Source organism: Bombus vancouverensis, unplaced genomic scaffold, assembly GCF_051014615.1.
Source record: "Bombus vancouverensis nearcticus unplaced genomic scaffold, iyBomVanc1_principal scaffold0027, whole genome shotgun sequence".
NCBI classification, from domain to species: domain Eukaryota; kingdom Metazoa; phylum Arthropoda; class Insecta; order Hymenoptera; family Apidae; genus Bombus; species Bombus vancouverensis.
This window is the reverse complement of record NW_027468918.1, coordinates 894,890-966,978: the sequence shown is the minus strand read 5'-3', so window position 1 is coordinate 966,978 and position 72,089 is coordinate 894,890. Positions and strand designations below refer to the sequence as shown.

Here is a 72,089-nt window from a genome sequence, read left to right as displayed (position 1 = left end):
CAGTCCAGCACAGAAAATTACACATATCTCAACAGCCTTATATTTTGATCTATACCCCGTCTTAGCCGCCCATCGAGGATTGATGAGAAAATGCGGCCTAGAATTGGGCCGATCGTAATTGGTCGCCAGTTCTCGACCATATTTCCATCTTTATTAGCCTTTGGTATTAAGGCTGTCCTATTTTCCTTCCATGCGGTCGGAAAATAGGAACTATAACATAATATATTTGTCGGAGATGAAAGAACACCGGAGCCTTTGGAATTTTGGATAATCCCGCAACATTGTAACCTAGAGTCTACTATAGCTGTAATTGAACAATTGTAGTTATTCAATCCGATTGTAATTGTTCGAGAGTTGTGATAATGAGCTTGGGCTCGAGGCGACAGTCAGTCGCCGAACGTAGCCGCGGTCACAGGATGAACGCTTTCTCTAACAAAGGCATGGAATAATTCTATAGCTCTCCTTAAGAAGGAAATAGTTGTAACACTCGACAGTAAACATTCCAATGGTCCCTGTCCCGTAGCTCGCCACACGCAGACCCTGTTCTTCGAGTAAGATGATCGAGTAAGATCGATCGTATATATATATGTAACTATGCACTAAATTTGAAACGTATGCGATGTATTGAAAGTTTTAAAAGTTTCTTTCAAGTTTCAGATATTTAATCTAAATTAGAGATATATTAGTAAAACATGAAATGAAATATATATATTTACATTATAATTTTTAAACATATTCGTATTTTTAAACATCATTAAGTAAATTTCTAAATAATTAAGAATATACTGCTTCTTATTAAATAGGTACGAAATGTTTTTATTAGCGAGAAGCTATTAAAAGTGATGGTTGACAAATTGTATCGATATACCACAAGTTGACGAAGTATACCAGTAATAATTTAACAAAGCAAATTCTTCACTGCGATCTTCGAGAGAAATTCCTTGGCATTGGAATTGTTGTAACGAACGCAGCTGCATTTATAACATGCGACATAAGTAAACTCTTTTATATACTAAGCTATTTGATTAATGCTAAGTATGTAAGAAATCTAAAAAGCTTTTAAAATCGTATATTTATCATTGTACTATTGATTTTCCTACCATTTCGAAATGTACAACTTTGAGAGTAATTACTATATCTTCGTTCTTAAATAATGGAGCAGCTAGCGAAAAAAATGAAGGAAAGGCGGAGGAACGATGCAGAATATTCATAACGTGCACGTGATTCATCTGCATGTTTCAGTTTTGTTGTATATTTCACAATCGAACATTTTCTTTTCTCTTCTATCGTACTCTTGTATCTTGTGACGTGACTGTTTCTCGTGGGAGATAAGAGCAAGACGAAATGCGGTTTCTAGCATTTCGCAAACAAAAAACTGTTCGCTTTTCTTCTGTTTTCTTGTTTTTAAATAGAGATGAAAGATAAAAAGACATATCTACAGAATTTATTCTATTTCCATTACACTATTTTCATCTAAATCAATTGGCTTGCTGAATAAATTCTTCTTGTTTACAGGCATAGCTAATAGAGATTTGGATAGTCTAATATGGCTTATTTTCATTCTTTTTCTTAGCTCTAATACTTTCTTTAAATCTTTCTCGCCAAACCTTATAAATTTAAAATTATTCGCACACTGTAATTCATTATTCCAATTCAATAACATTTCACACTGAGTTGCATTTAAAATATCAGAAATTTCTGAAAAATAAAGGAGGGTTTGTACATCAGGATATATTGAAAATAAATTTGGCTGTAATTCTTTACCTATTCCACGTGTATGATATTCTCCTAGTTCTTTCTACTCTAATTATATGTTCCCTCCTAGCATGCTGTCTACTCCTGTTGCTACCTATAGACCTTTTAATAGTAATTTCTTCCATTTCTTCATCATTTCTTGCTACATACCTTTGGATCAAATATAGAACTATAACTAATCACATCTTTAATGTACAATCTCTGTATCATCATGTGTATACATTTTTGTTTTACCTCCGTTTCTAACAAACTTGCAGTTATCTCTGGAGTATAGGGACACACGCCTGGAATCATATTGTTTCTGATCCACGATATTTTCTCTCCTATTGAATTCTGTTTTATCAAGCAGGACATTTCTGCCTTCTGTCTATTTGATATTCTGAAACAAAACACATTGTCCATTTCCTTCTTTATTACACAAAAGTATTATATAATCATATAAAATAAATGAAATGTACATAACAAAATCACATAATTTAATAGTAATTGTATTTACTTTTTGGCTTTTTTCGTAATAGCGATAGACTTTCTGCTATTTGGATGTATCATTTTCTTTGGCTTCAGGAATTCTTTTCTCATTGCAGTGGCCTATAAAAGACAACAAAATAAATTAGTTAAAATATTACCATGGCTATGAATTATTTCGATTATCCTAATCATCAAAACTCCAACTCAGGCTATCCGTTTACTCAATGTATAATCATGCACAGGCGAATCGTCGACAGTATCACACGCTTAGAAGCACTAATAGAGTAGACAAAACATCCTACATGCCACAGCTATCGAAAAAATAACCAGATAGCAACGGATAGGCGCCTCTGATATACACCCGACGATAACCGCTTCAGAGGGACTAAAACCTCAGTACAAGAAGTCTCCCAAATCAGCGTTCTATACCTCTTTGTTATAGCACTCTGAACCATCACTCTGTTGGATTCATACAATAAATTTTACCACTATATCTAAAGTTTAATTCTTTAATTTATTTGTGAAACGTTCGAACTGCGACTCGAGGAGACCACCGGTGATTTGTCAATTTCGTGATTTGTTGTGTCTCGTATATGATAACAGCAACGACGGCGACGCCTATCGATAGTAGAAGTAATATCGAAGTATACCTTCCTACCATGACATTTCCGGGCTAACAAACTTCAAAATTGGTTTCTTTTGTTTCAAGATATTTTTAGCTATTTTTTTTAAATCTTATAATGATAACCTATTTTAAAATGTGCAATGTTTGATAAATGTACATTAGTAAAATTTCATACGAAGAAAGTTTTTGGGAATCCGTATTATATCCAGCGAGCAGAAAACGAAGACTTGACGGAAGTTGACAACAATGGAGATAAAAGTCTTTATCGTAATATTGTTTTTATTGATTTTAACGTCAGATGGAACGGGTTTCGACAGAAAACGATCCACCAAATTTCAAAGAAGTAACGAGCAAACTTCGAGTAAAAACGAGCAGAAGTCAACACCCGATTATTATTATTACTGCGACTCAACAGAGTTTGGAGTAGTATTATACAAAAGATTCCGTATTTGCATTCTTGTTCGCCGTGCGACATGATAGAAATTGATTTCTCTTCCGCTTGTATCAGATGCGGGATGTTGGTTGATCCTTTTTCACCGGTCTCGATTATCCTATTTCTCTTTATTTGCATATTTTTTAAACACAAATATAGATTTTTTACGATTATTTATATTGTTCATGACATCATTTGACGAATTCTTCGAGAACTTCGCAAGGGAACCAAGACATAAATGATATTTAAAATGTTTATAGCAGTTCTGAAGTAAAGAGAAGCGATATTAGTTTGAAATGATGGATCATTTCAATGACTTTATTATTTATTGCCTTAATAGCTATCTACATATTATTTTAGTTGCGTTTTTCTTTTGGATCGGAAATGACTATCCTGTGTTTCGTCAATAATTTGTCTTGCTTCTCTTGGTGCATTTCTAAAAGTAGTATTGACATAAATGAATTTTTTACTGCAAGAGTCAACATCACTTTTTTTCGACTTCTCTTTTAGGTTACAAGAGTACAAAGCTATATATAGGCCAAAACATGTATGTATTTTTCGATAAAAGATAAATTTTTATTCAAAACCTACGAGACTGCACGCAGATATTTCAAATTGCAGCGAATATTATCACGAATACTTCGCGTTAAACATGTTATATCTTTTAACATTTTCAGAGACGCGTAAACATCTGCAAGCTATTTATCACTTTATTCGATTGCATATTGTAGCGGCATATGAGTCATAGGACGATGCGAATCGAGAGTAACTCATGTTGTTGTTTTGCCTCGGGGCATTGATACCGTCTCGAGGTACGAAACTTGATAATAAACAAACTCCGGACAGAACAATATCGCCGCTACGCGCAACCGTCAACCGAAGTCGAATTTAAATTCGTTAGAGGGAGATCGTTAGAAGAGTACTGCCGATAGTTTTAAATACATTTGACTACACCAAATATCAACTCGTCTCATCACTATATACAGCAACGCGTTTAATCAACCTCCACATAATCGAGAAATGATTTCAAATTTGACCCACGTTTCTATCGACTTCGCTTTCTTCTTTATTTTGGAAGAAATGCACATTCACTATTTATCAGCTAAGCGAACTCGAAACGAATGAAAATTCCCAACCACCACGTAGACCAAAGCCTATCAGCCTTTTCCGAACCTGTAGGTTACAACGAGATTCTTAATTAATTAATTCGTTTCTTACAGGCTACAGAGTCTGAGAATAAAGAATTTTTTGACCGTTTTGTTACGACCTATGTTAAAACCACATCATAGGAATAAGATAATAGTACAGATCGTAATCATTATATATCGGCACATACTATCAATTTGATTGTGCAATTAAATAACATAATATCAAAAGTAATCAAATGTTGGGATACTTTTGCGCGATAGTGTATATGTGTAAAATAATATGATTCTATAAATTCATTCACAATAAATCAAAAACAATGTTGTGTTGCTTATTCTAGTAAACAATCCAACCATTTAACTGTAAGATATTTGGAAAGTTCATGTAACAAGCATACAATATGCCACCCGGAAGGTACCAACTACGTTCCTCTATGAAATTAGTACAAATGTTTCAAGACTTATATATTATTAACATTTCACGCAACGTTTTTATAAGATACGTTAATCCGTAGAAATGACCCGTCGCAGTAAATTTATACATAGATCAGAGTTAGAAAATAGAAAAGAACGATATTTTCTCCGAGTATATGAAGTTAAAATGGTGTTGGACGCAAATTAATTGGTTGGAAAGAGGCGCCTTGAAGCGTACTAAAAGAGGTAGCTTACCTCGTTGAAATACCATGGAACGAAACCCTGTTGGGCAATGGGCATTCTGCTGTAGCCTGGAATTCCTTTTGCTCCCGTATTCTTCTTCTGTTTTCCGTGGTTTTTGTTACAACATTCGCGACGTTTTCATTCAAACGAACACACACGCATAAACGGAGAAAAACAAACGTTGAAGGTTGCGTCGCGTCACGCGAATCACTGACGCTACACTTATACGTTGGAAACAGGAACGAAACCGACGCAGGTGCAACACGGGGCCCGTGAAATGTAAACTATCGAACTACGTATAATAGCACACGAAAGTATTTCTATTGTTTGTATATATATATATATATGTGTGTGTATATTCGCGCGCGCGCGTGTGTGTGTGTGTGTATTCATATATATATTATAAATTGGTTATATATATATATATGTATAAGATTTATAAAATGAATGCTCGGTAAAATGTCTGTGATAAATAATTCCAATTAAAATGGAAAAATTTTTAATTGCATTGCTTCGACTATACATATACATATACTTAATGTGACTTACTTTGTATGAGAAAAATTCTGTTTGTCAATTCGATATCGAGAGCTGATAATGCTAACATACGATGAAACGATAACAGAAGAATCCGAATATTCAGAATTTTTCACGATATATGTTAAATAATATTATGAAATAAATTAAATAATTACCCCGCATTGCTTCCAGCGTACGTGCTCACGATTCTCGGCGAAACCGAATATGGCAGCAGGAAATCAACCAATCACAACTTCGGAAGAAAGTAAAGCGCGGGAAGAAATCGCGGCATCCAGCTTCCTGCGAATCTATTCTCGATCTCGATGTAAGCAGTAATCTTTCGATAATCGTTTTGCAAAATGGCGTGCCTTAAACGAAGTGTATAGTAAAATTCGTATTTGAGAGACGCATAAATAAACGATATCAGGCTATTTCCCGCGAGAAATTCACGTTCGGTTGCAACATAACATGTCACGTATGTATTTTCGTCGAAAACTGATTTCGAGGGACGTGTATATGTACGTATCAAGTTACTTGGCGAAAGTTCAACGACAGCCTGTGACTTTAAAACAGTAAGTATGTAAGCCTATGTTTGTTGTCCGAGAATTGGAAGAATCTGTCATGTTTTGTTTACGTCGGCTGTAATGGAGTGGTGTTTTTGTCTTGTGGTAACTGAACGTCTCAAACAACAAACTCGAGATTTCAATCGATCTTCGAAAAGAAGTCATACCCATTGGCCTTGGGTGAGTTGTGATTTCATTAACTTTTTAATTCATAATTGATAATATAAGGTTATTGTAAGACCGATGAAAATATGGATAGCAACCAATTGCAATTGAATATCTGGCCTGTCTTGCACTATTGAAATTTTGCAAGTCACTAAAGTTACCAGCATTAATATGTTCCCTTGCACAAGTTTGACGATAAAACAAATGAAATTTTACTAATTGCAAGTTATTTGATTATTCTATTTAACGAAAAATTATAAAATCATAATATAGAATTCTATATAACTTGTAAATCGTAACTTGTCAATCTACTAGTACATATATTATAAATTGGTAAACTTTTGTGTGTGGGGGAGGGGGTGCTAGATGTAACACTGATGCGACATTTTGAAAAAATATTTAATTATGATCATGAAAGGCGTTATTGAAATATTGAATTTTTATTAATGTTCCTTGCAACTTCGAGTTTGCGTACTATATTTAAAATGTACATAAGATATAAAGTATATTGACAAGTAACAGTCACAAAATTGTTTCAAATGAGGATAATCATCCTAATATCAACTTATCAATTGTGATCTGATAAACAAGAATTCAAAATACAGTTAAACTGTGTTCTACATACAATAATCTTTTTCAGATGAGATTTAAATATATGAACATATTGTGATATATTGTCCATAATAACATGAATAATATAAAGTTTCGTATTACATATACTCTATTTTTTAATATATTCTGCATATCTCATTTTATGACAACAGACAAGCAAACTATATTCCCATTATAAGCTTCGCTCTAATTTCGCATCGTTTCACCTGAATATATCGTGAAATTTCATCCCGTCAAAATTTTGCGTCAATCTTTTTTATCTTAAAGGATTAAAGACAGTTGCAAAACGCCACGGTGTTTCGGGGTTTGTTTAAATTTCCGCCAAATGAAAAAGAAGTTTCGCGAAAAATGGTAGTTACTAACGGCACGTCTGGTTACAATTTTCGTTTACAATACTTTTGGCGAGTAAATATGACGTACTGGGTCGATACTAAGTAGTCGGTTGTCCCTGAAATTTGAACTGTTGAGAACGAGGTAATAACAGGGCGACTGGTTTGTTGCTGTGTAACGTATACACGTTTCTGAATAGTTTTCTACTTTAAATGAAATTAACTGCTACCCGACGGAGTTTCGACGTAGCGATAAACACGCCACTGAAAAAAGCGACGAATGGGAATGGAAAATACGTAAAGATTTTTTTGACAAAATAAAGAATCATTTTGTCAGACTTCAAGAAGAGTTTGGGTAAATTCAATTTATGCTCTTTGCTACTTGACTTATGTTTATAACACTAAAAGTTATCTTTACAAGCAGCGAAGTGATTTAGTTTCATCCGTAGTTCGGTTGCTTCCAATTTTTTCATTTTCACATTGTGTAAATTTCGACCAATTGCGGGGTGACGTAATCGCGAGGAGAGACGTCAACGGGGGTCGTAAATCCCCGTTACGATTATAGCAATCGACACCACGAATTGATCGATCCCCTGATTTCCGTTGAGATAATAGGGGTGATTGAGTTTGTATAGCACTGTGATTCACAGAATTATAAATTATATATTTCCAACACTTAGATTACACTGACGTAGAGAAATAAATAGTTAACAACTTGTCGCACGAAGATGCGATAGATATGTACGTTAGAGCAGGGCTCTTATAATGGAAATTAATGTATTAATGGACTTAGCACTATAATATATTTAGGAGAGAAGATGTGTGTTCGACAACACCGAGAACCGACAAAAGATTTGCGTGAAGTATGCGACTCTAGCGCTATGTGTAGACTGCCGCGTTAGGCGTTAGTTTTTAGACTGTCTGTCGCTCTTTTTCTAATACGGAAGAAAAGTTCGGTGTGGGTGTGCCCCTGTGCCTAAAGAACGCGGATTCGTTGTTCCCACTTTCGTTAGGAAAAGTGAGGGTAACGAACCGCGGTGTCGATTGGTCATGACCTGCACTACTGCTCGAAGGGATGAGTAGGGAGTCTCCTACCATCGTGGTGGATAGATGACTGTGTGCGTGAGAAAAACCTAGCTTGTTTTATTACAGGGCTATTCGGATTTTCCTAATGGGTGCATAGCCGCTTTCTCCGTGTTTTAAGTGCGACTAATAAACCCAAGGACCTCTCTAAAAACCGACTGTGTTTCGAGAATATTTTTAAGCTTTAGAAATTCTTCAAGACAAACGGATTGAAGACACATGGCGAAACAATACAGGGAAGTGAAAGTTATGGTGGGTCCTTATGTTTATTGAGGGTCGAAGTGACGTTACGCAGGTCGGTTGTTGTCCGGTCGCGCGGGCTGGCGTGCAGATGTTTTAGGCGGCGTAACACATTGCGTATTACAATATTGATGTTAAAATATTATTATAGAAAAACATGTTAGCAACTTAATTTTCTATTTGTTCGTTTCTCTGTTTTCCTTATTCTGTTTTTGGATTTGTGGTGGATGATTTAAATAATGACGTGACGAGTTGATACTTGATATTGTCAAATATATTTAAAATTATTCCAAATACAGAATTAATCGCACGGGAGACAAAGATTTTGTAACAAATCCTAGCGGCTGCCATTTGTCGTTCACGCGCTGTTGCCGATACCGGATGCGCTAATGTCACGTAAAATAACAAAATAAAAAAAGAAATTTGAGGTGTAAATAAAAAAAAGAAACTTTATTTTTTTTCTAACAACAATTCACTTTACAATCCACTTCCAAACCCTAGGCGTGACTTTCCAAGACTGAAGCTCTTATGATTTGACTTTCGATCGAATCCGATTACTTTCTTTTGTCATCCCTCAACATCCCCACCATGCATTTGCATTTGCTAGGCGTCCGCGACCGTTGCCACGTGCTGTTTCTTCTAGAACCTTCGGCGGAAGGACCGTTGGGATGTTGATGGTTCATTAGACACTTCAACGATATTGCCGCCGATTGTCGCCGAGTGCCGCCACATCTTTATCTCCATCGTCAGTCCATCGGATTTGAAGTATGCCGGTCGTGACACTAACATTGTGGCGTCAGAGACGATGCGTTTTGACTCGCGAAAGGCGTTTTCGGTTTGCTTCGACCACTCGATTCGCCGCGAACAGCTCGTACGTATCTTTGTTCGCGGATCCGCGTAGTTTGTTGCACGGGTATACGCTTATATTGACACCGGTGTTCACAAGGAAAAAGATCCTTGGTGCCCTGTCCGTCACGAAAATGCGACGGGATACTAAAGCCATCGCCACATGCCGCGTTTACGGACGGCTGGTCTCGTTTCACTGGGTCCAGTTGCAAGGGGCCCGGCAGTTCCTTGCGCGGTCTCGAAAGGTCTCGTGGTAATAGCAGAGACCAGACTTCTGCGGTCTGTCCTTCGAACTTGATATCAATCTTGCCTTCCGTATGTAGAATAACGATGTGAGGTGGATAGTGGGTGAAGGTGCCCACAAGAAATACTCTTGATGTTCAACAAAAAAGTTAATTAAATTATTAACAATCAACAGTCAACAATTTATGATCAACAATTAACGACTAACGATTAACTGTCAACAACAATTAACGATTAACGATGAACGATCAAAAACAATTAACGATTAACAATGAACAACAATTAACGATTAACGATTAACTATCAAGAGTCAATAATCACGTATCTCTAATTGTGTTTGCTTCGCTATGACGCTTAACCTTTCGCACTCCGCAGCTCGGGGCAGAACGAATCTTTGATTCGAAACCAAATGGATTCTTTTCTTTGTTGCCCCTCGATATCTCCACTACGCACGCGTTTATTAGATGTCCGCAACGGTTGCCGCGTATGCATTCTTCCGAATATTCGGCGAAAGAACTGTAGGGATATCAATGGTACATTAGGCGTGTCGGCCTTACGCTTTGAAGGTATAGCGCTTTGTGTCGCGAAGCCGTTGGAAAGTTCCATGGTCGAGTGCCACCACAGATGCATGACGATTAGATACAAACGCTTCAAGTATTACAATTAATAGCTGATACAATTGCAACAAAACAGATGTCCTTTATGCAAGACTACTGAAATTACACAGCTACAATAAAATAAGGAATACGTCTGTACTATGGGAAACATAAATAAATATACACATAGTAGCTTATACAACATGTATGTGGAGGACGATTAAACGCGTTGTTGATTAATGACCAGACGAGTTGATACTTAGTGTAGTCAAATGTATTTAAAATTATTTGCAGTACAGAATTAGTCGTCGTTCGCTTAGTGTTGCTCGATATGTGTATACAAGGTAATGCTTACGTTCGTTCGATATTAATTCGCTATAAGAATGTTCGATACTAACTGTCTTAACGATCGTGTTCTTTTATTTATACTCGGGGGAGTATCGAAAACTTTAAATTCAACCTCGGTTGACGATTGCACGTAGCGGCAACATTGTTTTGCCCGGAGTTTGTTTATCGTTACGCTTTGCTTGTCACGTAAAAGTAATGGGAAAATAATAATAAAAAAATGTTGGGTTCTTGAACCAGAGTTCGAGATACCTCTATTCTATAATAGGATTACAAGTGTGCGATTAAACTGTTACCGAAAGACTGAAGCCTCGATCAAGAACCAGCCCTTCTAGATGTTCGTTTATCTTATGCCTACGTGCCGAATTCATAATCCTTTATTTTGGGAGTCGGTGTCGTGTGCAAGGCGGTTCAGGTTTCCTGAATCGGTTGGAGATATTTGTTGACGTTACATTCCCCCAGTGTTAGAGTGCGGCTGGTCCTCCAGACTCTTATTTTCGGTGTAGTGCCTCCTTTTGTATGCCCTTTTGGAATCTTACATGCCTTGCTTCGAGGATGACTGAATTGGTGTCCTCAGGTAATTCTCGTAATGGTTGTATTTCAGGTGTGGAATATGTATTTAAAGGTGCGCTAGGTGTCTCTATTGGTCTAGAGATATTGCTTATACCTGTGTCTTTTTTTTTTCTTTGGTTTTACAACATAATACGCGAATACATAATTTGGAAGGTAGGCATTTGCTTATAATATCGAATAATCCTATTTTGTTAAATATACATATGTTCCTAGTAATGCTAGATCAATATAACTAATAATTTATAAGACACTTAGTTCCTATTTCTTAAGACTTCTAATTCTATGTTCATAATTAAGAGAGTTTACTTTGTTGGAAATTTGATTGAGGTGCATTCTATACGATTATACATTATTAATGATTTTTGGAGCGTTTTCAATTTTTGTTAGGATTTCTTCTAGACTGTCAGTTAAGGGTAAAGCTATAGTTTTGAAATTTGTTTTGTAAGTTATATTGGTTTTTAAGTTATTGTTTTCATCAAAAAATTTATCTATATTTTTATTCATTAATTCTAAATTATCGTTATCCAGAGTTACAAATAGACTTCTAGAAATGGATCCAACAAAATTCAATGACCCTCTTCAGTAACAAGTGTGTGTCATAAATTTAATATGCATGATTACATTGTCTAAATTTCTTTTGCGAGCGCGTGTAATCATTTCATTGGAATACGGGCATTCACATAAAATGTTCTGTTAACATTAGTCTAAATCTTTTAATTTCGCTGAGTTTTGCATATATATCCTTAATGTCTAAACGTATAATTACGTTTACAGATTCGCTATATAAGTATGCATGAGCTAATTTTTCTTGATATATAGAACTACCATTAAGGGGTATAACGTTTAGCTTAGCTAACTATGAAGAAGGTGAAGATCGTCCTGGAAAGTAAGGTTTAATACGGTTACCATGTATTTTCCTAATCGAGTGATTTACTATTATTTCATAATAAGGGGTTTTTCACTTTTTCAATGGTGTATGGCCCTGGCCATTCAGTATCTATCTTGTGTTCTTTATGATCGTTATGAATTAATACTAAATGTCCTTCTTTAAAAATAGATTGAGGTTTGGCAATTTTAGAGAAGTTTCTAATAAATTTTCTATAGTATCCAGCTAGCCCAAGGAATGATTTTACATCTGTAGGATTTTTTGGTAGTTTGAAATTCTTTACTGCTTCTATCTTTTTAGGGTTAGGTTTTACTCCATCTGCTGTCACTACATGTCCTAGATATTCTAATTCGGGCTTTAAGAATTCACATTTATCTGGTTGTATTCTTAGGCCTACTTTCCCGAGTCTTTGGAATATAATGACTAAGTTTTTAGTATGTTCTTCTATCGATTGCCCGAATATAATGATATCATCGAGATAAACGAAACAATGATTGTTAATCAAACCTCTTAACGTGGTATCCATCATTCTTTGAAAGGTAGCAGGTGCGTTCTTGAGCCCGAATGGCATTCTATTATAGTGGAAGTGTTCTTGTGGTGTGCTAAATGTAGTGTATTTCTTTGAATTCTCGTCCATGGGTATTTGATGGAACCCTGAGGATAAGTCTAAAGAGGAGAAATATTTCTCATTTCCTAGCTGTGATAGTATATCGTCAATGTCAGGTAGTGGATACGCGTCTTGGTCTGTTAGTTCGTTTAACTTCCTAAAGTCAATCACTACTCGCCACTTTTGTTTCCCTGATGCGTCGATATTCTTTGGAACGACCCAGACAGGAGAGTTATAGGGAGAGTCGGAGGGTTCTATAATCTCTTTGTTTAACATTTCAGTCATCTGTTTATTTATTTCGGTTTTATGATGTTCGGGAGGACGGTAGGATTTTACGTTGATGATCTTGTTAGGTAGATGATACATTTACACTGTACACGTGAATGTGTGTGTAAGCGTCAGAGGGCGTCCAGGTCTCAGTAGAGACAAAAGACGATTGGAGGCTGTTAGAAGAATCTAGAGGAGGTGGTTGACAACAAGCGTGCGTGCAAGAAGGTTATCGAAGTCTTCAGAGTGTAATATATATATGTATAGCTGTTGTGTGCGAAATAAAGTAAACTATTTGTATTTTCGAATCCTCTCTATACCTTAACATGGTAGCAGAGCGTGGTTACTAGTTTTGCAAGCTATTTAGTGCGTGGTTTTTAGTCTTGCGAGTTTAGTAAGGGAAGAAACGTTCAAAGAATAGAAAATAAAAGAAAAAATACTTCAAGCACGTAGGAACGCTTGAGTAAAGAATAGGAAATCAATTAAAATGGAGAGATCGGAAATTATGCTATCGATATTTGATGGTGAGGGTTACGGTATGTGGAAGAAAAGAATAACAATGTTTCTGAGATATAAAGAATGTGATATTGTTATAACTAGAGTGAAGACTGAAACAGACAATCCAGACTGGGATAAAAAGGATCTGAAGGCGATAAATATAATTTACAGTGCCTTCTCAAATAGACAATTAGAATATATTAGGGAAGAAAAAACAGCGTATGAAATAATGAAAAAGTTCGACGAAGTGTACTTGAAAGAATCGACGGCACTAGATCGTGTGCAGAAGGAGATTGGAGAAGATAAGTCTTGATAAATACAGTGATTCAGCATCGTTTTTTAGCGATCTTGAAAAATTAATAAATGAATTAAAAGGTGCAGGCGCAAAAGTGAGTGAGAGGGAAAAGCTGAATTACATGATAAATACGTGTTACGTCGCGTAACACTCTACCTAGCCCAGGCCACACACCGCGGGCAAGATGGCAACCAGATGTTTTCGGATACTCACTGCGTACCCTCAATAGTCTCAAGTATCTTCCATAAATCTTAGGAATTTCCTAGTCGAGGTCCTTCAAACTGAACAAACGTCTGTTTCCAAAGCATTTCTAAAGACCTTTGTCTACTACGGCTTGACAAGGGAAAGTTGGTTTTTCTCACGTATGATGCAACTTTCCTCCCACGAACCACTTTCTCTCGAGGGCGGTTAAGACCCTTCGTTTAACCAATTAACAACGAAGACTATTTCCCTCACTCCCTTAGTCAAAATCGTCACCAACAAATCCGATGGTCCCGTGCGCTAGACACACCCATCCTTAGCTTTCCTCCGCCACAGCATCGTCTCCGAACATCACTGATTTTACATCCTTCGAACAGTCAACATTCTTCGACCGGGTTTACACCCGAAGATCAGTCAGTCTCAATCAAGCATCTCGTCAAGCGGTCAGCAATTCGAATACATTGAGTCGACAAATCCATCAGTATACGCGATAATCCGTCTAGAGACTCAGGTCGCACTCATTCGTAGTCATCTCATAACAAATATTCATTTTGTGTTACACCGAAGTTGTTGGTTTGTGAAAATATATAATAACCTGTTAGCAACAGCGTTATCCTTCATTTAACTACCCTTATCATCCTAAACGAAATAAGGGATCGAGCGATTCGCGGCGTCGATTAGCAAATCGTAACGGGAATTTACGACTCCCGTTGGCGCGCTTCTTCGAGATCGCGTCTCCCCGCGAACGTGCGAAAACAATACGTTACGCGAAGAGTATAGCTACATAGCGGATATAATAGATGCAGTGAAAGAAGAGAAACAAACGGTAGCGTGTGTGAAGAATAAAATAGAAATAGCGGAAAAGAAAGATAAGTCTAATCGAGGAGAAATGAAAACTAATGCCTTTGCTGCAAAAAAGGAAGGATGCTTCAAATGTGGAAGAGTGGGATATTTTGCATGAGAGTGTCAAAATGGCGTCCAAGCGGGAAGCAGTAACAGTTATCGGCGTGGGTCGACACGTGGTCGCAACAGAGGAAGAGGAAACAAAGGCAATACGAACAGGGAGCGTGGAAACTTCCATCGTCAATCAGCAGCCGGCACGAGCGAATATGGCAACTCAGGAGCAGGCACATGGATGGCAACAGCGCACGCAGCACACAGCAGCGAGATGAACGAGATAAGTGGTAACGAAATAACATGCCTATTAGATAGCGGCTGTACCGATCACATTATTAACGATGTAAATTATTTTGATAAATCTATCGACCTTAAAGAACCGGTAAATATATATTTGGGCGATAATAGATCGATAAAGGCAACAAAAGAATGAAATGTTATAAGCTATTTTGAAGCATTTGAAAAACGAAATAAAATAAATATGAATAAAGTTTTTTATGTGAAAAAAATGTCCGCAAACTTGATTAGTTTCGGCAAGTTAACGGATAATAATAATATGGTTATTTCAAAAGGAAATATTGCAAAAATAATAGATGAGAACAATAAACTTACAGCTTTAGCGGTCAAAGAGAATGGTACATATAAAATGAAAAGTATATTGAAAGGAAGAAGCACTTAGTAAACAGTGGCGAACGTAGTGATGAGTAAAAAGGAAAGATGGCATAGGATGCTAGGACACGTAAATTTTAGATACTTAAATATTTTGGGCAAGTAAAGAGCAGCTAGTGACAGGCATACCGAATAAATTTGAAAAGGAATTGTTGAAATGTAAGGTGTATATAGAAAGTAAAATTCATAATTTATCTTTCAAAAATAATCGAACTCGGACTAGGGAGATAATGGAAATTATTCATACGGACGTGTGCGGTATCTTTAAGACTACCGGATTAAATGAAGAGAAATATTTTATTTTATTTATCGATGATTATAGTAAAATAGCTAGGATCTATTGTATAAAATCAAAAGATAAGGTCTTTCATTCTCTCGTACAGTTTGTAAATGAAGTTGAGAACTTAACGGGCAAGATGTTAAAAATATTAAGATGCGATAATGGAAGAGAATACTTAAACAATCGAATTTATAAATTTGCTAGGGATAAAGGTATCATAATAAATAATTGTCCAACCTACGTACATGAATTAAACGGGACAGCGGAAAGGTATAATAGAACAGTGATGGACATGGCGCGTTGCTTGTTAACGGAAGCGAAAGTACATAAAAAGTACTGACCGGAAATAGTATGTACAGCGGCGTACTTGAAAAATCGAAGACTAGCAAACACTGCAGAGAGAAAGACACCTTTTGAAATATTCTTCGAGAGAAAACCAAGTGTTGAAAATTTGTATCTATATGGAAGTAAAGTTTTTGTAAGAAGGCCAGAACAAAAAAGAGTTTCTAAATGGGATAAGAAGGCAGATATGGGAATTCTGTTAGGATATAGTGAAGTAGGTTAGAGAGTCCTATTAGGTGTAAAAATAACAGTAGCGACATGTAGAGGTCGTAGAAACAGACAAAAAATGTATCGGTTTTGAGGAGAATTCATTCGATGCAGTTAGCGATGATAGTAAAGATAATTATTTATTGGACAGCATGAATAAGGAAGAGTTAGAAAGTAGAGAAGATGAAAATGATAATAGTTCTGAAAGCTTAAAGATTCCTATGAGATCTACACGTAATAAGAAAACTCCAGTAAGGTATCCAGAAAAGGAAAACAGTAGTGAGATTCACGCAAATTATTGTAGAGTAGATATCCTTTGTACATTTGAGGAGGCGATTTGTTGTGAAAATAGTGAAGATTGGAAACAGGCTATGGATAAAGAAATAGAGTGTCTCTATAAAAACAAAACTTGGAAATTGGTAGAGAGGGTAAAAGGCAAAGAAGTATTAGATGTAAAATGGGTTTACACGAGAAAATCAGATGACAGGTATAAGGCTAGATTAGTGGTAAGAGGATTTCAACAAAGAAACGTAGTCGTTGATGACATATATTCTCTTCTCTTCTATCATATTGTTGTCAAAATGGATTAATCATTGAGCAAATGGATGTAAAAACTGCCTTTTTAAATGGCGAAGTAAGTTCGGAGGTATATGTAAATCAAGCAAAGGGATATGCAGACGGAACGAATAGAGTTTGTAAATTATCGAAAGCGCATTATGGGTTAAAAGAAAGTCCGAGGGACTGGTATGAGTGTTTTGATAGGTATGTGACGACATTGGATTTTAAGAAGAATAACATAGAGTTGTGCCTATATACTCATGGAGAGGGGGAAAATGTTGTTTATTTGCTAATATATGTAGACGATTTGTTAATCTGTAGTAAAAACAAAAAAAAGATACAAAATGTAAAGAAGCTATTACCTGATAAATTTAAAATGAAAGATTTAAGTGAAGTAAAAGAATATTTTGGAATAAATACAGAGTATGATTATATAAAAAATGAAATGAAACTAAGCCAAACGAAATACATTGAATCATTAGCGAACAAATATAAATTACAAAACAGCAAATTGTACTGTACACCAACGGAAACAAATTTAAAAATTGAAAACGCTGAGATAAATAGAAATGACATTGGATACAAGAACTTAATTGGTGCATTGCTGTATATTAGTACAAATACCAGACCCAATATAAGTTATAGTGTGAATTATCTTAAGTAGATTTCAAGATTGTTGTAGCGAGACACATTTTAAATATGCTTTGCGAATATTGAAATATTTGTACCGAAATATTGAAATATTTAATATTAAAGATTTAAGGTTACATTAGAAAAGGAATGAAAAGTGTGAAACGATAGATTGTTATGTGGACGCTGATTGGGCAGGAGATCATTTAGATAGAAAATCTACTTCTGGATATGTAATTAAATTGTGTGGAAATGTAATCGGTTGGAAATCTAAAAAACAAAGGTGTGTGACAAAAGCCTGGACGTATGCAGAGTATGTAGCTCTATCGGAAGCGGTGAGTGAATTAATGTCTATTAGAGAAATTATGAAGGTCTTCAATGTAAATCTAGACAATAACCCTGTAAAAATTTATGACGATAACTCTGGAGTGATAAGTATAGCAAAGTACGGAAATTTCACAAAAAATTCTAAACACATTGAAGTTCATTACCACTACGTTCACGAATGCTTAAAGGAAAATAAGATAAATATAATTTAAGTAGGTACAGACGAAAATACTACATAGGTTCTCTAAGAGGTTTTTCTATGTGCGATAGTCGAATCAAAGATTTGAATTTTTCGATTTGATCTACAGTGTTTATATTTTCAATAATGTTAGAAATTTGGACTGAAAACTTACCACCATTGATAAAGCATACTGGCGTTGGCTTTCCGTCGAAGTATACAATTTTTTGAACGATTTCTCCCGATGCGAGAGTTGGTTCTTGCTGCAGCAGAAGAGTATTATTATCTAATTTTAATGTTTTATTGGAGAGTTCGAATCGATATTGATTTAAACCGGGTAAGCCTAATATGCCGTCTTCTATGATAGGGAAATTATCATCTACTAAGGAAAATTCTATCTCTTTGTTGAATAAATTTAGTTTAATTTTGGAATTGGATTCGTATTTGGAATGTTCCATGGAGAATTTCTATGTGTCTGGTATTATTGTTCTTCTTGGGTAGCATCCTCGTTTAAGCAAGTTGATTCCTGCTCCCGAGTCAACGAAAAATCGCAATCCTCGTCGTCCTGGTAATTGTAGTCGTATTGTGGATAATCTTCCTGAGGTAGCATTGTTAATTCTGATTGTTCTTGAATGTGGTTTATTCCTGGGGGGGCTTTTGTTTGAGGCGGTATTCGAAAATTTTGGCATTGATTGGCAAGGTGTCCCAATCGATTGCATTTGAAACATTTCGTTTGTGGCCTTTCGTTTAATGGTCGATTTTCAAGCTTTGTAAAATTATTCATTCTTGGTTGAATGTTTTGTGTGGGTGGAGTTTTGTTATTCATGTTACTTGTAATCGTGAAGCGGTTACCTACTGGACGAGACGTCTGGTTACGATAAGATGGTGGAGTGGTTGTTTGTCGTGTCATCCGTCTGCGAGCGTTGTCTTCGCGAAAGTATTTTTCCACGTCCATTGCCTTTTTTTCTGCATCGATGATGTTTGGGGGGGGGGGGATTAGCCAATAGCACGTGTCCTATTTCTGAACGAAGGCCTCTTACATAGTCAATCACAGAAACCATGTATAGTCGATCGTTCATCGCTCATCGAGTTAGTTCGTCTTTATATTCATTGGTAATGCTGTATTGAAGTTTGTTGAAAACACGTCGAAATCTAATGTTATAATTTTGCACGCTTTCGGTTATTCCTTGCTTTATCACTCTTAACTGATCTTGGCGTTCTCTTACTGATGCTTGAGTAGCTACGTTACGTCTTAATCCTTCGTACAGAGTTCCGAATTCGTTAATATGGATATTGCGGATTGTCATTGCGGCTTTTCCTACAATTTTCTCTATTTTGATCATTTTTAATAATAACGTTTGTTCGCTACACATCATTCTCATTTCTTTTATTTCACGAATAAAATCTTCTACACTTATATTGTTTTCTCCGTTTAGTATCGGAGATACTAAACAGCTTTTAGATTTCCAGAGTTTGCAGCTGTTGGGTTGGATGGTTGGACATATGTTGGTGGCTTTTGTGGCATAGGTGGAGGTGGATTAGTATCGTGTTTTAATACTGATATATTATCGTCATCGTCAGTCATCATAGAACCGAATTCAGTTGATTTTACGTTTATTTGTGGTAGTTTAACACGAGAGAGGTTTCTACTTAATATTTCCATTTCGTTAGCGCGTTTTCTATTTTCTTCGTTCGCTAATTTTAAAGCATTCTTTATTTCGTTAAATTGTTGTCGAAATTCTTCGTTCAAAGAAAGGTATTGTAATCAGTCGGAATTAACATAAAACTCGTCATTTCATGATAATACTGTGCATTCTGAATATGCTATGATTTGGTTTAAAATAATAAATAGTCCATTCTTGCATACTATTGCTCCAGCTTTACTTGTATTTTCGATATTGGTATAAATAGAAAGACAATTAATGTCGTTCGAGTCTATTTTCGGATCATTTATATTACGTTTAATCCATATAGTTATTATATGAGACATAGTATCGTAAAATTTGGAAGAATAAAACGTTCGTACAGGATGTACATTTTATAAGAACTCCAACAAATCTGCGTGTGCACCTAAAATACAAACTGATAGTGATTGTTCATAAGTTTATATACATTATCTAATGTCAATCGAAGGTATCAATTCTTTTTCTCCATAAGAGTACTTTTTCATTTATATGTGTTCAAAAATACATGTGTTCAACCGTGAAGCATATGTCACTTACAACGAAAAAGAGTTTCCCTATACTTAATATTTCCTTTATATACCTATGAAAGTCTATTCTTCGCGTAGTATGAAGTTATGAATAAATCTGGAATATTGTTCAATCTGAAAAGAAAAATAACTTATTGACATCATTCATTGATACGAGATTCAGAATGTTTGTTTTGTCTTGCAGAGAAAGAAGGCAGCCCTTTCTTTTAATGTGAAATAGAAAGCGAAAATTTGAAAACAGATTTTTTGGAAATTTACTTGCAAATATCGTTTTCAATATCGTGATTTTCTTCCCAATGGTACTGTACTTTCAAATTTTCCAGTATCCCTCTAAAAACAAAAAGTCGAACCTCGTTATTATTAACGTAGGCATTACAAGGAAGAGAAGTATTAGAAAGCAGCTCCTTTTTATTATGGATTTCTTTATAATCATGTAAATAAGAAATTCCGGAAATTTTTTCCTCAAGAATTTAATTCTTGTGTTTTGATTGATAATTATTACACTGCATACTAACTTTTCGCATACTGTTCGCGTCTAACAATTTCCTAATAATAACTACTTCAAAATTACATATGTTCTTGCACGAATTCAAAAGTACGTATGATACAATTACAATTGATTCTAAAATAATAATTATTTAAAGATATTAAGATACTAATTAAACGTTTCACTATATTTCAAAATCTGGAACAACAAATTTTTATTTATAAAAAATGAAACTGTGTTTATATATTCTTTGTCATGATGCTATTTCTTATTACCATGTCGACATTTTTTAAAATTCATTTTGTTATCTCTACGCAATATGAAAATTCATATACTGCTTAATATTTTTTACATATTATCCATCCACCGCATGATATCTCCTGAAAAATCAAAATATTAATGTTATATTATTACAATGCTTCTTAAATTTCAATTTTTGACAAATTTGAAATCCAATATATTTTGCACAATTATTATTTATCAAAAAATTCTAAGTTAGTAACTTTCTTTTCAAATGGCAAATAACATATACTTTGACTTACCTGTAAGTTTTTGTTCCTAATCATCATTTCCTCTTATAGAACATCATTATTGATCTTATAATTACTACCGGTGTCATAGATATTGTAGTGGCTACAACTGAATTAATAGAAAATGATAAATAACTGTGTATAACACTAACACATAACTGTGTATAACAATGACACATAACTTTTACTTACATATCAGTCGATAAGGGATTACTGTGATATCCTGTTGATGTTTCTTAAGGCACTTGATTAGGTGTGATACGGTATCATTCCTTATGGTATACTGTAGATAAGTATTTTAGAAAATGACAAGAATAAATCTAAATTATTCAGAGGTTCCAGTTTCGACTTAGACATAAATACAGGACCATTTGCAAAGAAGAAAGGGTGCGTTTCTACAGCCTCGTTATAGTAACCATGAATACCAATCTCTGAATTACTGGTTACTAAACATAAATATCCTATAAAATTTAATATATTTCTTTAATTTTTAATACATACATGAGTTAGTAGTTCTAAATTATGAATCATCCTACCTGTGATATTACACTTTTCCTTATAGTATCATCACTCAAGTGAACAACATTAAGATCATGTAAACCATGTCATCCTATTTTACTGTGAAGATACTTAGTTATGTTATCTAACATTATAAAAATATCATCAAATTCAAGTCCTTTTATTCACATCACATGGCCACGACGATCTGGTTCTTCGTTATATAATGTTCTAAAATTTGTCGTACATATAGGATGTACAAACCGTGATATCAAGGTATCAGTTCTTCCTTCCCAAGGGACAGTTTCATTAAAATTCTGATAGAATTAAAAATTAATTATTAATATTCTAACAATCATATATGTTAAATACATTATAGTCAACGATATATACCTGAGCGAATGTAGGGGTAATTCCTTGATAATTATAAATGTCATCAGCCCACATCATTGTGCCACTTCTTTGTACTCCAGCCTCTCGATTAACAGCCTAAACAAACATACAAAATTTTATAGAAGCTGCACAAAATATAGTATATATGCGCAATATTGAAGCGTTCAAGGGGATATAAAGGTAATGTACATCACATACACGTGTACTCTCATGCAACAAAATACAATTAGATTTAATAGTATAAGCTCTTTTATTCATCATAATAGATTGGAAATTTAAGTGTCTTACGAGGGTGAGTAAAAAGTTACCCGCTCTGTTGGTGTAGAATTTATTTTAAGCAATTGTCAAAAAAGACATACATCATTTTTTGACATAATCACTCAATTTCTGTATACACTTTGTCCATTTGCTGAAGGACCTTCGTATTTTCTCGTTAAAAAATGTTTTGGGCTGAGCTGCGAACCACGAATGCATCGTCGTCTTCACCTTTTCATCAGCTTTTTCGGCATCCATCTCGCACAAACTTTTTAAAACCCAAATCTGTCGTGCACTATTGCATAAGCAGAGCCGTGGCTGATTTGCAAATGATTTGCCACATTATCCAGCGTCACTCGTCTATTCCATAGAGCATAAGTTCATGAGCACGTTCAATGTTGTCATCGTGGATGTGGACGGGCGTCCAGCTGTTTTTTCATAACACTTGTGCGATCTTCTTTGAACTTTTGTGCCCATTCAAACACACTTCGTGACAAAACACTTTCTCCATAATGTGCATTAAATCTTTGATAAATATAGGCATCAAACAAAACCTCCGACCGCAAGAAACGAATCACAGCATCCTGCACCGTTTTCCTGCAAATCGCCATTGCAAAGCGCCATTACTCGCGCAACGGTCACAAACGAATTGACGTAACACAATGAAACCTACGCAGCAGCACTGAACAGATATTGACGTCATACGAAGAGTGCAGATGGATCAATACGGTCGACAGAAGTTTTAACTATCTGGAGTGCGGATAAATTTTTACCGAGAGTCGTATAGGAATCTATAATCTGTAAGTACACCTTTGGCTGAATGGAAATTTCTCTTACATATAGTCAAAAATGCAGAAACAGTGTATTGAATTGGAAAGTGATAAAAAATAAGTGAAGTTTCGAGGTTGCATGTGATTGCATGAATACACAGGACGTTTTTAGCGAATAAAAAATAATTTTGAAAGACACGAGACTTATCTTGTATTTTATGTACTCTCTGTGTCCGAATTTCCAGAAGCTCTCTATCTTATGAAGTGTTTTAGATTAGCCGGAAAATTTTGTATGTACATACAAGAAGTATACGATCTAAGTGGAATATTCCATTATTCTCTTGATACAACAGAAACGAAATTTACAGAACTTCTCAGAAAGTTGGTTTATTATTACCAAATTAATAGAATTAATATACGTTTATCATCTTTACATACCTAAGTCGTGGAGGTTTATCGTGCGTAAAAAATTAGTGTCGTTTCAAAGTTACATTTCGTACATTTTAAGCCTATAATTTGTAACGTACAAAACAATGTAAATTTGAGCTGTTTCTTATCTCCACAATAAGAAAATCCAACTTTACGTTTTTTACACAATGATATTTATGGAACAGTAATATCATATTATTGCATCGCTTGGAGAATGAAGTCAAGGTACGATGTGACCCTAGTGTAAACGCTGGGATACCCAGCTGTGCCGCACTTATAAGCATAAGACACAATACCTATTAAATACGAGGTTCATTCATGTTGTATCAGCAGTGGTCCGCCGCGGACAGCCTGAAAGGATCGTTAAATTTTTAATCAAAGATACTGAAATATATCGATCGAATTGTATTGAAATTATACTTATATACAGTAATAATCTTCTATTGATTTGTGTATTGAAATACTCCAATTTATAATGTACATGTTATATGTATTTTGAGCAAAACTAAGATTAGAAGGAAATTAGATTAAATACCACAATGAGGTGTGAGAAGTGGGCAAGACTATTAAATTGTGTTTATCTATTATTTCTAATGTTTAAGACGTCGATTTGATGTTAATTCGAATTGACGTGTCTTCAGATACCGTATAGTTTGTAGTAACTCTGTAACTTAATTACCGTACAAGAATCCTCTCCACCCTGAGCATGTTCGGCGCATATTATACCATCAGTGATATCAGGTGCATTAGGAAATTTGGAATAAGCTATTTTGCATTCGGCGTTCTTAATCACTGGCATTTGTACTTCCATTAATGCATTACGTCGTGGTCGTCCTACGAAGAAAATAAGAAAGATATTTAAGACTGGAACTGTTTAATTTTATTATAAAATTGATATCACTTACTATATCTTAATGCTCCCCATCCAGCAACAAGGGGGTTATAGCCGACGAAGTTGCTCTTTCGTAGGGGCTCTTTCGTACAAATGGGATATACGTACCCTGAAAAATAAAAGAATAAATGAAAATGCAGGAAACGAATGACCAAAAGTATGAGAAAGAATTGTACATGCTTTATGACACAATATATGTGTACAGTAAGAAATTTCAGGATATGATACTTCAGTAATACTCAATAGCATATATATATATATATTTGAGGACTTACTCGAAAATGGCAATTCCTCCACCAATCTAAGAATGGCAATATTATGATTGTGTATGTTTTCTATTCCATCCATATGTGCATAATGTGCTGCGGTCAAAACATGCCTAGCCGATATCAGGGAACCTCCGCACTTCCATAGTGGTTTGTCTGGGTTTCGGGGATTACGAAAACCTAATGCAGCGATCCATGGCCAAGCGCCTAAAATGCAATAGTCATAGTTGTGAATATACATAATTTTTTCTCACATAACGAGTAACAACGATTATTACCTATTCGATATTCGATCATACAGCAGACGATAAGTACATACGTACAAATACTCTGAAATACAGATTTGATAAAGACAGAAATTAAATTTTTATTCCAGTGGAATGCAAATTATCAAATAATTCTATATAATTTCTATTTGAACTATACTGAACTATAAAGTTCAAACGTGTAATTTCTGCCCTAACAGTTTTTGATCTCTATCCATATTATTACTCCTATATCAATTCTTTATTTCAAGCAAAAAGATACTCTTCCTAACATGAAGTAAAAGAAAGAAATAATTCAAGTTAATAAGTAAAGTTACTACCGATGAAATCATAGCATTATTATTTAGTCTAATTGAAATGTACATTGATGTGCTGTTTAATGCCTTTAAAGTTCATTCTTTGCAGTAAATGGCTTATTATTAATCGGAAAGAAAGACATAAAACGTGCCTTCTTGATTGTCCGGTGTGGTACGTACATTCTGGATCAAACAATTTTAAAACATTTATACAGTTCAAAGATGCGTAAGAAAGCGACACCGATTACTCAACTTTCGAAGTAAAAAGCCGATCAAGTCCACCGGATTGCCCTACAGACACGTATTAATCCGTAAGAGTTAGTCAACATGTTGATAATAATTATCTAAAGAAACTTTCCACGTGAAAATATAAAATTTTAATTGATTAGATATTGTGTTAGCCATACTTAAGAAAGAAAATGAAAATGAATGAAATGAAAGAAAAGGACTACCTTCAACCTCATTTTTTAAATAAACACTTTGTCAGTTTTGCGGTAAATAAATTCTTAGGAATTCAGGACAGTTTTTAGTGAATCATTTTGTTTCGACCGTTCGCGGAGAGACGCGATCGCGAGATAGCACGTCAACGAGAGTTGTAAGTTCCCGTTACGATTAAATAATCGACGCCACGAACTGATCGATCCCCTTATTTCGATTATGATAATAAGGGTAGTTCAATGAAATTCCACAGAATTAACACAAATAAATTAATGTTTATTTCAACAACTTATTAACTAGAAAGATATAAAAGGAACAAAAAAAATGTAACTGCGTTTTGGTTGATAAGTAATGCGCGACATACCACATGTGTTGACGGTTCGACTTCTCGAAAAGTTCTGAACGCCTTTCGATTTTTTTCGTTTTTTCTGGAAGGCGACCCCCACTACGTTCGGATCACGCCACATTCTTTTACTGCGAGGTAAAATACGGGCCACGAGTCGACGTTTCTGGAAGTCGCCCTGCTTAATGAACCACGCGCTTGCCACTACAATGTTTGTTTGCCGGGCAGACGCGACGATCCGTCTGCGACATTATAGTGGCGCTATCGATAGTTAAGAATATGACCTATGGTAAGCCGCATGGCGTAACATTCTCCCCCCGTTGAGAGGGTACCGATCAAACTAGCGAGGTGTGGCTGAAATTCCCATCTTATTTCGTCTCGGTGGCTAGTTGTTCGGGTTTCTCGAGATCGGGTTGAATTGGCAGTGGGACAAGCCTTTTGACGCCCCGATCCAAAATGCTCTTTGCCGTCTGAACTGTAGCTGTCCGGATGACACCATCGGCGCCTGGATGAACCTTGATAACTCGGCCCAGAGGCCAATGCATGGAGGGAACGTTGTCCTCTCTGAGGATGACGATTGTGCCCTTTTGGATGCTGTGTCCACCCTTGCTCCATTTATTGCGGTTGGTTAGCTCGTTCAAATACTCCTTATGCCAGCGGTTCCAAAAATGTTGTTTAAGCTGTTGGATATGCTGCCATTTGGAGAGTCGGTTCGATGGAATGTCTCTGAAATCTCGATCACGTAAGCACATTAATGAATCGCCAATGAGGAAATGTCCGGGAGTGAGGGCTAGGAGATCATTTGGATCGGTGGAGATAGGAGTTAGCGGGCGGGAATTGAGGACTGCTTCTATTTCTATGATAAGAGTATTACGGTGTTAAGCTCATATGTTTCTGTTTCTCCACTCGCGCTGCGCCATAATATCCTTTGATATTTCCGATCCTCTGGTCGTACGAGGAATTGCCGATACATTTTCTCGATGTCGCCAGTCAGTACGTACTGATGAGCGCGGAATCTAATTAATATACAAAATAAATCTTCCTGTAACTTGGGTCCTGTGTAAAGTGTATCGTTTAGGGAGGTTCCGGCAGTGCTTGGTGCCGATCCGTCGAAAACTACACGGAGTTTGGTGGTTTGACTCGATGCTTTGGTCACGCCATGATGGGGTAAATAGTATCCGTTGTCGTCGGAGTGGTTGACATTGACCTTCGTCATGTGTCCCAATGCCAGGTATTCCTGTATTACCGTTCGATATTCTGATTCGAAGCGTTTGTCGTGCTGGAATCGGCGATTGAGTGAGGCGAGTCGTTTAATTGCCAGCGTTTTAGAGGATCCGAGTGACTGAAGCTGATCATTGAAAGGTAGAGCGACGATGTATCGTCCTTCGCTGGTGCGTCGGGTGTGGGCTTGGAAGTGTTCTTCGCATCGTCGATCTGCCCTCTGAGATATGTTTAATTGAGGGTCCTTCATCGATTTCCCAAAACCGCGAGGGGTCTGCTTGTAAAGTCGTCGTGGATGTGTGAAATATGTTTGTCGCGGTTTGGGAAGTTGGACTCCCCAACTATAATTATTTTACTACAGAATCCTCAAAAACATGATGTATGTATATATATCCTGAAATATTATCAGTCTGTTGTCAAGTTATAGAACATTATGGAAATTGCCAGTTAAAGTCATAAAAAACGAAAAATAGGGAAGTTCGTTAAAATATGTGATTTTCCAATCAAGATATAGAATTTATTCGAGTAATATAGATTACGGTAGAGATGGTGACGGTAACAATGAGTGGACTGATTCTTCGTGCGAAAACAAATTGGAAGCGCAGAGCGATGTATTGTTTCAGCGAATATCGATTTTAAAGCACGGTTTTAAAGTACGTGTGCGTTTGACTAGGTGTGTTAATTAATATTGCTGTCTGATTTTCGATATGTAAATACAATATCTACATATCTTTAAACTTATGATAATTGAACTAACAATTTTTTTTAATAATAACTTCACTCGTAAGTCAGCTGCGCACATATTTGATCGTTCTTTAAAGCTTGAATCTCTGCGAAGAGAAAAAATCTTTCAACCAACAAGAACTGGTTCTACGTTTTCTATCCATTTCCTTCCAGATAAATCTCTCTATCTAAAATCCTTATTTCCGTATTTCCTTGAAAAGGTTAAAGTCGTTTTGTATAAAATCCAATGTAGAGAAGAAGGAAGATCCGCAAAAGATTCTTTCAGCTTTCCCTATGTTTGAGCTCGAATCAAAGCAATCCTATTCCCAATAGGGTGACTATGCGTTTAACTTCTCATAGAATCTCTCTGATTCCGTGTGATACCTTCGGTGTTTTTGAAGTATGTAATTGATATCGTAACGTCAACGCTTTGCAGTGCGAATTCAATTTTGAGTTGCAATTTCCCTGTTTGCGTGGCAAAATCATAAAATCGATAGCGCACGTTTCGATAAACACGTTTTCTTTGCTGATGCCGCACTGTAAACATAAATATTTGAATAAATATCGCGAATTTCATGTTGCTAAAAGATTTATACTATTTATTCGTAAATAACTGTTGGATATGTTTAAGTTGAAACCACTGCATTAGGTCTTTTTTCTTGTTTAAAATTATTTGTATTGGTAAATTGAATGAAAGTTCTAACATGTAATTTGTTCTTCTTTTATAAATAGTTTACAGAGGATAAAGCGTGGGTAACTCAAGACTGTCGCGATCATGACACTATACATACTTATGTATAGCACGTATACTAAGCTAACTCAAATAGCAAGTCAGAGAAATGGAAACTTAGGAAAATCTAAAGGAAGATAAAACGTTCGAGCCTTGACAGGAATATGAGATGCTAAGTAATCTTCCTAAGTAATCTCCTCCAGCTTTTTCTATTTTGATCAATAATTATTAGTACATGTTAGGAAAACAAATAGAATTTTTGTTCTCAAGCGAGGTATAATTTAAATTTTGTATGTACACAAAAATGTTAAATATCTGTAATAAACATGGTACAATCAATTTTTTTACATAAAATTATATTGTATAGGCTATTGTTATTTAAACATTTTAAATTGGATGAAGGAAAAAAATGACGCAAATAAAACGTAGAACATTTTAATTAAAGAGACTAATATAGAGATTTATCTACTTAACTGTGATTAAATCATCTCCACTTAACGCTCTACCTCTTCTATTAATTATGCTTCGTTAAACTATGATTACAGAGAATGGGTTTTTTGATAAAATGACATTCTGACAAATATATATAGATCGATATATATAGATATAGATAGACAAATATATAGATTCTTACAACAGTAGTTACGAATGAACAGTAGTTATTGTATCAATTCCGTTCTTCAGAAGCTTCATTTGTGAAAAGACAATTCGCCAGAATATGGATTCACTGTAGTTATAGCTATAGGATTTCAATCTAGTTGACAGACTTGCTTTACGTAGAGAATATCTGTCTCTTGTTCTACCTTATCGCGATTCTCTCCTCATCTTATACGCTTTGTCGAGCAAAGTAATATTGGCATATATCTCGGCTCTGGTTACAATCATTAGTTTCCGCCTAAACGGTTAGAATCACATAGCTCGCGCTCTACTCTCGTTTATTCACCATTCAGGCCATATGGTCGCATGCGACTAGTTTTATGTTAATTCCGACCGATTACAATACCTTTCTTTCGTTTACAAGGAACGACGAGACTGGCAGTTGCGTGATTTCCAATGCAAAAGCCGCGATATCTGCACGATAACCTAACCTCAACCGATTTTGTTGTACTATTCTTATGTGGACTTCGTTTGTACCACTTTCGTAACAAAAATAGAATACGTAGAACACAGCATTCCGTTATGCGATATTGTCGATTCCTAACATCCGAAAAATCAGAGATAATTTTTTCCCTACAGTTGTACATTTGTGTGAAAAATTACGAACGTAAAGTTGTTTGGTGCATGCACAGTCCTCCCCTACCCTGCATTTGCGTGGACATGCTAGAAAGATTCACTTTTCCACGGTGAAACTGTATGTATTATAATTTCATTTTTACAAAGGTCGAACATCCTACTATGCATAAATTTAATATTAATATAAGCAGGTTTCCTGTTAAGTATTACATCTGACGTATAAGCACACGTGTGTACGAGCCTTGGTTTTAAATGTCTTATAGTAGACACCGAAAAGATTATTCAGTTGGATATCTGACTCAACATCAATATTTTACTAGGAGATAACATGTTAAGAACACGTTGGTGGATGGCATGGGAGATGATGAATGAAGACATACTTCTGTGAGATACATAAAATAGTAGTCAGAACGTATTTTGGCGCTTGGGGACCGCAACAGCTGGTGATACTGTCATACACCTCCATTTATAAACTTTCGAAAATCGATGTGACCTTCAAACTTTAGTGTATTCTGTTTCACAGCACAAAATGTTTCCGAAACGTACGTTTATTGTTACAATGAACTTGACTAATGGCTCTGAAATACTATCCTTGAAAAAACAATGGGGGAATTAGAGCAAAAAAAAGAAGGAAATAAACAAAGACCTTGTTGGTTCGTAAAAATAAAATATGCTACAGGAAAAACTTTTTCCAACTGATTGAGATGCGACAAGCTTTAAAAGCTATGACGCGAATCGAGCGTTTGTCTACAAGAGCGCATTTTCGGTGGATATATAGATATACATGTATATGTGACGAAATATACTAAAGCAATATTGACCCTTTGTCGCTGAAAGTATCAAACTACAAAACTTCCTTTCAAATTTTCAGAATAAGGAAATCAGGATCATGATAAATAATTGGAACATAATTAAAAATAATATATCTTCTCTATAAGATAATGAATACATTGGTTCATTTAATTTTTATGGATATTCAAACGCTTCTGTGAAATAAAACGTCAAGATTATAGAGTATAAAATTCATAGCTATGAAATAACTAAAACTCTGATGTATTATTAAAAATATACGTTAGGTTCTATGTAGTGATACATGCAAAGATTACATGTACAAACCCATAATTAACACAATGCTACCGCAACCATTCTGCAATCTACCTTGCCCAAAACACTCTTCCAGTCACCTCCAAACTCTTCAATTCTCTCCACCTAACCACCCACAAACCATTCACAAACATGCAATTCTCGACAAAAGAAGAACTTGTCGTCAGTTGTCCTTAACATCTCGTTCATTCATTTGGTCCCTATCCCCCTATTTCCTCCCACTGCGATGATCGCACTACATTTTTCCACGTCTCTATTCTATTCTCTGGATGACCTGAATTCTCGAGCAGTCGAGTGACGATTGATCTGTACAATTGATCGATTTCTGTTTACTACAGCCATGCAGGAAATTTCGTCTTGGAAAGCGATGTTGTGATTTCGAATGCTTGGACCATGTAAAAAACATTACCGGAACCGGTGAAATTTATGTCCTTGAGGATGAGAAATCCTCCAGCTCCTCGACTCACCAACAAACGTGATGAGCTCAATGGTGCTGTTGCGGCTATTTGAATTTTTCAACAAGGATCCAGATGGCGCCGTGGACGAAATTCAATCATTATAAACGTCAACGATCAACATCAGCCATCAGGCAATTTCATATTGGTGACTTATTTCTTCTGTGTTATTTCTTCTAATTTTATTGTTAGTTCTTCCATTTGTATTCCAAAAGATTGAACTCTTTTTACGTGCGTGTGTGTTTTTCTTTTTTTTGTAATTCGTCGAGTTGCAATTCTAATTTTTGCACTTCCTCCTTCATGTCCTCTATGTGCTTCTCGAACTCTTGTGTCGTCCTGTCTTTGTCGGAACATTCTACTTGAAGATCAGCGAGTTGATGCTCGGGATCGTAATTCAATTTTTGGTCATTTTATTGCTGTCATTTTATCAACTTCTTTCTTCTTCTTTCTTTTTTTTTTTTTTTGAACTTAAAATCTTGATTTAAGGTTTGTGTTTCACTATATGATTTATTATTATTAACTAGTTCAACATTATTTTCAGTAGATTTTTTTTTCGCGTGATTTTTATACTTATTTAAATAGTTTAACATGAGCAAATGCATCGTACGTCAGATATACCATTTTTAATAAATTGTCGCCTTTACAACTCGAGTTACCTCTGAACGAGTCGCATGATTGATCAATAAGCCATGAGTAATTATGCAAATTCAGTATTTTTTTCATCTATCTATCTGAATATTATAACAAAGACTTTACATTGAATATTTTATTAAAATTGTAAGTTTTTCATAAACGCTTCAAAATCCACAGTCTATTGATCAACTCCTCTATCCTTTCTCTTTCTCCTCACTAAAATAGATAAATTCCTAATGTAGTTTGTGGATAATATTTTTTTTTTTTTTTTTTTCTAAAGCAAATCACATTTATCATCTGATATATTTTTTGAAATAATTTCTGTCTGTACATTTTCTTCTTTCCCCTTACTCCTCTTTCTCTTTCTAATGAATTCTTTTTATTCCGTAAAATAGTTTTTGTATATTCAATTTTGTTAAGTGCAATCCTTATTTCTGATAACTTACTTTTATTAGATAATTCTTGTGAATCTTCTACTACATCTTCCATATCATTTTGAGTGCGGCTTCTACCTCCAGTAAATTTAATATCTTGAACCGTATCATTAATTTCAATAGCTCTTTCGGTATCAAGTAAATCGCACTTATTATTTAATATACCTTTTGAATTGTCTTCTGTCTCTGTAGTTTCTTCTTTTGTATCTTCTTCGAGTTTTCTTCGTTCTTCTAATCCACCCTTCTCATTTTCTAGGATCTTCCTTGTTGTTACGCCGCCTAAAACATCTGCACGCCAGCCCGCGCCAGCTCGCGCCACCGGACAACAACCAGCCTGCGTAACGTCACTTCGACCCTCAATAAACCTAAGGACCCACCATAACTTTCACTTCCCTGTATTGTTTCGCCATGTGTCTTCAATCCGTTTGTCTTGAAGAATTTCTAAAGCTTAAAAATATTCTCGAAACACAGTCGGTTTTTAGAGAGGTCCTTGGGTTTATTAGGCGTACTTAAAACACGGAGAAAGCGGGTATGCACCCATTAGGAAAATCCGAATAGCCCTCTAATAAAACAAGCTATGTTTTCCTCACGCACACAGTCATCTATCCACCACGATGGTAGGAGACTTCCTACTCATCCCTTCGAGCAGTAGTGCAGGTCATGACCAATCGACACCGCGGTTCGTTACCCTCACTTTTCCTAACGAAAGTGGGAACAACGAATCCGCGTTCTTTAGGCACAGGGGCACACCCACACCGAACTTTTCTTCCGTATTAGAAAAAGAGCGACAGACAGTCTAAAAACTAACGCCTAACGCGGCAGTCTACACATAGCGCGAGAGTCGCATACTTCACGAAAATCTTTTGTCGGTTCTCGGTGTTGTCGAACATACATCTTCTCTCCTAAATATATTATAGTGCTAAGTCCATTAATACATTAATTTCCATTATAAGAGCCCTGCTCTAGCGTACATATCTATCACATCTTCGTGCGACAAGTTGTTAACTATTTATTTCTCTACGTCAGTGTAATCTAAGTGTTGGAAATATATAATTTATAATTCAGTGAATCACAGTGTTATACAAACTCAATCACCCCTATTATCTCAACGGAAATCAGTCGCTGCTTTAATAGTCTCCTTTAACAGTTTTCTTAACTTGATTTCGTTCTGCTTCTGCATAGCGTCTAGTATGGCCCGGATACTTGGATCCACACCAGTAGCCATAGCCAAGCCGGTGAAAATTATCCTTTGTTCCGTGGTATATATAGGGTAAAACGAATGGTAGACCGCAGCATAGTGGTTTCCAACGATCCACACTTGTTCTAATTCCTCACTCAACGTCTTTCGTGTCCATTGACGTAGAAAAAGGTAAGTTATTGTAATATCGGAATATATTAAAGGTGTAATTTTGTCCGATTAATTATAATTTATTAATAATGGATTGAAAATACAGATATTAGTTAGACAGAGAAACGATGTTTGATTAACAGGAAAACTAAATGCAACGCTCGTATTTTTTATATTTGGTAACTCTCTCTCTCTCTCTCTCTCTCTCTCTCTCTCACTGGCAACTCTAACACTCGACAATTCTAACGACTCTATGCTTCGACGTCTCGATCAACTCTGACCCTCGCCAATGCATTCCTGCTCGGTCGTGCTCGCTCTTGCTCTCGTCCTCTCACACACACACACACACACACACGCACGCACACACGCACACGCACACGCACACGCACACACTTTCTGGCTCACATGCTCTGGCCTCTCGATTGCCACTCCTTGAAATATGAAACCGTACTTCTGTTTTGACGCTGTTTATCTTTTCTCGCGTCACTGTTACTAGGCGCTCTTGGATGTAAACAAACTACAAAAAGACGACGTACACGGTGTTTTCTAATTTCAGCCGATCTTCAATCAAAGCTATTCTACGATATTACAGAATTATATTTCCCCCTTTTTAATTAATTATATGTCGGAGAAGCAGGGGGGATAGGGTTGTCGGTATTTGAGGAGTCTTCGTTGAAGGTAGCCATCGTTGCGGTGTAACGAAGATACGATTTATTGACACAGGTATGAATAACACAGGTTTGACAATCTACCACGGCGGTGAGACGTCCGCGGCACTAGTGACAGTGGTCTCCGGTTCAATAACGAATCCGCGGCCAACGGGATGACAGATGGGCGTTCTCGCTGAATCTAAGTCTGACTCGTAAAAATAATTGCTGAGCGTAAAGACGTTACTCTTTGGTCGACGGGAGCGCGTAAAAGAATGCCCGTCCCGTCCCGATGATGCCACAGAGGAAAACTATAATGGGGTGTGTCTAAGGACACGAGATCATCGGATTCGTCGAGGAAAGCCTTCGTTTAGGAAGTAAGGGAAATTGACGTTGCTGCTAATTGGTCAATCTCCATATCGGTGGTTAGAAAAAGATGCTAGCCGCCCTCGAGGGAAAGTTGCTAGTGGGAGACGCCGCTCGTTGAAAAATATGTCTCCCCTATCTTCCCGTAGTTAGGACAAAGACTGTTTGTCTGTTTGAAGGACTTTAGTTAACTAAACCTTAAGATTTATAACGGGCCCTCGGGCTAGCCGAACATGTACTGTGGAGACGCATCGACATCTGGCAATCATCTTACTCGAAGAATAGGCTCTGCGTGTGGCGAGCCACGGGACAGAAACCGTTGGAATGTTTACTGTCGCGTGTCGCCACGAATATTTCTTTTAAGGAGAGCTATAGAATTACTCCATACCTTTGTTAGGCAAAGCGTTCATCCCTTGACCGCGGCTACGTTGGGCGACAGACTGTCACCTCGAGCCAAAGCTCACCGTCACTAATCTCGAACAATTACAATCGGATTGAATAACTACAATAGTTTAGTTACAGTTATAGTGGCCTTTAGATTGCAATGTTGCAGGGCTATCCCAAGGTTCCGGTGTCCTTTCATCTCCGACATATATTTAACTATATATATTAACTATATATTTTCCCTAGGAACAGTAAGATTTTAACGATACAACTTTATTAAGAGATCTTAATGTCATAAACGGTATCGAAACTTCGTAATTAATATTGTTAAGGAAGAAAATATTGGTAATCTCCTCGAACGACGAGCGCTTGATATTCACAATTAGAACTCGATATCTTAGCTTCTTATAATATCCTAATAAAATGTTATTTATCGATTACAATTGTCCTGTCGTATTTTATTGTGTTTGCTTTATAAATGTGAACTTTATTCAAAAAGAGTTCATCGATATAACGGTATTGAAGAGAACTACTCGAGAAACTATATCTAGCCCTTGGATGGAGGGATTGCTTGCTTCTTACAATCGAATAATTGGAGTGTAACTAGAAACACGAACGGTAGTTTAGCAATGGAGAAGAACTTTAGAACGACAGCAATTTTCTTCTTGTTTCTTTGAGAAAGGCACCGTTCATTTTATGTTTGCGAGAATGGGGTTGTTGGACGAATTTGATTAAAAAGGAAAGATCTTTAACAAATATTCTTCCCATTGATACATTCCTATATTTTTGATTTAATTATTTGAAAATGCAATTTTGCATATACCTATGTGCTATTATATACTATAATCGCAGGCGTTTCTTTAAAATGATGTACTATTGAAACAAGGCAAAGTATCGTCGAATTCTTCTAGATTCAATTTCTCAAAAGAATGGCTCTATTGATTAACCAAACATAGTTCCCATAAGCATATACGTACTTCTCAGAAAAGATAGTTATATCTAGATCAATATTACTCCCCACAGTGACCTATATGTCAAAGAAAAAAAAGACACATCAAGTATTAAATCATACTACTATTACGTCCACTATCTCTACAAATCCTCCACTCTTGGAAAAGTCTATCTTATTCAAACGTAACGTAACTCAAATTAAATCTTTTCCATCATCATAAATACGAAACATTTATAAAATTATCATCTTCGATTATTTACTCAACATCTAGCTAACAAAATCTTCTCCATCGCCGTACCCCTTAATCCTGACCGCGTACAATTAACGTATGAATAGTTAATTTATTGAAATTTAAACGACCATTTTACGCTACTTGTACTCGAATGATTTTAGGATCTTGCTGTATCTCTTGCACAGTGTTATACTGACAGGCGAGAAACATAGAAACGTAACTTCCGATCCACTGATTTACCCTAAACAGACGATGATAGGTTATACGGTGCACGCAATACAGAAGCGTTTCCGATGCAATTCGAAGGTGCGTTGTTACAATGGAGTTCATCGATCCATAATGACTATTTCCCCGCCAACTACAGCCTGTAATAACGGAATAGCCAATAAAGTATATCCTGTCGATTTAATCGTTACCCCCACGGTGCACCGCGCGCACGGAGATCGGATCGGTGATTTTCACGTGATGTTTCGCAAATCGTGAGGCGCTCGCGTGATTCGCGCGTTTTAAGCGTTCCCGCTCTTCCCGTCCGATAGAAAGAGAAAGGGAACAGGGGTGGAAGGAAGAGGGAAGATACGTGATGCGGGTTCAACCTGCCGCGGGAACCTTTAAAGAAGGTCGGTGCAACGGGGGAGATGTAATTTTAATAAGTTGGAGAACAAGTCATTGTAAAAGATGGATATTCAGATGTTGGAGATGCAGCAGATTTACGACTCGCTGGAATTAAGTTAGTTAAGGTGTTGAAAACCTAACGTCTTTTCAAAGGCGTTTGCCGCGTTTCTTTTCAAATCAAAATACATACATACGATACGTACAATGTATGCGCCTAAAGTTTTAAAGTTAATTTCTATTCAAGGAATGGACTGTTTTATTATAGGTTTAGGAAATTGAAAAGAAGCAATTGCTTGTTTCTAAGGAAGAATCGCGAGAAGTACAGTTAGAAACTGTATTGTGAATCACTTTTCCTGGTTTCCGTAACGAGGAAGTGAAAAAAAAAACGCAAACAAGTCAGCGTTTACCGTAGCTAAATGGAAGATACGCAGGTACGAGTCGTTACAGTTTTGTCGTTGCAACGATTCCCGCTGCGTAATTTGATAATGAACAGTTGAAAAATAGCAGCGTTGTGTCCGTACTCTTTAATATCCCATTATATGGAAGTTAACGACCGGAAAATACACCGCTCAACTACTTGAAGGAAGTAGCTCATGAGCAAGTCTTTTGTATCCTCGCAATGGTATAATTCCTGTAACGTCTCGTTCTCGGAGGATTTATTTCGTTGATTTGTACTTGTTTATTGCTTTTGTGTTTTCATGAATGGAGCATGTCGCATGCGAATCGTAATATGGTTTTAATGGCGTTTCGACTTCAATGATATCAGCGGCTGATTGCGCTTCCCGTAAGAAGCTTCCAATCATTATGTATTTTAGGAACAACAAATAAGGATATTTAGAGAACGAATTAATTATTCAATTGTTCGCGCAAGAAATACCTGTCTCTTTTTCGAAAGTTATAAATGCTGTTTTCAAAGAGTTCCTTAGCTCACCATAAACCAGATAAGAATCTTTGGTTCCGTCTAGAAAAAGAAACCTTCAGATCAAACCGAAAGGGGTTCGGATTATATTTTCTAATCGTATTTGTATATTTCTTTTTACGGTCAGCTTGTCATCCACGTACAATCGAACAGAGAGTCCATTAATTATTTCCCTTCGACTTGTTTCAGGGGGAGCATCTCTGAAGCCATGCCGGCTGACGAGTTCGCTGGAAATCGAAACAGAAGCAAACCAAGACTGCAACCACCTTAACGAACCGCTATTATCACTGGCAAGGTCATCGGGCAGATCTAATCATGCTCACGCCGACCATGCTTCCTGTGCACTCGTTCCTCTTTCTTAACGACGTCAACCAGAAGATCGGGTGCTAAGAAATTCGAAATCGAGTTGATTGAAAATCTCAAGGAATATTAAAAAAAATACGAATAAACAATTTGATATAGAAATCATCCATTTTGGGCAAAGAAAAGAAACAATCAGAAAAAGGAATAACCACAGAAGCTCTGAATTTCATTGCTTCCTAATGGTACTTCCTTGGATATTTTTACATTCTGGAGGCGTGAACGAACTCTGAAAAACAGAAACGACTTCTATCGGATGATCGAAAGAACTACCTGGACACTGAGTATAATTATTCACACGTGCGGATGCCATTTCCGGCATGTTTCTCCATGAAGAAGGTCAGCTTCAGTTTTTGCCACTTGTAGATAGAAGTTGAAGTGGCGGACGTCTTAACGAGGTTGCTAGAATGTCAAAGAAATAGATGAGGGAAATATTATGAAGATATATTTATGAATATCTAATTGAGCATTTAATTAAGAACTTAATCGAAAGACCAAAATAAGTTGGTTCTTGAGACCAAGTACCTATCTAAGTATAATAGTCTTTTGTACTTACGGTTTAGTAAGAGGACTCGAGTAAAACGATTACTCGTTAAAAGGAACAATAGAATAATCATGCCTCCGCAGACGGTGGTCTCTGCTTTCATGCCTCATCGCGGAGAATCTCAGCGAAAAAAGTGTCCCGAAGCGTGAGCTGAAAGGTGGCTATCTAGGCTGCCTAGTGAATGCCGTCGCCATGGTGGAGCTGGCGTGTAGCAACTCCCTAAGTCCAGGAACCTAATCCTGCGTCAGAAAGACAAAATTCGCTACGGAGAAAAGTAAACAAAAATATATATATAGGGAAGAAGCGACAAAGATTAAAGATCGTTAAGAATTACAGGTAATTTAATGATAAAAGGGAGAAAGAATTGTGTAAAAATTCTACTGGAAAAGAAAAGAAAGATTAAGCCTCCAACGAGAAAGACGTGCTCAGAAGCGAGTCCTGCGTAGCGCCATGTAGAGGAGCAGGAAGAAAATATTGGTAATCTCATCGAACGACGAGCGCTTGATATTCACAATTAGAACTCGATATTTTAGCTTCTTATAATATCCTAATAAACTGTCATTTATCGATTACAATTGTCCTGTCGTATTTTATTGTGTTTGCTTTATAAATGTGAACTTTATTCAAAAAGAGTTCATCGATATAACGGTATTGAAGAGAACTACTCGAGAAACTATATAGAGGATTTAATTAATGTGTGGATCAACGTATGTATCACTATATGTAACAATAATATTGACTGTATATGTACGTGTGTAATAAAAGATTTCCGGTTTACAATGTTTACGATACTGATATAAAAATACCATATAGAGGATTTAATTAACGTGTATATCTACGTATATATCATTATATGTAACAGTAACATTATGTGCATATGCGTATAATATTGGTTAAATGTTAAATGTTAATATTGGTTAAATGCGTTAAAGTGAAATGTTATTTACCTATTCAAGATAGCAAAGTAGACATACCATATAGAGGATTTACTACTGTTAACACTCGGTATTCTCGTATTTAAAGTATTTAACCAAATAATTTGGGAATCCAGCGGACGAGCTTGTATTTAATATGATTATATTTAATATAACAACTTTACTCAATATACGCGTAGGATTTTAAATGTCATGAGGGTTGCAGCGGACTCAATTTTAATGTACCTCGATATCTTAGCTTCTTATAATATCCTAATAAAATGTCATTTATCGATTACAATTGTCCTGTCGTATTTTATAGTGTTTGCTTTATAAATGTGAACTTTATTCAAAAAGAGTTCATCGATGATTATCCATTACAGGTTGTTAATAAACCTGAATTATGCACAAAGGAATTGCCGTTAATAACTTAAGATTCTCTGCCCGTCGTACAGGGTACACATAGTAATTATTCTCGACGATCGTAACGTTTAAGTCCAATTCGAGCTTATAGTCCCATGCGAGTTAAACAACGACAATAGTTTGAATTTCTATTTGTTCGTTTGTCGTCTGTTTATACCCGGAGCACCTGCTGTAAACCAATACAAAATTTATTAGATCTATAAATAACACATATAAAACATATTAATTTATAATTAATATAAAATAGGAGAGCACGAAACTTCCTATTTTATGGATATGTTAAATCTTTGTAAAAAATACCATATCATTAGTATCATTTTAATCGTTCTAAAGGATTTAGCCGCATAAAGCTGTGACCCTTGGAAGAATCGATGTTCACGCGTGACAAATTGAAATTGTGCGAAGGTTCCGGTACGAACATCACAAGCCGAACATCGATACCAGGGGCACAGGCACATGTTCTGGGTTCATTATATATTTATAAAAGGCTGACGATTCAGTAGATGGTCCGGGTAAATTTAAATTGTAAATGAACGCATTGCTGGTTTCAAGTAAAAGCCTGGATAAGAGCGGATATGGTATGAGAGTCTGTCGTGGAAAGGGGAACAGGCCGCTTTTATTTGTAAAGTTTGAATCTCCTCGATATTGAAGATGTTGAAGCTGCAAGTATGTATTTCATTTTAATCCATTCGAGACCGAGATTTAATTGTAAAACGATACCTAGGTGTCGGTACGATCTGAATGTTTAGTTGGAATGATTCTGTGTTTTACTCTCTCCAGGGTATCCTTTTCATACTTTGATTTTAAATCGATGACAATCTTAAATAGTATGCCTCATATTTTTAAAATATAAAATTATATACTATGTTATTCTATAATGTATTATGTACAGTTATATATATATATATATATATATATATATATATATATATATATATATATGTCGGAGATGAAATGAAAACCGGAGCCTTCCCTATGCAATTTTGAGGAAGCCTTTTAATGCTTTAGCCCAGATCTTATCATAACTGTAATTAAGTAATTGTCATCTGTAATTGTTTGACATTTGTGAAAAGCGAAAGTGGGTTCGAGGTGACAACTGGTCGCTGAACGTAGCCACGGTCACGGGATAAACGTTTTGCCTGACGAAGGTGTGGATCGGTTGTATTGTTCTCCCTAGAAATCACATAGAATTGTACTTTAGAGATGTCGATATAATGGGACACACGTTGTATGAGGAATCAATCTCCAGACAGAAACTGCCTAGCAACGGCGTTTGGATCTTTCTCGATGTTTCCAAGGAGTATATAACAAACTTCTGACAGATATTGCCTAGCAACAACGATTGGAACCTTCTCGATGTTTCCAGCGAGAATATAACAAACAAATGCAGTCGGATTACGAAAAAGATTTTATGCAGAGAGGCATTCGTGTGATCGCCTTGGAAAGTGATACATCGAGTAATTTTTTCCGAGTGATTCGGCAAACGTATTTTTTTGTGTTATAAAATTGTTTAAAGTTTTCCCGTTGACCGTGGATTCGTTTGAACCCCGGATCATTGTTTATAGCGTAAATTAAATTCAATATTTGTAAATTTATCAATCGTTAATTTTCATTATTCGTTAAATTAGTAAATCGTAAGATATATTATTCGTTTCTTTTATTGTTCGATAAAACTTATTATTCTTTAATCTAATTAATAATTTAATTTATCATTTGTTAATCAATCATATCATTTATAAAAATTCATTATTCATAATATTTGTAAAACCTTGTTTATTCGTGTAAATATACTCTCTGTTTTGTAAAACAATGGCTAATTCAAACGAAGAATCGTTACGCGCCTTAAATCCTAATGTTAACCCGACATATATATATACATATATATATGTCGGATCATCACTGGGAATGGGGTTGTGGGCGTCAAATGAATCTTCTCGAGGATTAGCCATTGATACAGTACACACAGGCGTAGTTTATTGCAATGATAGAATTATTACAGTCTTAACAGTTGATCACAGCGGTTCGGCACTCGCGACGCTAGTGACGATGTTCTCGGGCTCAATAACGAATCCGCGGCTAACGGGATGACGACAGAACGTTCACACAAAGTCTAAGTCTGAAAATAATCACTGATCGCGAAGGCGTTACTCCTTGATCGATGAGATCGCGAGCGAGAATGCCTTTCCTGTCCCGATGATGCCACAGAGGAAAACTATACTGGGGTGTGTCTAAGGACACGAGATCATCGGATTCGTCGAGGAAAGCCTTCGTTTAGGAAGTAAGGGAAATTGACGTTGCTGCTAATTGGTCAATCTCCATATCGGTGGTTAGAAAAAGATGCTAGCCGCCCTCGAGGGAAAGTTGCTAGTGGGAGACGCCGTTCGTTAAAAAATATGTCTCCCCTATCTTCCCGTAGCTGGGACAAAGACTGTTTGTCTGTTTGAAGGACTTTAGTTAACTAAACCTTAAGATTTATTACGGGCCCTCGGGCTAGCCGAACATGTACTGCGGAGACGCATCGACATCTGGCAATCATCTTACTCGAAGAATAGGGTCTGCGTGTGGCGAGCCACGGGACAGAAACCGTTGGAATGTTTACTGTCGCGTGTCGCCACGAATATTTCTTTTAAGGAGAGCTATAGAATTACTCCATACCTTGTTAGGCAAAACGTTCATCCCGTGACCGCGGCTACGTTCGGCGACTGACTGTCGCCTCGAGCCCAAGCTCATTATCACAATTCTCGAATAATTACAATCGGGTTGAATAACTACAATTGTTTGATTACAGCTATAGTAGACTCTAGGTTACAATGTTGCGGGGTTATCCAAAATTCCAAAGGCTCCTGTGCTCTTTTCATCTCCGACATATATATTTGAGGACTTACTCGAAAATGGCACCTCCTCCACCAATCTAAGAATGGCAATATTATGATTGTGTATGTTTTCTATTCCATTCATATGTGCACAATGTGCTGCGGTCAAAACATGCCTAGCCGTTATCAGGGAACCTCCGTACTTCCATAGTGGTTTGTCTGGGTTTCGGGGATTACGAAAACTTAATGCAGCGATCCATGGCCAAGCGCCTAAAATGCAATAGTCATAGTTGTGAATATACATAATTTTTTCTCACATAATGAGTAACAACGATTATTACCTATTCGATATTCGATCATACAGCAGACGATAAGTACATACGTACAAATACTCTGAAATAGAGATTTGATAAAGACAGAAATTAAATTTTTATTCCAGTGGAATACAAATTATTAAATAATTCTATATAATTTCTATTTGAACTATACTGAACTATAAAGTTCAAACGTGTAATTTCTGCCCTAACAGTTTTTGATCTCTATCTATATTATTACTCCTATATCAATTTTTTATTTCAAGCAAAAAGATACTCTTCCTAACATGGAGTAGAAGAAAGAAATAATTCAAGTTAATAAGTAAAGTTACTACCGATAAAATCATAGCATTATTATTTAGTCTAATTGAAATGTACATTGATGTGCTGTTTAATGCCTTTAAAGTTCATTCTTTGCAGTAAATGGCTTATTATTAATCGGAAAGAAAGACATAAAACGTGCCTTCTTGATTGTCCGGTGTGGTACGTACATTCTGGATCAAACAATTTCAAAACATTTATACAGTTCAAAGATGCGTAAGAAAGCGACACCGATTACTCAACTTTCGAAGTAAAAAGCCGATCAAGTCCACCGGATTGCCCTACAGACACGTATTAATCCGTAAGAGTTAGTCAACATGTTGATAATAATTATCTAAAGAAACTTTCCACGTGAAAATATAAAATTTTAATTGATTAGATATTGTGTTAGCCATACTTAAGAAAGAAAATGAAAATGAATGAAATGAAAGAAAAGGACTACCTTCAACCTCATTTTTTAAATAAACACTTTGTCAGTTTTGCGGTAAATAAATTCTTAGGAATTCAGGACAGTTTTTAGTGAATCATTTTGTTTCGACCGTTCGCGGAGAGACGCGATCGCGAGATAGCACGTCAACGAGAGTTGTAAGTTCCCGTTACGATTAAATAATCGACGCTACGAACTGATCGATCCCCTTATTTCGATTATGATAATAAGGGTAGTTCAATGAAATTCCACAGAATTAACACAAATAAATTAATGTTTATTTCAACAACTTATTAACTAGAAAGATATAAATGGAACAAAAAAAATGTAACTGCGTTTTGGTTGATAAGTAATGCGCGACATACCACATGTGTTGACGGTTCGACTTCTCGAAAAGTTCTGAACGCCTTTCGATTTTTTTCGTTTTTTCTGGAAGGCGACCCCCACTACGTTCGGATCACGCCACATTCTTTTACTGCGAGGTAAAATACGGGCCACGAGTCGACGTTTCTGGAAGTCGCCCTGCTTAATGAACCACGCGCTTGCCACTACAATGTTTGTTTGCCGGGCAGACGCGACGATCCGTCTGCGACATTATAGTGCCGCGATCGATAGTTAAGAATATGACCTATGGTAAGCCGCATGGCGTAACATTCTCCCCCCGTTGAGAGGGTACCGATCAAACTAGCGAGGTGTGGTTGAAGTTCCCATCTTATTTCGTCTCGGTGGCTAGTTGTTCGGGTTTCTCGAGATCGGGTTGAATTGGCAGTGGGACAAGCCTTTTGACGCCCCGATCCAAAATGCTCTTTGCCGTCTGAACTGTAGCTGTCCGGATGACACCATCGGCGCCTGGATGAACCTTGATAACTCGGCCCATTAATGAATCGCCAATGAGGAAATGTCCGGGAGTGAGGGCTAGGAGATCATTTGGATCGGTGGAGATAGGAGTTAGCGGGCGGGAATTGAGGACTGCTTCTATTTCTATGATAAGAGTATTACGGTGTTAAGCTCATATGTTTCTGTTTCTCCACTCGCGCTGCGCCATAATATCCATTGATATTTCCGATCCTCTGGTCGTACGAGGAATTGCCGATACATTTTCTCGATGTCGCCAGTGAGTACGTGCTGATGAGCGCGGAATCTAATTAATATACAAAATAAATTGTGAATTGATTCGAGAATATAGGATTTCCCCATTTTCATGATTATCGTGATTTTTGTATAAATATATTTTTTAAGATACTAATAATTGGGTACTTATACTAGCAAAGTCGTTGAGTAACAAGCCACTGATGCTAACACAAATAGCATTGTCGTAATTAAATATTTCTAAATATTCATTTTTCATTTTGAACCTGTAGAAACAATTTATTATATATACTATTAGCTAAGAAATTGCATATTTAATTAAGTCGAAATATAAAACTTAGTTATTTTGATAATTTAGAAAATAAAAAACTGACAAACATTTCAATTTAATTTATGGTTGGAACAAAAGACAGTTATTTTTCATTAATTGAAATATTGCAATGCAGAGTACTTTCCTAAATACGGCGAGAGTATTCCTGATGGTGAAACGAGCGTTGCTTCATCGAACGCAGCTAAAGAAAACAACATCTATGTAGTTGGTGGTACGATGCTTGAAATAGAGGGCGATAAATTGTACAATACCTGTACTATTTGGTTTCCCGATGGAACTTTGATAGCAAGACACCGAAAGGTAAGTAATATATTCCTTTATGGCTTTGAATTTGAAAATATCGGGGTGAAGAATGTGACTCTATCTAGGAATAATTTAGAAATATACATATGTACATACGTATACTATAACCAATTCTATAATTTACGGTTTATAAAATACGTTATGATACGGGAAACGCCCATTTTTGTTGTAATGTGTTTGTTGTTGTATAAATTTTTCACATACTTAAAATATTATTATACTTATTTTTTCTCCTTTTTAAACATTATTAAATGATAAGATTTTTTAATAAAAGAAAGTGATAAAAACGCTGTCAGTTATTAAATAAAAAATAATTAAAGTTTAGGAGTTGGTAACTTTGATATTAAATTACAAAAGTTGCAGCAATATAATTAGCGACCACATTTTTATGTTATTAGGTACATCTATTCGACATCGACATTCCTAATAAGATTACTTTTCGAGAGAGTGATTCACTCAGTCCTGGTAACTCCCTAACGACGTTCGATGTGAAGGGCTGCAAAATAGGTATTGGCATTTGCTATGATATTAGATTCGAGGAAATGGCACGCATTTATCGGAACAAAGGTACAGTAACTTAATCGATCAATACTTAACTAGCAAAAAATTAAATATCTTTCTTAAATATATTCTATATAAAATTAATATAATCTGTAACTCTGTATAAAAAGAAGCTTAATTTAAAAAACCAGTATATTTGCTGAAAATGAAACAAATAAAAGAATTAAAAGCACAATAAGAGGACTGTCCTCGCATATTCAGAAATGATGGAATGTGAACCGTGCAACTACGAAGTTAATTGGTATTCGGTGGCTTCATATTTCCTGCTTCTCTGGGTTAGGTTGCCAAATGCTGATATATCCAGCGGCATTCAATATGACCACTGGACCACTGCACTGGTCATTACTTCAGCGTTTCAGAGCGAATGATAATCAATTATACGTTGCCTGCATATCACCGGCTCGTGTTCCTTAAGCAAGTTACGTCGCATGGGGACATACACAGTTGACCAATCCCTGGGGAAAGATTCTTTACGATTTGGAAACTCAAGAGAATATGGCAGTCACCGATATCGGTAATTTACAGCTTAAAATTAAAAGCGAGAGATCCATGATGTAATTAATTTTTAATCTCGTTAATTTATCGATTTAGCCATCTTCCTTTGTATTTGTTGAATTTATTAGTAAGCATTACTTATTACTTCGTATGTTTCTTTTTTCTATCAGATCTAAAAGTTGTTGAGGAAGTAAGGGCTCGGATACCTACATTTTCTCAGAGACGTACAGATTTGTACGACACTGTCTGTAAGAAGGAGCAACACTACACTAAAACAGAAAATGTTTTTTTATAATATTTCTACTACAATATCCTTTTTTTGTGAATTATTACTAATTTCTTATCATTTGTACTAAATGAATGACTCAATTAAGAAAACCAAAACGTTATAAATAATAATCTGTATATCTTGTGTATCAACATGTAATTGGATATTATAATAATATAGGAATGCTATAATAATATAGGATAATAATATAGGAGAATAATAATATAGAAAAAAATACATGCTTTTAAACACCTTTAATATCGATCACATAAATTGTTATAATTCACAATGATTACGCATACATAAAAGACCCCTTGATAGTAAAATTTACGATCAAAAGGCAATTACGTATCGTTTAACAACATTTAATTTATAACACCTTTTAAACATTTAGACATATTAACACATAACACTTCTTATATATAAACATCAATTCGAAGTTATCAGCTTGGAGAAATTGGTCGATTAATACCTGTAGATTGTCTGTCTCGATGAAAGAATTAAAGAGAGCAAAAACATGATAATGCCGCTAATATAATATTCCTTCTTTCTTGTATTTGTCTGCCTCTCAGGTCGTTTTACTAATTACAATAAGTAATTTCGACTTCTTTGCGCTCTCTTTTAACGCATTCGAGACCGAAAGAAATTCATATCAGTCAGTAGGCAAGGGTATAATATACATATTTTATATATAACTTATGTAGTAATGTATATATCCTGTTAATTTCATATTTTTTTCAATATAGAATTATTATATATATATATGAACTGTACATAATACATTATAGAATAACATAGTATATAATTTTATATTTTAAAAATATGAGGCATACTATTTAAGATTGTCATCGATTTAAAATCAAAGTATGAAAAGGATACCCTGGAGAGAGTAAAACACAGAATCATTCCAACTAAACATTCAGATCGTACCGACACCTAGGTATCGTTTTACAATTAAATCTCGGTCTCGAATGGATTAAAATGAAACACATACTTGCAGCTTCAACATCTTCAATATCGAGGAGATTCAAACTTTACAAATAAATGTAAATTGCGATGTAAAACAAAGCGATGTAAAAAGGGAAAAAGGAGGAAAGAAGGAACGGGGAAGCAAAGAGAAGAAACGAATTTTTCATTTTCTCGAAACTGGATCAAGTTTCAATACGTTAAAAGAGAGCGCAAAGAAGTCGAAATTACTTATTGTAATTAGTAAAACGACCTGAGAGGCAGACAGATACAAGAAAGAAGGAATATTATATTAGCGGCATTTTTGTAGCCATTATATATGGTTTCGATCGCATAATTAATCAGTATCAACTTACCAGTCTTTAACGGAAGGACAAAAAGAAGAGCAGACGGCACACAGACCGCAATCATGATCATTTTTAAGTAGAATCTCAAACTGCCGTACATCTTCGAAAACTTCGTTAGTCGTAAGGGATCAAAGGATGATGTCCGCGCTGCGGAAAATAGATGAGAAGCGGCTATTTCAACAACCACCGTGTAGGTACTGCACTAGCCAGAAGTATCTGCGACAGAAATCAGAATACACTCGTTTTCGCATGGTTGGATCAATTTCGCGTGGGACTAACCTGATTGAACCTAACGCGGGATAATTGCTCAACTCACGACTTTAACCAGACCGCTTGATTCTCTGTAAATGCTTGAAATTGACGCTTGGATTCTTTCCAGATTAACTAGCTTTGCCCCTCCCTCCCTTTATCTATTTTCTTAGATCGACTTAGACTGCCACAACATATTATCTTTCTTCTTTTCTTTTCTTTTCTTTCCTTTTGATCTTTTAAAGCCCTAAATCGCTGGCTATTTTGTATACTATATATTTTGTACACTCAATTACTCTGTAAGTCATAAGTACATATGTTTTACAACGTTATTTGTCATATTTCAGTTAAACCCCAGAAAAGCCAGAAATATATTTTCAGCATGTTTTAACGCGCCCCTGGCAAAGATCTCAAAAACGAGTTGCGGCACAATTTAAAGCGACAAATAGCATCGCGTGTCTCGTTGTGGTAACACACGGTTCGCCAGCTTTTTAAAAGCGCTCTCCGTCTGCTTTTTCCTCTCTTTCCTGTCTCTTCCTTTTTCCTTAACAAGCGAAACCATTTTCGCGAGGGCGAGAGTACGGAAATGACGTACTGGCAATTTTGTTTTGTGATAATACAAGCAGCTCGGTTTCAGTGAATTAAACTTAGCCCCAAGCTTCTACTTATCCCTACCTTCCTTTCCTTTATTTTCCCTTCTATATCGGTTTTGCGGTTTTCCACATTTCCATCACAATAAACCATGTTTTTTCTCGATTTTACATGTTAGCCAATGATTCGCGGCAAAAGCGTCGACTGTAAAGATATTTGTAGTTGCAATAGCAACAAGTATGTTTTCTCAAATAGAAAATATTGGGAGCGTACACGCTGGCAAAACAATTCATGAATAGCTCGTCCTCTGCTTGTTATTTGTTTCCATACTGTTAGCAAACAAATTCATGAAACATACTGGTATAGCGTAAAATGAACATAAAAGTTTTGCGTACACTTGAGAGCTGAACTTTGGCTGTTATACGTATATTATATATATACGCACACAGTTATGTATATGTATATATATATATAGAAAATTCCTTAGAACTTTGAGCTTAATAACATATTAAAATCATTAACATTAAGGAGGTGAACTTTACTTACCAATTACCAAAGTTTCTTCCGCCAAATAATACATAAAAATTGAAAAAGATAATGTAACTAGTTTTAACTTTTTTTTGTGTTATAATTTGAATCACTCGATTTATCCGACTGAGGATGGTCGATCGCAATCTCAATTTATACGTATTCTCATCGCATGAAATAGATCACACGAGGGATTTTCAAAAGTCGATGGAATATTAATGGCGATTAATTATTTACAGGTGTATTCTGTGCGGCTAAAGCAGACACCTAATGAATTATTGAGTACCAGGAATGTTAGCGGTAAACAGGATTGCGGCTATGAATGATTCTCTAATGTGTATATTAGAGATGAATTTGATAATTTATCCTCATAATATGCAATCCGCTTTTAAGTGTAAACCATAATTAACAATTTCTGTTTGATCAAATATGAAGAGTGGATAAATCGATACGCTTAAATCAATATTAGAATTTCTTAACATTTTTATCAAATATTTTAGCACTGTAAAAGCGTCGTAGTAGAGAAATATTAGGTTGTTCCAAAAGTTTCTTTCGTTTTATAAGAAAGTAGTAGATGTACAACATTTTTCGTTTTATATTATTTTATTGAATTACGTGTGGTCCACCTTTTTCCAATTTAATGTAAAATAATATAGAATAACATAAAACAAAATATGTTGTGCATCTGTCATTTCTTTATAAAACGAAAGAAACTTGGGACAACCTAATAGAAATTTACTTTTATTATCCATTATAAAAATGGATTGTTAATCCTCTAGGAGATACGAACAATATAATTGCAATTAATAAGGAATAAGTTAGCATAACTTAAACCAGCTTTTGCAGAAGGCTATTAGCTAAAGATGTTTATTAAACAATGACAACATGAATTTTCTTAAGTACCCCATTTGGTACTTAATCTACTTCGTAAGTACTGTGTGTCCTAGCCTTCAAAGGATGCAATTTTAACCAGAATGTTTCACATTACTTACCCGTATTATTTCCTTGTAATATAATTTATATTTACATTATCTACGCGTTACGTTACATTCTACGCGTTAGTGTAATGTGATTTTTATTTCTAATCGAAGTTATTCAAAGTTTGTAGTATCTCAATAAAAAATTAACAGCCTGCAAAAACTTCACAGAAGCATTAGTATCTTCGAAACCATTGAATTCAAATGGCTAATATTCCTTAACAATATGCACTCGACGACGTTTATCGAGAGAAGTATGTGGCGTACTAGTTAAACTTTCAATTCATATACATATATCGTTTATGAAAAAGTAGTCATTCTGCTTTTGTGATCTGTGACACACTATAAATTCTCATAAGCTAACTAACGCCTAATCTTCTGTAACGTATTAATATAATATAGGTATGTATATCTCGACTTTGAGCAACCAATTGGTGCTAAATAAGCTTTAGTACATACTTCTTACACGTAACAAAAGACCAGTTAACATCTCTGCTCTTAAAAGAAAAACGAAAGAAGCTCTAAAAAGCTGCAGAGTTCAGGTCGAATAACACCAGCTCAGATAAATGACCCTCTAACTTACCTTTGTCCTCATCGACGTCAGTGATTTTAAAGCTAGTTATAAAGTGCACTTCTCAGCCAGCGTCCACGGCAGTCAATATTATTTAACGGGTCATAACGCGATGTAAAAAGGGAAAAAGGAGGAAAGAAGGAACAGGGAAGCAAAGAGAAGAAACGAATTTTTCATTTTCTCGAAACTGGATCAAGTTTCAGGCCTCTCGCCAAAGAGTCTGTAGCTAACGAGACAAGATTAGACAAACCACGCTTTAAAATTCCCACAGAACTATAATAATCCTCGAAATCAATACGATTCGTCGATCCATCGCCTGATTAAAAAATGAGATAGGATGAAGCTCACTAGTCGGCCTTTGAACTTTCAATAGCGCTTACGGCTCGTATACTCTAGTTTGAATGCTACAATGTAAGCCAAGTCAGCTGTAACTAGCGTTCGCGTGATTGTCGCTATCTATTATTCACGCGTTACACGTTCACCAGACAAACGCGTCTACCGGTTGACATTGTTTTCTGTCCTGAGTTTCAAAGCAATTATGTTGCTTCGTGTAATCAAATCTCGCCAAACTAACGATAGGTTCTTGTTTGATCTTACACAGTTATTAAAACTATACAAGTTAAACCAACCTATCGTAATATCTACCAAAATATCGTAATATTTCTCCAAATTCCAAATATGTTATTGTGTTGTTTGAAGTATTCCTTCATTATTATTAGTATAATAGAACGATAATATTTATTGTAAATATGTTATTAGGGGCATTGATGCAGCTTTACTCAGGCGTCTCGAAAAGCAAATATACGTATCATTACCCAATGAAGTTGCTCAACTTGGTATATTCAAATTATACCTTAGCAACCACTTATTAGAAAATACAGATATTGTAAACCACATAGTAAAATGTACTGAAAGATATTCTTGTGCAGATATAAAATTGTTTTGTAAGCAAGCGTGGCTACTAGAAATAAGCCCGATATGGAGGAGACTTGAAAAGAAAGAAACACCTGTTACCACTTTGAAATATGAATTAAAAAGTTATGAAATATTAGCAAAATTGTTAAAAAAAATGTCACCTACAGTTATGCAAATAGATAAATATGATACGTGGAACAAATAAATACGCAATCGTAAGGACAGATATTGAAAAATATAAATAAATGGATTATCGTTCGAGAAATCATTCGCATGTGTGTGCATGTGTGTATGCGCGCATGTGTGTGCGCGCATGTGTGTCATGTGTGTGCGTGTATGTGCGCGCACGCGCTATAGGCTAAGTTTAAAATGTTCGGTTGTATTATATCCTTGTATTATATATGTCGGAGATGAAAGGAAAACCGGAGCCTTCCCTTTGCAATTTTGAGGAAGCCTTCTAATGCTTTAGCCTAGATTTTATCATAACTGTAATTAAGCAATTGTCATTTGTAATTGTTTGATATTTGTGAAAGCGAAAGTGGGTTCGAGGTGACAACTGGTCGCTGAACGTAGCCACGGTCACGGGATAAACGTTTTGCCTGACGAAGGTGTGGATCGGTTGTATTGTTCTCCCTAGAAATCACATAGAATTGTACTTTAGAGATGTCGATATAATGGGACACACGTTGTATTAGGAATCAATCTCCAGACAGAAACTGCCTAGTAACGGCGTTTGAATCTTTCTCGATGTTTCCAAAGAGTATACAACAAACTTTTGACAGAATTTGCCTAGCAACAACGATTGGAACCTTCTCGATGTTTCCAGCGAGCATATAACAAACAAATGCAGTCGTATAGCGAAAAAGATTTTCATCAGATATTCATTCGTGTGATCGCCTTGGAAAGTGATACATCGAGCAATTTACCGAGTGTCTCAGCAATTGTATTTTGTGTTTAAAATTATTCTACACATAGTAAAGAGTTATCCCGTTGACCGTGGATTCGTTTGAACCCCGGAACATTGTTAATAGCGTTAATTAAATTCATTATTCGTGAAACCTATCAATCGTTAATCTCATTATACGTTAAATTCATTATTCGTAAGACATATTATTCGTTCCTCTTATTGTTCGTTAAACTTATTAATCTTTAATCTAATTATTAGTTAAACTTATCATTTGTTAATCTTATTATTTATTAAACTCATTATTCATAATATTTCGTAAAATCTTTTTTATTCGCGTAAATATATTCTGTTTCGTAAAACAATGGCTAATTATTCGTTCCTCTTATTGTTCGTTAAACTTATTAATCTTTAATCTAATTATTAGTTAAACTTATCGTTTGTTAATCTTATTATTTATTAAACTCATTATTCATAATATTCTGTAAAATCTTGTTTATTCGCGTAAATATATTCCCCCGTTTCGTAAAACAATGGCTAATTCAAACGAAGGATCATTACGAGCCTTAAATCCTAATGATAACCCGACATATATATGTGAGTGTATTTTATCAAAAATATGTTTTTTATGTTTCCTTATCTTAGTAATTATTTTTAAAAAAGTCTTAAAGTCTTATATGAAAATAAAGCTGTTCTTTATTTCAAATAATTGAAGTAAGTAAATACAATGAGTTTTATATTTTATTATATCTTATATTATTGTTATATTGTTATTGAAAAAATTGATATAATCAACAGTTCTTCCTGTTCTCTTGATTGTTTCTTGCTTGTTTCAAACCATGATAATAACCTACAAAAGAAATAACATAGTCCATTGAAAATTTAATATACAATAAAATACTTATATGAAATAATTACCTGTGTAATATACCATGTAACCACTAATATACCATGACATCAACATACTTGAAAGTGCGTCTGTATCATTATCTGGTAATCTAGTACATTTTATTAAAATTTCGTATTTTTTTTCCAAATAAAATGTTAAACTTATTCCAAATTACTTATTAATATTAGAAGTATTCAGCATTCCATTAGAATTTTTAAATTGTACTTACTTGGCCATTAATTGTGGTGGTAAAGGAGGTGCAGGTGGCAATATATCAGTCATCGAATTGAAAGATGGTCCCGGTATGAAGTGATGTTTATACGCATTTGCTTCTTCAGAGTCACAATCCATTTTTTCTACATTATATTTTTTCGAATTTACATTTGTAGAAAAATTAGTCTCACAAGTCTCATCGTTCTCTTCATTGAATTTCTCTTCCAAAGCTTTCTTTGGTTGTGCTATTTGACTTTGCAAACCTTCTGATTCTAAAAGAGAACTCAACTCGACTTTCTCTGTATTACCATAGCCTAAACACAGAGTAAAAGAAATTTTTGTCATTTAATAGAATGACTGAGTGCCATTCAGTTACTGTCCTTACAGGCAATGTATTAGAATTTCCCGTGCATAAATGTATATGTATAAATGTTTGCCTTGATATATGTAGTAATAATCACTCGTCTAATGAGGAGAATTATATTCCACGCAGCTAATAATGAACAATAAGTAACATGCATGTTTATGGTTCATGACCCTATATCCCACGGGTCTCCCCATAGACATTGACAGGTACTCCTGCCCAGTTAAGGACCTGCTGAATGACACTGTGATAGACTATGCGAAAGCCTTTACTTCATATATATATGTATTTTTAGTACATTTCTTAATTGACATAACCATCATGCTAAAGGTATTACCTACAAATTTTACAACACACGTGCTGTTGAGGTTATTCGGTGTGTAAACAGAGAAAACACGTGGATAAATTGTAAGGTAGAAAATATATTTAAATAGAAGTGTAATAAGTAAAAATACAATTTGAGCTGGTCCAGATCCGCACGCTAGCTGTGTTACCTAATAACTGAAAAACCCCGAAGCCAACGTCGCCTGTCTACTGTTTATGGCCTGACTTCGTCGCAGTCTTTTGTCTACACGCTGTCGATGGTTTCAGTGCTTGAGAAAACTAAAAAAGACCAGATGTAGAGTTTTCTTAGAAGTGGTAACCACTTCAACACCCTCCCTAAAACTCTACATCCCTACAAACAATTATCTCAAATTTACAAATTATCTCTTAATATTTTCTAACTCTTGTCGTAAATATCTGAAAATTAATTTGTCAATGCCTTCTCAAGTACATTTGCCAGCCGCCTTTCTCTTTTCCATACAAATTAATTTATTACACAAAAAACAAGCTAGAAGACTAAACAGATCATGTAGAGTTTTTCCTCTTTTTTTTTTTGAGAAGTAATAATCACTTCGACACCCTCCCTAAAAACTCTACATGTTTACAAACAATTACCTCTTAATATCTTTTTTACTTTTCAAACCTAACTTTTTCCTTAAATATTCAAATCTCGGTTTTGGCAACGCCTTTGTACATATATCTGCCAATTGCTCTTCGCTTGTTACATACGTTATATCAATTTCGCCTCTATTGTATAAATCTCGCAAGAAATGATATCTTACGTCAATATGCTTACTTCTTTGATGGAATTCTGGATTCTTAATTAATTTCACGGCACTAGTATTGTCTACACATAGCATATACTTAAGGATCTCTAATTTACATTCAAGAAATATTTTCTTTAGCCACATAATTTCTTTCGCTCCTGAGGCTGCACTGACATATTCAGCTTCGGACGTAGATAGAGCTATACATTGTTGTCGCTTACATTGCCATGTGATGGCCGCATTCGCATACTTACATACAACGCCTGATGTCGACTTTCTTGTTTCTTTGTCGCCTGCATAGTCAGCGTCGCTAAAGGTTTCGAGACTGCCTGCTTTTGTATATAAGAGTCCCATGTCTGCGGTCCCTTTTATGTAGCGCAAAATTCGTTTGACTAATTTCCATTGATACTGGTTTGGATTCTCTAAGTGTCTCGCCGCTATATTTATTGCAAAACTAATATCTGGCCTACTTACGGTTTGTAAAAACATTAAGTTCCCTACGGCTTCTCTGTATGGTGCGTTACAATCATTATCGCCTATGTTACTTTCGTTCCAATTAGTCTCGATAGGTGTAAAAACACTGTTTGCCTCATTCATATTAAATTTTTCCAATATGTTTTCGATATACCTACTCTGATGAATGAATATTGAACCATCTTCTAATCTATTAATTTCAAGTCCAAGAAAACTCTTTACTTCTTTCGAACTCGTAATTTTGAATTCTTTATTTAAATCATCGAAGAATTTATCAATTAAAGATTCGTCTGAAGCTGCTACCAGTCCATCGTCTACGTATATGGTCATCAACATTAATTTGTCGTCTTCTGTATAAATATAAAAACAAGGATCTGCGTTACTCTGATAAAATTTTAAGTTCGAGATAAATTTTGTGAAACGTTCCGTCCAACATCTTGGAGACTGCTTTAAGCCATATAGGCTTTTTAGCAATTTACAAACCCGATTTGTACCATCATCATAACCTTTAGGTTGTTTCATATAAATATCTTCTTTCAGACTTCCATATAAGAATGCGGTTTTAATGTCGAACTGTCCGAGGTGTAAATTATTTTTGGCTGCAATACTGAGCATTAATCTAATTGTGCCAAACCGAGCAACGGGACTATATGTTTCCTTATAATCTATGCCTTCTTTCTGTGAACACCCTTTTATTACAAGTCGCGCTTTGTATCGTTCCGAGTTGTCCGGATTTAGCTTTATCGTTAAAACCCACCTATTGCTAAGTACCTTCTGATCTTTAGGTCTTTCTACAAGTATCCACGTCTTATTTTCATGGTGCGATTTCATTTCATCATTCATAGCTGTTTCCCATAACTCTTTCTTTTCGGATCTCATCGCTTCGTTAAAATCCACCGGTAATTTTTTCGCTACGTACGTTACTGGGTTACCATAAAAATCGGTTCGTTTGATCTTATCTCTATCTCTCAATTGTCTCACATTGTCGCTAGTTCCATGAGGTTGTTTTTCATGTTCACTCTCTGCACTTTCATACGTACATGCTCCATCGCTCTGCGCACTCACATCTTCGCGCTCGACAATTTTCGGTAAACTTAATTTTACGAATTTCGCATTTTCTAGTTCAGGCTTAAATATTACGTCACGGCTTAATATTACATTTTTTACTGTTGGCACGTACACTCGATACCCTCGTCCGTCATCTAAATAGCCTACCAAATATCCTTTGTTAGCCTTTTTGTCAAGTTTTGTCCTTTTCTCCGCAGGTATGTGAGCAAAGCACTCAGTACCGAAAACCCTAAACTTTTCTAAATTCGGCGGTTTCCCGTACCACAGTTCATATGGTGTTTTCTTATCTTGTCTTGTCGGCCCCGTCTTATTTATGACATGTACTGCTGTGTTCATGGCTTCGGCCCATAAGAACAGCGGTAGATTTGGTTTCGAATATAGCATCGACCGACCTGCCTCTACTATTGTTCTATTTTCCCTTTCTGCGACACCATTCTGTTCAGGAGTGTATGGGACGTTAATCGTGTGCCTAATTCCCTGACTTCTTAAAAATTCTTTGACTTCTTTATTTTGGAATTCTTTCCCTCCATCACTATGAATTTCTTTAATTTTATCCTTAAATTGATTTTCAACTTCTAGGCAAAAGGTTTTTAGTTTTTCAATTACTTCTGACTTACGTCGTAAGAAGTAAATCTTTGTGAATTTTGAAAAATCATCTTTAAATGTCAGAAAATACAGTTTCTTGCCTAATGACTCGACTTCCATAGGTCCACATACATCCGTATAAATAATTTCGCGAGGTTTATTCGCCCGATTGATTTTCTCGTGAAAACTCGATCTATGCTGTTTCCCGTACGCGCAACCTTCACAGAAAAAGTTATTATCCTCTACAACTTTCATATTTGAATTCTTTAAGAATTCTTTAACATGTCTGATGTTCTGATGACATAGCCGTTCGTGCCATAACTGCAATGTGTCCGCGTTTGACTCCGCTCTATTGCTAAAATTACAAACTGACGGTATGATAACTCGCATATCTACTTTATACAAATTTCCGATAACAGAACCTCTTGCTATTATTTTCTGATTTTGTAAAAATATGCAATTGGTCCCTTCCTTTGAAATACAAAAATCTATGCCCCTTCTTGCGACAGATCTAATCGAAAACAGATTTCTTTTCATACCTGGTACGTATAGAACATCGTTCATTGTACATGTTACCCATTTGCCGTCCACAAAAGTCTACTCTGATTTTTCCTTTGCCGCACGCATCCATGAACGTACCATCGCCGATCTCTATCTTCACCGTGTTATCGAATTCTTCGAAAACGCTGAACCATTCCCGTCGTCCTGTCATGTGATCCGTAGCTCCTGAGTCGATTATCCAAACATCAGGGTTTGCCGTTTGTATCGCTGAGGTACTTCCTAATAGACCAATTCCGCTGTGATCCCGATTTTGGTTTCTAGGTTCCTGGTTGTCTCTACTGTTGCTTCTTTTGTTATTTTTAAAACAGTTTTTGCTGGTGTGGCCTTTCCTTTTGCATATAAAGCATCTAAAGCAATCCTTCTTCAGATGGCCAACTTTTCCACAGTTAAAGCAACTTGGTCCTTGTTTCTCGTATTCACGTTTACTTGACTGCTTCTGCTGTTCCCTTTTATAATTATTACCTTTTGTTACCAGTGCCACCGATGTTTCCTGGTCGTCTTCCTTCCATCTAATTTCTTCCGTCATCAGCCTGGTACTAAGCCTGTCTAAGGTCTTCTTTTCTTCTTCCACGGAATCCCACGCACTGTGAAAATGATCGAATTTGTTTGGTAACACCGATAAAATGCGTGTTATCAGCATTTTCTCGCCAATTTCACTCCCAAGGACTTTCATCTTCGCCGCTATGAGTTCCAACTTTGATAGGTTGTAAGAGACATTTTCAGATTCTTCCCATTTAAAATCGAAGAACTGCTTCTGGACCATATTTAAATTCTCATCCGACTTCATGTCATATACTGTATTCAGCTTTTTCCACATTTCATGTGCTGTCGTGCAACATAAAAGAAGATCCAACGGTTTCTTTTCTACTGAGGTCACGATTAATTTTCTCGCTAATCGATCTGCTTTCAAAAATCTTCCACGAGCGATTTCTTTCTCCGCGCTGTTACCTGGATGACACAAATTCCCTTCACACACGTTGATCAGGTCGTCATCTTCCTCCAAAAGTGTACGCATAACAAAACGCCACTGGAGCCAATTTTCTTCGCCGCGTAACATCTCGACCTTCGCACTTGCTGATTCCATTTTAGCACTATCCCTTATTTTACTAAGCACAACACTTTAACAATTTATTCACTTCACGTTGCTACCTTGCAATTTACAGCCCTGGGCCCATAACCTGTTGAGGTTATTCGGTGTGTAAACAGAGAAAACACGTGGATAAATTGTAAGGTAGAAAATATATTTAAATAGAAGTGTAATAAGTAAAAGTATAATTTGAGCTGGTCCAGATCCGCACGCTAGCTGTGTTACCTAATAACTGAAAAATCCCGAAGCCAACGTCGCCTGTCTACTGTTTATGGCCTGACTTCGTCGCGGTCTTTTGTCTACACGCTGTCGATGGCTTCAGTGCTTGAGAAAACTAAAAAAGACCAGATGTAGAGTTTTCTTAGAAGTGGTAACCACTTCAACACGTGCCATTGTTTTCGTACATTTTTGATATTATAGCTTCATAAATTTCTCCATCCTCTGAGTATATTGCACGATAAGGTGCTCCTATGATCCATTTCTATAGAGAAAAGATGTGTATACAAATAAATATAAGTAAATAGCAAAATAAAATAATTTGCTTCTTAATCAATATATTTAATAATATTCTGTATCAAATTTGTAATATTCTATCAAAATCACAACCTTGTGTAATTTACTTGCGTGTTTAGGCTGCTTAAGATTTTGTAGGTTTTCTTTCGGTTGAGAATTTCCAACATCCATTCCCGTTCGCTTGATAACTTCTTCTTTTGCTAAATTTATTGCTTTATCATATGCTTCTATTAATGCACCATCATCCCAAACATTATCATTGGCTGTGTCTGTATCCTTTTGAGATAGCAAATTATACGTTATTAATATTGATACAAGTATTTTATTATCAAACTATTGCAAATTATCATATATGTCATTTCTCAAAAATTGACTAAAAGGTAGTGGATACTGTTAATTACTATTATGCTAAAATCTTGTACTAAAATAATGTTAAAACCATTACGTTTCCATTACCATACATACGTTTCCATTTCCTCGTATAAAAAGAACATTCATATCATCTGCCATTTTAAAATAACATCATTTAAATATTGAATTTGCTTCTGAAATATTAATTTGTCTCATTTCTTTAACTCTAACACATTGTAAACAATGATGACATTATACCAACTATAATACTAAAAATCTATTCCCCATTCATTCGAAAGATTATTTTTTGAAGCAAGGTTAACATTGAATGTTCCCAAACTTCAATAACTGTATTTTACTTTCTTTACAATATCTAACAATATATTAGAATACTATAAAAAAATATTGTATGCACAAGAAACTGTTTATAGGGAAATAGCAAAAGAATTAATCACATATTATAACTAAAACGAGATTGTTAAGTAGATTATATTATACTGCATATGCGTTAGTGTTTCAGCTGGTAAATATAGTTTTTATATCTGAAGATAAATAAGATTTAATTCTATAAAATTGCATAATGAATTATACATCTATCTATTACTATTCGTATTTCCCCTTAGTTGTATGTTGTCAATAGCATCAATCACGAACATATAAATAAATATAGAAGAAACCGTTCGGAAATGGAAAGGGAAAAATGAACATGGAAGACAAGAAAGTTTTCTTCAGGTTTAGCGTATGCGTGATACGCTTTGAATGTCTCAGATAAAGATAAAGATACTCTGCTCATTTCTATTTGTTCCGCAGAACGAGAAATTTGTTGTCTTTCATATTGGTTTTTACGATTCAATTTTTGGGCAGTTTTCCCTAGCGAGTGTCGGTCCCTGTTTGATATAACCAGACCGTAATTTATACAGATATGTATTATAGATATATATTTGTAAAACTGAAATCAGATGAAATAAATGTTGCCTGAGGTTTTAAACGTTTAATAAAAACAATATTTCATTTGGAAAAAATGTAAGATATGTAAAATTACACATTGATCATTTTGCTGGTCTTGTATCATAAAACGTGTGGCCCGAAGAGCACGTGTCCGGTAGGGATACGTCACTTGTGTTAGGAATCGTTTTATAACCTATCACAGTAAAGGAACGTCCCAGTATAGCAGCCGAAGAATGCCGTGAAAGTTTTTGTACAAAGTACAATTGATCTACAATTGATATTTTCCGCAATACTTATCTGGTGTTCGGTCAGGGTGTCCCATACTCATGATATTTATGACAGTGGAATGGCGTTAGTAAATCAATTACAAAAATTTTCGAGATCAATTCTCGGTATTGCATCAAATTATTCAAAATATACAAGCAACACAACGTTGCCCTTTTTGCAGGCAACAAGAGGAATATCGACCACGCAACCACTTTCAGAAAAACAAGAGTAAGTGATACAGATTTTCTTGTGCTTTCCTTCTTTTTTTAATAGAATTTCAGTACTTACCTTCCAATATAAAATTGGTGTCAAAATAATAATGCTAATAATAATGTCTAAGAAATTTTTCTCTTTGTAGGAGTATAACATCTAGAAAAATAACATAGTATTAATAGAATAGTATTAATAAGAACAACATTGACAGTGAACAACTAAAAATATAACACTGTTATAAATATATGATATACGAATTTTATTTATGTATTATTAAGACAAGTATATCTTATTTTTAAATTATTTCTATTATCATAAGTGATACATATAATTAAGGTATAATTAAGAGAAGATTAATTGAAGAAACACAAAAAATAAAGAAAATAATTATATTGAGATAATTTTTATCTTTCATAAATATTATTTTCAGAGTAAATATAACGTTTGTTAAAGCAAGTGGAGAGAGAATCAAAGCAAAAGGGAAAGTTGGAGATACTATATTAGACATAGTAGTAAATGATGAAATTGATTTAGATGGATATGGTATGTTTTAAAGAAGCGTAATTTACTTAATTTAAAATAAATAATTTTGAGGTAGAAAATATTTGAAAATTTTCATTTTTATCAAGTTTAATATTCTTATTATTTTTAACTTTTGATACTTTATTATATAAGTATGTTGTAATCTTAAAATATAATTGATATAGGTGCTTGTGAAGGAACATTAACTTGTAGTACGTGCCATTTAATATTTTCGAAAGAAGTTTATGATGCACTTCCTGACAAACCAACAGATGAAGAATTAGACATGTTGGATTTAGCATATGAATTAACAGATACGTTAGTTCATAATAATCAGTATCAAATCATTCACATTATTAATTCTATTACCTTTTAATATTTTATAAAGTGAATTTTTCTATTTAAATTTATGTAAAAACAGGTAGTATTGGGTATTTCGAAATCTGCATCTCAATGTAGAATTTCAAATCGCTATCTCTGAATACTACGAAACTGAAATTATAATAAATTTTCATAGTTTTTTATTTATGACCCTATAATCATTACAAATCTATGTTGGAATTAGCATATTTACAATGTTGATTTTCAAATGGATAAATAGAAATCTTATTGTGTATTAGTATTAATTTGTATAGCAATAAATATATTTATTGACATATTCAGTTATATAATATTTAATTTCAGGTCACGGCTAGGCTGTCAAATAGTAATGTCTAAGGAACTAGATGGAATTGAGGTAAGAGTTCCATCAACAATTAATGATGCAAGAGCATAACTGAAATTATCTATAGGTTTTTGAAAATTTGTATACAATGTTGTACATCTCTTGTTAAAAAACCCTTGTTATAATTATTAAAATATTGGTATTAAAAAAATATAATAAAGAATCTTGTGTTTAAATGTGAAGCTTATATATATACATATGTTATAGTATAATTGCAATTTTGATATTTGTACATTGCCATTGTAAAAAGCCTATCCAATTATGAAGAAAATATATCTTTTATTTTTAATATACAGGGTGTCAATTTTAAAACGTTCATCTAAATTATTTTCGTTACTATTAAAGATAAGAAGAAATTACTAAGGAAGACTTAAATGGTTTTAAGATGTGTACTTGGTTATGATAAAAAAGACTCTTGTGGAATAAATTTTGCAACTTCTGAAAGATTAGATAAAAGCTTAGAACCTAAAAAATAATTTGAAATTAATTTCGTTTAGATATACTGTTTGATTTCTTAGCTATGGGCAAGTTTAAAAGATCATCAAACTCATGGTCAACAAAACAACAGAAATGTACATGCAATGCTTTTTCGTTTCACAACAAGTTATCTGACACCATCATCATTTTCGTGGCACATGCAACATTATCGATTCAGTATAGTAATGTTTTGGATTAAAACAAATGTCTCGACATTGGAGCAAAATATTTCAACCTTTAAGGACTAAAATTAAAACTTATGAGTTTGTTTATAATTTTAATAGATTTTATTAATATTGTGTTTACTGGTTTATTAATTACAAGAAAGTTTGTAAAAGACTGAAGTTTTACGTAAAAAGTACAAATATTCTTTCAACAAAATTAGTCAAATCACATCATTATTTATACATATTGTATATAAATAAAATATGCGGATATATTACTTTACCCTAGAATTAAAATTCAATAATATTGAAGAATCTTATTTATTCAGATTTTGTACATTATCGCTTCTAACCTCGGATAATAGAACAACAAATTAAATATTTTTAAACAAAAAAACTTTGTTCCTTTGTTTGATTTCCCTTGCTCGCGTTTCTTAACTACTTAGATACAAAATACTTACGTTTTCGAAAATTCATACTTCACAAGCTACTAAACGCTTTATCTGTTCAGAATAATTTATTGTTTTCTTAACTAGGTACATACCAAATACATCTATTAAGTTGGTATTTCTCATAATTACCAGTACATAAAGCTAAAACACTTTTGTACTATGCTTGTTATACATGGATCTAACAAATAATTTAACTTGTGTATTGTCGTTTGTATATTTTGTTACGTGTAAAATATTCTATTTCTACACTACTTACAAATTCGATAAAGTGTACATTACACATCGTGAAATTTACATATTTTCACTTGGTTACCCTGCCCAATTCGAATATAATTCAGAACGTATGTGCTATATTTATATATTCTGCATTTGTTTTGTATATTATGTACACTGATCTGATCTTTGTAAACGCGAGTTTTACGATATTAATGAGAAATTTGCCAATTTAATGGAAGTTGTTAATTTTTTCTGGCACGTTTCACGTTAGCAGACATGTTTCTTAAGTTACAGTCGAAAAGTGTTTTTATGTAAAAGAATAGGAATGATCAAGTTATTTTAAGATGACAAGATATTTCACGTCTTCTATTTAAATATAGCGTTAAATTTTAATTCCGTCAATTCGTATATACTCATACATCGAATTTCCTTTTCTCATGTCATTTCTTTTCTTTCATTTCACATTTAATTACAAAGATAAAGTGTAAGTACGTTCCTCATAAAATTAATATCAAATGTCGCAAAATATACAAAAGTAAACTAAGAAGAGGGGTACATATTATTACACAAACTGTCGTTCATATTGCATATGTACATATGCAGTATAAAAACAATACTTTTTAGTTTTTAATCTCTTGTTTAAATAATCCTAATATCTAAATTTGTATCGGTCATTGATTCGATATAACTGCGTTTATTGGAAGTAATTAAGCTATAGCCTGCGCACAAGAGAAGAAGGAACAAACACGTATAGTATACACGCTTAAATAACAAAATTAAGTCAGTTTACGTTCAATGTGAACTTGATCAAAGTTCCAGTCTCGAATTATAGAGTTTCTTACTATCAGTTTACAAAATTCGATATTACGATTATGTACCGTATTTGAAAAACATAAAATGCTTTGTTCAATTTTAAATAAAACTAATATTTACCAAAGCGAATACGAAAAAAATGTTATCATCAAACTCAATTTTCAATTATCAAACTTAATCCAGCACAAATACAAATGTTATTCGTGCTTTTTTACTTTTACTACTTTTCAACTCTCTATAGTTCGAGATTTGAGTTCCGCTAACTTTCTTTCTACTGCGCATGCGCAACAGGAAAACTTGAATTACACGTAATAGTCAAAAATTCGAAAATCTTATCCTTTCGTGGCAGCGAAAGTAGCCTAGGACTAGAGGTTCCATAACATTAATAATAATAAGGCAATAATATTAATATTAATAATAATGTAATCAAGTACTACTAACAATATTAATAATAATAATAATAGTATGGTAATGGCAAGATACAGGCGGGTATAAATTAATCATTCCTTTCGTAATATCTACGACGTCTTCGGGATATTCTTTAGAAATTACTTTATTTCTGGTCAATATTCATTAACGAGCAACTTTTCTCTCTGTTTCTTATCACGATTTTTTTCACTTCATCACAATTGTACCGTTAGAAATTATTCAAAACATTGTTAAAATGTCCATGAAATATATGCAATTGCCGTATTGAATAAGCGAGTAATGAAGTTGCTGTTTCACTGAATAAAAGTGAAATCTCCAATGCGTGTGCTCAAGTATATAAGTTAAAAAAAGATTGGTACATCAATGCCTATTATTCTTAATCAATATTCATCATTTAACAATTAGGACCGAATTTTTACAAACCAACTCTAAACCACGACCCAATTTACAAATAAAAAGATCGATGTGTAAATTAACTATCAACTATTAATCTCCAATTCTATGTGAAGATATAATGTTCGGACCAAATTTCTAAACTAACGTGGACAATTCATGCGGACTATTGGTGGTTGCTGCGCTACTTAGATCCAATGTGGCAGCCGGAAGACCAGGACTGACGCTGCCGGTTGCTTCCCGTGGCAAATGCTGCGATCTATTTAGCTTATTTCCAGGACTCGGTGGCGATCTATCTGCTGGTATATCCGGTGGCGTAACCACGTTTCTGTGTCCGCTCACGTTCAGATGATTGTGCGTCGCCGCGATCGGAGCTGGCGATGAGAGCAACAAGGGCGGTGGAGACATTGACACGTGTCGATGATGATGATGGTGATGATAGTGTTGGTACTGTGCAGCTCGGCCGTGCGTTGCGTGGCTGGTATTTAGTTGGTTCGTCACGGGCCCGACTTTCGTTGGGCAGCCAGCATGGTGGATGGTTAACGGGCCACGTAGTTGTTGTTGCTGTTGTAGCTGGGGCTGGTTCTGGTGCTGTTGCAGCTGCTGCTGACGCTGCAGCTGTACCGCCGCTTCGCACTGTTCGCGCGCTAACGCCTTCACGGCATTCGTCTTCTCCTACGAAATAAGAATGATAGGTTAGGTTGTAGTCAGGGGCCATAACAAATTAAAAAAGTTATAATATAAGAATTTACATTTTAGTTGAAATGATTCTAGTTACGAATAAGTATTAAAGATGATTCAAATCTTTTTCGTTACCGATAACCATGGTGAAAACTCTTTTGGATTACTTTCAGCCATTGTCAATCTTATTGTCAATACTACATGCTTGAAGTAGAAGGAGGGGTACAGAGAAAAAGACTTTTTCTCAGCAAATATAATCGTTACTCAATTATTTTGTTCAACAGTTTTACAAATCTCCCAAAAATAAACGAGAATACGAAAATACACTGAATATCGTGTGTATGGTTATTTATAAAATCCCCTTGAAATAGTTGCGATCGCGGATCACATAAACAAACGAACCTGTCATTCTACAGAGTATCTTTTTCGGTGAAATTATGCAAACGTAAATGTAACTTCGGTAGAACTCCTCGAGAACTTGTAAGCTTATATGACTCTGACCCAACCAGTCCATTCTAAAGTGTATAATTTATAAAAGGGGATTATATTAATACGCGGAGGATGTGGTAGGTGGTAAGTTTTGCATATGAATGTTTGTTGATACAACGAATGGTTAAATGGAGGTTTTCATGAATGTGATAAGGACTAGATCGAATGTTTTAACACTTATAACTAGAATGCGTATTTTTATACAAGTTTGTAGTTTTACGAACATAATCAAAGAAATAAAATTTTAATCGAGATTTGTTTTCTTATATACGTATATTTTAGCGCATTTTATGCATTTTGCGCCATTTGCGTACTTTTCAATTTCGCACGAACGTATAAAGATCAGCAATATAATTATAACGCTTCTTAAAAATGTGAAAAATCCTGGTTTCCTAAAAGCTTGCAATTGATTTCAGAAAAATTTTTATGAACTCTACCAGATAAATTATGGTAACTCTGAAAAACAAAATTTCACGATAAAATGATTTCCGGGTAAAATACACATAAAAGATGATTTAGACGTGTTTGAACGTGTTCGTTTTCTTTTTTAATAGCGATATGTTCTTACCCTCTGCCACACGAAGACGTTATGGACCATTGCGCATCCACAAAACACGATGCCAAGGCCTATGAAAACCGACGTAACGATTGCCGGTGTGACACCAATTACCTCTCAGAGAAAAGACATCGACTCCCGACTGTCGGACGCCAACGCCGCGACGCATCTTAGTCCCCATCAGAGATAAGGCCCCAACCCCGACTTTCGGACTCCTTGGAATCCACACCAAACTCCCCAACATCCCCAAGCCAGGGTGTATATAAGCCGAAACTTCACCCAGCCCGGGGAGTTCTCGTTCTAGTTGCTGTTCTTGTACAACACCCCTTTCTCTGTTCAACGTTATTCTACTGTAAGTGCCAAAGTTATAATAAAGTTCGATAAAAGAGAATTAATAGTTGGGCTACGACTCAGCTTTCTTTTCTCTCGCAACCCAAGTATCCATTTTACGTGACACCGGCGTCGAATGAAACTGGATGAATGTATACAATATCATACCTGAAAGCATTGTTAGAGGATCATTATAACACGTATGCCATAACAAGCGGGACAAAGAATCAGCGCAAATACATATTCTCAATACATATAATTCTCGAAGCGTAAACTATATACATGTAGTATCGTGGACGAAAGGCTTGGGAAATATCGGGCGAACTATGAACAATGTCGCGAGAGCCGAGGCGCCGTCGGGCCCATCAATGTGTCATCGGTCTTTTCAAGTGCATAGTTTCGTGGAAAAGACCTACGTGACCCTGGCTACGAGCGTCTGCAGAACACGTGTGCGGTGGGCCTAGGAAAAGGACAACAGAATGTGACAACGGCCAGAGAGGGTCAGTCGAGGAGCAGGGTGCGAGTCGAGGAACAGAGTGCGAGTCGAGGAGCCGAGTGCGAGTCGAGCGGAGACGGAGGTTGCGAGTGGCGTTGCCGAGAGAGTGTGGATTGCGCTGTTTTCTGTACGTTTGGTATGAATAGTTCAAGTTAAGCCACAATCGTCTTTTCTGTCTGATTAACATCTCTATATTGTCCACTTTTTGTAAACATATTACATCACGATATTACATATATTTCAAGAACTTTGCAATAAAAAATAAAACTTATTACATTTAAGATATGGTTATATCGCACAGGCTCGAATATGATAAAGAGGTTAAATAAATGTCTCGAATCTCCGCAACAAACTCACACAAACCACCTAAAACACGTATACACAATGTGCATTCACTACGAACTCGACTCCCAGTCCCTGTCAAAATCACAGGCATGCAGAGTCAATTTCACTGCTCGAGCTAGTTGAATAGGGAAGAAGGTCGAGAGCTGGAGTGAAGGAGCATAGTTGGTAAAGAATCGCGTGCCGCCGCGCCATTAAGATCAAGCCCACGATCTCAACAATAAATATTAGACGGTTCTCTGACCTGCATTTCGCGTGCGACTCGGAACGATTCAAAAACGCGTAAATTTCCCATGAGTCGAATCAAACGTTCGCGATTTATCGCATTTAGGTTATATCGATATTGTCCACGAGTGGAGGCATTCAAACACAGATTGCTTTGTGTCACTCTATCGTAACTGCCCGTAATACATGATAATTTAATTTCGAATTCTTTCGAATATATGCACGTAACGAAAAATTTGTATTGGTTAATCAATTGCAGACCAACCAGTTGTTAGCCAGTGAAAATAATGTAGATAATAATAGTGAAGAATTAGCTCGAGAAGAGTAAACAAACAAGGCGTCTTAGTAAAAGGCACAATGTAGGTCCGCAAAGTGGTGGGATTTCGGCGCATGCGCATTGTTTCGCATCAACTTACAATTAGACATGCACGAAAGCTTCATTTCTGCCGCATACATACTTGGATTCGCGTGCATGAAATTCACAAAGTAGGTTATTGCTTGAAAAACAGCTTTAATCGAGCGAAGCTTTTAACCAGACTGAAATCAAGTCTTGGTTTCTTTAGAAATTCAGATGGAATAAGAGAAACCTATTTTATCTGTGGATAAAGGTTAGGCTGCATCGGTTGGCTTATATGACTTTCCGGTGACTTTGAAGGGTAATACGGCGCCGGCGGTCGAGAAGGTAACTTCTCTATTGAACGAGATCTTATTGATCTCGTCTAAGCAGGAAGAGTCTGTCGGCCCTTTGATTTTATACGAGTCTTTCCATTCACGATCGTGCGAGCTGGCTACAGGCGACGACACGGACCCCCGACAAAACTGTCTGAGTCTATTCAAGGCGACGTCAAATAGTTTCACTCGGAGAGATGAATGGAGATAAGAATCACCGGAGCGTCTCTGCGCTTCGATGACAATGATATTTGGTAAATCCTCTTCTTGTTTCTCGTTTTGAAAGAAGGTTGTAAAGAAGAGTGCTACTAGATCGTCTAGGGAAATCACACGGTATATATTGCGTAATGCTATTGATTTATCAAAAATAACAAGAGGTTAAGGAGCTTTGGGAAGGTTGATTCAATTTTTTATAACCTGACATCTCTTTGAACAAATGTCTTAAGAAACGCTTGAATAAAATGTTAAAAAAATAATAATCTTTTAATGAAATAATCATCTAAAATGAAATCTTTTCCTGTATTTTTAGACAATAAGATTTACTATATCCTACGCCATAATAAGAATCAATTTGCTATGAACTGGTATCTCGGAAATTGTAAGAATTCAGAAAATATAAGGAGGCCGGAAGAGGTAAATGAAATCCACAGAAACATTGACCCAACCTCAGCCCAGTTAGCCAAGAAACTAAAATATCTCGTTGCCTTTTCTATATTTACGACCAGAACGTGGTCATTAATTGAGTCTAGCGACTGCACCGTAGACGAGTCACTGACCGATGTTGCTTTAATGGATATGCGGAAAATCACGTGTTCCAGGTTCCAGGGATGTAGTTGTTTTCATTTCCGGAGAATACGGTCGACTCGCGTGTGTATACCAATCTATCTGAGGATAGGTGTTCGTTAGAATTACTAACTATATTACTTTCAACCTTGTGATTAAAATTTTTAAACGTCACTTAATAGCAATTCAGTCGAGTAAGTACAAACTTTCAAATGTCCTAATTTTCAAATCTTTATATTTTTTAATCTCAAAGATATTTTATTATTTGCCGTAGATCAAGCTTCGTGTTACCGGTACTGTAACAGTACAATCCTACGAGAAGCAGAAAATAGTGAAAAAATCTGACCTAATAGATAGTAGTCAATATTCCTTTGACGCGTCTTATGCGAACCGCAGTTAGAGGAAATGCAAATAAGCTCTTGCGAAACGGTTTGCCGCACGACAAGCCTACGAACAACGCCCAATGCAAGTTCGGTGGGAGTTACAGGAAGAGGGACGTCTAAAATCAACTAGGAATCCCTATTCAATCGTCTAATTTTCGATTCCGGCATTGAACTTTCCGAAGAAAATTAAATACAATTCCGACTCGAGATTTAATTTCAGTCTCGTAGCTAATGCAATCAGAAGCCACGCGCTTCGATCGCGTACTTTCCGCATCGGAAGCGTACGCTTCGGTACGAACCGCGTCGATTTTCAAAGGAATCATTGGACACCGGAAGAAGAAGAAGGAGGAAGAATAAAAGCACGTAAACCGGCAGGAAGTCAATCGAGACAAAATCGATATCGTTGAAAGCCGAAAAAAGATCCGAATTTAGGCTACAGTACATATTCGAATTGAATATATTCAAGGTTTAGATTTTCTTCTCCTGAAAATTATAAACATAAATGAGTCGGCAAGCGATCTTGAAAAACGTCTGTTCCATCTAGATTATGTAAATTGCGTGAATTACCGTTAGCCATAATTCATAATTTATCGAAAAAGCGCGCTTCTTTTCAACCACGCTTTCCCCTACCAGCACCAACATTATCGGCAGATCGATAAGTATCAAAATACCACAAAGATATTAATCTCATCTTTCTTCTAACCGCGAAAAAATGCCGCGCAAATGATAAAACAACAGATCAGCCAGAAACATCGAATTCTCCACGCTTCCGACTGCAACAAGAAAAACAAAGTTATTTGTGTATGATGAAAACGTCTCTGGACGATGCTCTTGTCACAGACGAAATTCGAGCAGCTGTATATAACAAACCGAAATTCCGAACGCCTTATCGCGTGAGACTGTCCGGTCAGCATCCGTTCTCAGCCGCCTGAGTGGCATTCGATCACTCCAGCCGTTCTCCGAATTTTACACTAAGTATAAACAAAACCTTCTCCCACTCCAA

General features: G+C 35.5%; 5 protein-coding genes across 11 annotated transcripts; 2 read left to right on the top strand and 3 right to left on the bottom strand.

Annotated features, from left to right (window-relative positions):
• Positions 1 to 43,984: 43,984 nt before the first annotated feature.
• Positions 43,985 to 46,755, top strand: LOC143304222 (omega-amidase NIT2-A-like). The gene is made up of 3 exons (XM_076626611.1): positions 43,985 to 44,097; positions 45,759 to 45,943; positions 46,345 to 46,755. Exons 2-3 carry the CDS (start codon positions 45,860 to 45,862, stop codon positions 46,525 to 46,527), a joined length of 267 nt encoding a protein of 88 aa, XP_076482726.1. The 5' UTR covers positions 43,985 to 44,097; positions 45,759 to 45,859; the 3' UTR covers positions 46,528 to 46,755.
• Positions 46,756 to 54,050: 7,295 nt separating this feature from the next.
• Positions 54,051 to 55,157, bottom strand: LOC143304219 (uncharacterized). Its single transcript, XM_076626607.1, has 3 exons — positions 54,437 to 55,157; positions 54,237 to 54,316; positions 54,051 to 54,168 (listed from the first exon to the last, which is right to left on the bottom strand). The coding sequence occupies exons 1-3, from the start codon at positions 54,763 to 54,765 to the stop codon at positions 54,110 to 54,112; spliced, it is 468 nt and encodes a 155-aa protein (XP_076482722.1). The 5' UTR covers positions 54,766 to 55,157; the 3' UTR covers positions 54,051 to 54,109.
• A 4,766-nt stretch (positions 55,158 to 59,923) lies between these two features.
• LOC117163354 (survival motor neuron protein-like) lies at positions 59,924 to 60,939 on the bottom strand. 2 transcript variants are annotated; one of them, XM_076626604.1, is made up of 3 exons: positions 60,620 to 60,939; positions 60,257 to 60,439; positions 59,924 to 60,131 (listed from the first exon to the last, which is right to left on the bottom strand). In XM_076626604.1, exons 1-3 carry the CDS (start codon positions 60,671 to 60,673, stop codon positions 60,030 to 60,032), a joined length of 339 nt encoding a protein of 112 aa, XP_076482719.1. In that variant the 5' UTR covers positions 60,674 to 60,939; the 3' UTR covers positions 59,924 to 60,029. The 2 variants fall into 2 exon arrangements, with proteins under 2 accessions (XP_076482719.1, XP_076482720.1); XM_076626605.1 differs by having other exon boundaries at positions 59,925 to 60,131; positions 60,629 to 60,939.
• A 714-nt stretch (positions 60,940 to 61,653) lies between these two features.
• Positions 61,654 to 68,048, top strand: LOC117163352 (adrenodoxin-like protein 2, mitochondrial). Of its 5 annotated transcripts, none has more exons than XM_076626598.1 (5): positions 61,662 to 61,957; positions 62,373 to 62,485; positions 62,650 to 62,782; positions 63,149 to 63,200; positions 67,857 to 68,048. In XM_076626598.1, the coding sequence occupies exons 1-5, from the start codon at positions 61,809 to 61,811 to the stop codon at positions 68,046 to 68,048; spliced, it is 639 nt and encodes a 212-aa protein (XP_076482713.1). In that variant the 5' UTR covers positions 61,662 to 61,808. The 5 variants fall into 5 exon arrangements, with proteins under 5 accessions (XP_076482716.1, XP_076482713.1, XP_076482714.1 ...); XM_076626599.1 differs by lacking the exon at positions 67,857 to 68,048 and adding an exon at positions 63,485 to 63,748 and having other exon boundaries at positions 61,675 to 61,957; XM_033345555.2 differs by lacking the exon at positions 67,857 to 68,048 and having other exon boundaries at positions 61,679 to 61,957; positions 63,149 to 63,479.
• Positions 64,328 to 68,009, bottom strand: LOC117163351 (uncharacterized). 2 transcript variants are annotated; one of them, XM_076626603.1, is made up of 2 exons: positions 67,871 to 68,009; positions 64,328 to 66,807 (listed from the first exon to the last, which is right to left on the bottom strand). In XM_076626603.1, the coding sequence occupies exons 1-2, from the start codon at positions 67,898 to 67,900 to the stop codon at positions 66,271 to 66,273; spliced, it is 567 nt and encodes a 188-aa protein (XP_076482718.1). In that variant the 5' UTR covers positions 67,901 to 68,009; the 3' UTR covers positions 64,328 to 66,270. The 2 variants fall into 2 exon arrangements, with proteins under 2 accessions (XP_076482718.1, XP_076482717.1); XM_076626602.1 differs by lacking the exon at positions 67,871 to 68,009 and adding an exon at positions 66,949 to 67,716.
• Positions 68,049 to 72,089: the final 4,041 nt, after the last annotated feature.

Excerpts from the sequence above, each read along its gene's own strand:
- LOC143304222 (XM_076626611.1), top strand. The coding sequence starts at position 45,860 with ATGCTTGAAATAGAGGGCGATAAATTGTACAATACCTGTACTATTTGG. Across the intron at positions 45,944-46,344 it reads TGATAGCAAGACACCGAAAG|GTACATCTATTCGACATCGA; the intron begins GTAAGTAATATA and ends TTATGTTATTAG.
- LOC143304219 (XM_076626607.1), bottom strand. The coding sequence starts at position 54,765 with ATGACAAAAATTTCTTTTACTCTGTGTTTAGGCTATGGTAATACAGAG. Across the intron at positions 54,317-54,436 it reads CCACCACAATTAATGGCCAA|ATTACCAGATAATGATACAG; the intron begins GTAAGTACAATT and ends AAAATGTACTAG. Across the intron at positions 54,169-54,236 it reads TTACATGGTATATTACACAG|GTTATTATCATGGTTTGAAA; the intron begins GTAATTATTTCA and ends TTTCTTTTGTAG.
- LOC117163354 (XM_076626604.1), bottom strand. The coding sequence starts at position 60,673 with ATGGCAGATGATATGAATGTTCTTTTTATACGAGGAAATGGAAACGTA. Across the intron at positions 60,440-60,619 it reads GAAATGGAAACGTATGTATG|GATACAGACACAGCCAATGA; the intron begins GTAATGGAAACG and ends CTATCTCAAAAG. Across the intron at positions 60,132-60,256 it reads ACGCAAGTAAATTACACAAG|AAATGGATCATAGGAGCACC; the intron begins GTTGTGATTTTG and ends TTTTCTCTATAG.
- LOC117163352 (XM_076626598.1), top strand. The coding sequence starts at position 61,809 with ATGGCGTTAGTAAATCAATTACAAAAATTTTCGAGATCAATTCTCGGT. Across the intron at positions 61,958-62,372 it reads CCACTTTCAGAAAAACAAGA|AGTAAATATAACGTTTGTTA; the intron begins GTAAGTGATACA and ends TATTATTTTCAG. Across the intron at positions 62,783-63,148 it reads GCATATGAATTAACAGATAC|GTCACGGCTAGGCTGTCAAA; the intron begins GTTAGTTCATAA and ends ATTTAATTTCAG.
- LOC117163351 (XM_076626602.1), bottom strand. The coding sequence starts at position 66,990 with ATGGCTGAAAGTAATCCAAAAGAGTTTTCACCATGGTTATCG. Across the intron at positions 66,808-66,948 it reads AGTTTTCACCATGGTTATCG|GAGAAGACGAATGCCGTGAA; the intron begins GTAACGAAAAAG and ends CTTATTTCGTAG.